The following is a 72,089-nucleotide window of genomic DNA, read 5'->3' as shown; positions in this document are numbered from 1 at the left end:
GTCTTCTGTCATTTGGTGGGGGGTAATATATGACTACTACTATAATTTTCTGTCCTCCAGCTGCTATGGTGCCTGATGTGTAGTCACTGAAACCTTCACAGTTATGAATCACCATCTCTTCGTAACTCCAACCTTCTCTTAGTAGCAAAGCTACACCACCTCCTCCTCTCCTTTCTCTCTCTTTCCTCACTATATAGTAGCCCTGTGGAAACACTGCGTTTGTTATGGTTTTCATTAGCTTTGTTTCTGTGAGTGCTATTATGTCTGGGTTTTCTTCTAGTGCCCATTCTCCGAGTTCACTTGTTTTATTTGTAATCCCATCTATGTCATTGTACATTGCCTTGAAGCTCACTTTCTTCTGTTCATTTTCTTGTCCCTTTCTTGGCGAGCATTATGCTGGTGTGGGAAGCTTTCCCGTGGGTGAGAAGATCTGTGAGGTAGTTTGCAGGGTCTCAGAGGATTTTGGGGTGGGGGTGGGTGTTAAGGGAAGAGGGGACACGTAGGGTGTGGGTTAAGGAGATAGGGGGGACATGGAGGATAAGGGGTGAGTTGGGAGGAGGGATAGGGAGGGTATGGGATGAAGGGGGAGGGGGGGAAAGGTGGGATTGGGGACATGATGGGAATTGGGAAGGAGTGACAGGGTCAGAATTGGGTGGGTGGGGGGATGGAGGGAGGGGTGGGGGGCAGGTAGGGTGAGGGGAAGGGAGGGTTTCTATGCAGAGAGGAGTGGTGGTGTTGCCCTCCCCTCTGGTGTTGCTGGGATGCTGGTTTTGTGTGTGTGTGTGTGTGTGTGTGTGTGTGTGTGTGTGTGTGTGTGTGTGTGTGTGTGTGTGTGTGTGTGTGTGTGTGTGTGTGTGTGTACTCACCTATTTGTACTCACCTAATTGTGCGTGCGGGGGTTGAGCTCTGGCTCTTTGGTTCCGCCTCTCAACCGTCAATCAACAGGTGTACAAGTTCCTTAGCCTATTGGGCTCTATCATATCTACACTTGAAACTGTGTATGGAGTCAGCCTCCACCACATCACTTCCTAATGCATTCCATTTGTCAACCACTCTGACACTAAAAAAGTTCTTTCTAATATCTCTGTGGCTCATTTGGGCACTCAGTCTCACTAGTGTCCCCTAGTGCGTATGCCCCTTGTGTTAAATTGACTGTCTTTATCTACCCAATCAATTCCCTTCAGAATCTTGAATGTGGTGATAATGTCCCCCCCTAACTCTTCTGTCTTCCATCGAAGTGAGGTTTAATTCAAGTAGTCTCTCCTCGTAGCTCATACCTCTCAGCTCGGGTACTAGTCTTGTGGCAAACCTTTGAACCTTTTCCAGTTTGGTCTTATCCTTGACTACATATGGACTCCATGCTGGTGCTGCATACTCCAGGATTGGCCTAACATATGTGGTATACAAAGTTTTGAATGATTCCTTACACAAGTTTCTGAATGCCGTTCTTATGTTAGCCAGCCTGGCATATGCCGCTGATATTATCCTTTTGATATGGGCTGCAGGAGACAGGTCTCGCATGATATCTGATATCACTCCCAAAGTCTTTTTCTTTCTCTAACTCTTGAAGTATTTCATCTCCCAGATGGTACCTTGTATCTGGCCTCCTGCTCCCTACACCTATCTTCATTACATTACGTTTGCTTAGGTTAAACTCTGACAACCATCCATTTGACCATTCCTTCAGCTTGTCTAGGTCTTCTTGAAGCCTCAAGCAGTCCTCCTTTGTCTTAATCCTTCTCATAATTTTGGCATCGTCTGCAAACATTGAGAGAAGTGAATCTATACCCTCCGGGAGATCATTTACAAGCATCAGAAACAAGATAGGACCGAGTACAGAGTCCTGTGGGACTCCACTGGTGACTTCACGCCAATCTGAGGTCTCACCCCTCACCGTAATTCTCTGCTTCCTATTGCTCAGGTACTCCCTTATCCACTGGAGCACCTTACCAGCTACACCTGCCTGTCTCTCCAGCTTATGTACCAGTCTCTTATGCGGTACTGTGTCAAAGGCTTTCCGACAACCCAAGAAAATGCAGTCCGCCCAGCTTTCTCTTTCGTGCTTAATCTTTGTCACCTGGTCGTAGAATTCTATTAAGCCAGTCAGGCCAGATTTACCCTCCCTGAACCCATGTTGGTGATTTGTCACAAAGTCCCTTCTTTCCAGATGTGTTACCAGGTTTTTTCTCACAATCTTCTCCATCACCTTGCATGGTATACAAGTCAAGGACACAGGCCAGTAGTTCAGTGCCTCTTGCCTGTCACCCTTTTTGTATATTGGGACCACATTCGCCGTCTTCCATATTTCTTGTAGGTCTCCTGTCTCCAGTGACTATGGAGAGTGGCAAGCAAAGTGCTTCTGCACACTCTTTCAGAACCCATGGCGAGACCCCGTCTGGACCAACAGCCTTTCTAATATTCAGATCTAGTAGGTGTCCCTTGACCTCCTCTCTCGTAATTTCGAACCCTTACAAGGCCGCCTGGTTTACCTCCCTTTCTCCTAGCACAGTGACCTTTGTTATGATCCCAGGCAGCTGAAAAACGAGTCTCCCCTTTGAGAATTATTCTATCAAGCCTGACCTGACTAGAAGGTCTAGTAAATATAGAGGTGGAGATACAGATGTTAAATAGCTGTTTGGATTTGATAAACAATTTAAGATAATGGGCAGTGAATAAGAAATTAGATAAGTGACTGGTTATGAGATGTGGATAATTTGCTGGAGGTGTGAGGCTCGCTTAGAGAAGAGCTTAGGTCACTTGAGTACCTGACATTGCGAGGGGAAGCTGCGCTGTGTGAGCACCTGTCAGAAAGGAACCCTAGTGATATATCTCCAAGAGAAAGGAAGTGTGCAGACATTCTAGCTGTGGAATCGAGCTGGGAACACTGTGGTCTCAAGTCCTGGACGGCGAGAAGAGTTTATTAAGCAGCCCAGAGACATTTTCGTGGGCTGTGGGAGCGCTCTGATCAGACACCGTCAGAGGGATAGTGCCCTCGACTCGACAATCTGTGGTAAGCACGATTTAAGCCAGTCTATATTGATTACTTGTAGTTCGTCGTGTGCCCAGCGACAGTAGCATATGTTTATTGATAAGTTAGACATGTTTTAGTAAAGCAGGAAGCCTAAATAAGAGGACGGAGATGAGAGAGACAGCTGGAGGGACGAGCAGCACGTCCTCTTCCGTCGACCCCTGAAGCCAACTGTCTGGCGGCGGAGGATCCTCCCAGAGTGCGGAGGACCACCTGTCCAGGCGGAGCATGGACCAGCCCAAACGGGGGAGTCCACTCTCACAGTATGTAGAGAGCAGATAGATGTTGGATGCAAACATATTGTGTGGATTATTTCGTCTATGTGTCTATAAGGAAACGTTTTTATTAGAGTGTCAATGGGTTGCAGGATTGTCTTTGAGGAAGAAGTTGCTGAGAACTTCGAAACCAGCACAGAGGGAGTAATTGATGAGACTCCAAGGTAGTGGAGGAGAGGACCTCGAGCTGTGAGGAGAAGCAGTGAAGAGGAGTGTCACGTGCTTCTGTAGAGGTGGTGAAGCACCATAGTTGCTCGAGGGAACTTCATGGCGTAGCAGGCAGGAGAGCTGTGGAGGACCCTAGCGAAAGTGGTGAAGCACCGTAGTTGCTCAAGGAAGACTTCATGGTGTTGCAGCCAAGAAGTGCTGCAACACCCGAAAGAACCTGAAGAGATCAGGGAAGTGGACTTCCAGATATGGAAGGGAAGTTCTGGTTGATTACATGTAGGGAGTTGGTAGAGTGTTTGGTTGTCATTAGCGTGCACGACACAGTGAAAGGTGAGTGATTGCTTGCCATTTTTGTGCCAAGGAGTACTTATACTGAAGTATAGAGTTACAGTCGAAGGCTGGATTACCTAAAGATGTATGTGTTCTAGGACTGATAGGGTGATCGATTGATCATTGTTGTGTATCAAGGAACATTTATACTGATATATATGTTATTGCATTCATATGCTGATTTTCCTTGTACATGTTGTCGGGGTCCATCATAAGAGGGGCGAGTAACAGTATACCCAAGGTCACTCACCGTAGCCCTGCGGGTCTTCACTCCAATCCTCGCGGCGCCACTGTACGCCAGGAGTGTATCCCAGTCAATCCCAACCGGCCTCTGATCGAGAATGAGTGAGAACACAGCTTGTTCTCTTAACTGCTGTGTGCCCGCCCCGGCAAAAGGCTCTACTACAAACCACAAGGTCGCCAACGGGTGTTTCCCGTGTCCAGTAACACGTCAGTGGTTTTGTTGAATTGTGGTAACAGTGGCAAGAGCACTGATATCAGAGCACTGACTCAATAGGTCTGATATCAGGCAGGTATTTATTTCTATCACTCTATCTCCTTTCACGTATTATATAGCCACAACAAATATGGAGGGGATGATACAAACACCAAGGTATTTTGTGTTTTACTTAAAACTCAAGACATCACATAATTATATCAATAAGCAAACAGCTATTTCATGCGTAAGTCGCTCGTTCCCACATATAATCATGAACTCGCCAATCTGGCAATGCTTCCCCTCACGTCAATGTCAAAATCAGCTGGGCGACGCCCCCCCCCCCACTGCGTGATCTCTTACTGCACTTGTTTGTTGGCGAAATATGCCTGTTTCTTTAAATTCTCAAGGATCACTAAATGTTCAAACAACACAATATCTGCGACAATAGCAATAGAACGTAAATACTTCGCTGCACTGATCTTGAGCTCAATCAAACATTTCTATATTAATGAACACAATAATTCACTATCATGGTATAACACTCTGCACCTCATTTAATGATAATGCACGCAAGTATATATTACTGGAGTTCTCAGTAATTCCTTTCGTGGGCGAATATTCAATTGATCACTGCACACATGAATGGTTATTCAGTACACAATCATAGACATATATATATATATATATATATATATATATATATATATATATATATATATATATATATATATATATATATATATATATATATATATATATATATATATATATATAGATAAATCATAGATATCAATAATAGTAATAATATAGTTACTGGGCACATAGCCTAACACCAAATTCTGGTACATTTATATATATATATATATATTCTCTCACTAAATGATCATATTAAAGTCTCATGAAAGACATTATCAACACAGTAAATTCATCAATTACTCCGGGTGCCTGCACACACCAATAATAATAATAGATACCGTGAGTGCTCTATGTAGCCCCACTCTGCACACTTGTGCCTTACTGTGACATAGGTGAGCCTTGCTCACGACATACAAAATACTCTGGCTAAATAATATAGCTGACTAAAGGGGAATGGGGAGGGAAACTAGAATCACCTACTTCCACCTATCCTCCGGTGAGAGTTGAGTTGTAGCTCCTGGTCCAGGCTGCCGCCTCGTGTAGGGAACGCCCCCACACACACCCTGTCGTGTCCTCCAGGAACCCAATCAACGTCCCAAAATAAACGCGTCATCTCCATGTTCTGTCCTCCGGGTTCGTGCTCCTCCTCCACGTCTTGTAGGGTTGGAGTCGGTCTCCCGGCCGTCAACGTCTCCTCCCAACTACGGCTGCCAACCTACGTCTCAGCTGCAGTCGTATGGATTCCCAATCAGTATCTTCTTTCACTGCTTCCCAGTTGATTGTCCCAGCCGCTACATCGTCACTGTGAAGCTATCAGACGTCCCAGACGATACTGCCTAGACTTCACCTGCACAGCACCCGACCCTGGAGCACTTGATGCTCAATATTCCGTCAATTCCCTCTTCGGTCCACACATGGAATGAAAGAAGACCTCTCGGTGTCCTTGCAGACTACGGGTGACGCGTAAGATCCACGGGAGTGGCGTATTACTGTCAGATTGACAGGATCAACCTTCACACATCCGTCCACCTTGACGTGTCGTGACAGACTGATTCCCTCACGGAGGATTGGCCCAGCCATTACGTCATCACTGTGAAGCTATCAGCCGTTGCATACGTTGCTGCCTAGACTCCACTCTTGCACAACACCTGTCCATGGAGCACTTGATGCTCAATATTCTGTCAATTCCTTCTCTGGTCCATCACATGAACGAAGGAAGACCCCACAGGTGCTGGCAGACCACGGGTGATGCGTAAATCCTCCGGAGACAGGGTAAACTGTCCAACTGACAGGACCCCCCAGCGCACGTCTGACCTCCTTGACGTGCTGTCTTAGACTGGTGGTGCCACCGCGGCACGATGACCGTACCCCCCTTCCTTCGTGACGTCATACTTGCCAAGAGAGGTTTTCATTGGCTCCCTGAGCCACGTCGCTGTCGGTGACCAATCTGGCGCCACTGACGTCACACAGTTTTGGCGGCAAAACGGAGGGGCCAGCGCCATATTGGCTTCCTAAAGGGCCTATACCACAGGCCAAAATACTCTTCTTTTACAAATTTCTCGCCGCCTCGAGAACACTACACTCTCCCACATGTATCACACTGATGCCTGCGACGTAGAGAACGCTCGGGTAAAGTGGACATGACTCTTACAGCAGGCGTGGGAGAAATATAAGGGGGGGATCACCGTCACAATGTTTATAGATATATATATTCTCTTGCTGATAGTGCAACATTGTATTATAAGACTTGACCTACTTGAGGTAGTTGGTAATATTAGGTGGTGAATCAGGAGATAGGATACCACTTGATAAGCAGATGATAGAGTTCTGATGGTGTTGGAGTGCAACCTGATTGAAATAGTATAGAGTGTAGGATTCATTATTATTATTATTATTATATGTGTGTATGTATTGTGTATGTGCTTTGTCCAGTAAATGTATTCAAATTTGCTGGTGTTTGCCCTTGTCCTAGTGAGGCTTCCCAGGATGTAGTAAAGAGGGAGAGAGAGATAGATAGAACCAAGAACCACTGCTGTGGACAGGGTAGAAGGGAAAAATAATAAGTCAGAGGGGACTGAGGAGATCATATCACATAAGGAGAGAGTGGGGAGTCACAGCGGCTCGAGTGGGTGTGTGCACATGACAACGAGGCTAAGTATTGGAGCCGCATACCCTTAACGTGTGACGTTGAGCACCTCTCCAAGAGCCAGAAGCGCCCAGGGTGATCTCCTGGTAAAGTATAAGCACTCTACCGAGTTGTGGGTTGGGTTGTCCATAAAGAAGGATCATCGACGACGACAACACCAACCCACAATACAATACCTCAACTTGTTCTATTGTGAAGACCTCCTGGAACCTCTTGTTGAGTTCTTCACACACCTCTTTGTCATTCTCTGTATACCTGTCCTCGCCTGTTCTAAGTTTCAATACCTGTTCTTCTACTGTTGTTTTCCTTCTGATGTGACTGTGGAATAGCTTTGGTTCGGTCTTGGCTTTGTTTGCTATATCATTTTCAAAATTTTTATCTGCTTCTCTTCTCACCCTGACATACTCATTCCTGGTTCTCTGGTATCTCACTCTGCTTTCTGGTGTTCTGTTATTCCGGAAGTTCCTTCACGCCCTTTTGTTCAGTTCCTTTGCTTCCATACATGTCCTATTATACCATGGATTCTTCTATTGCTTCTCGGATTTTTCCCTTTGGGCCGGGATGAACCTGTTTACTGCCTTCTGACACTTTCGGGTAACATAGTCCATCATATCCTGTACAGACTTATCTCTGAGGTCTGTGTCCCACGGTAATTCCCTTAGGAAACTTCTCATCTCTTCATAATTCCCCTTTCGGTATGCCAGCCTTTTGTTTCCTAGTTCTTTTTTTGGGAGAGATAATCCCTACCTCTACCAAATACTCAAAGTTCAATGCACTGTGATCACTCATTCCCAAGGGTTCTTCCATCTCAACTTCCCTTATATCCCACTCATTTAGGGTAAATATCAAATCAAGCATTGCTGGTTCATCTTCTCTCATTCTTGTTGGTTCCTTGATGTGCTGGCTTAGAAAGTTTCTTGTTGCCACGTCCAGCAGCTTATCTCTCCATGTTTCTGGTCCTTCATGGGGGATCTCTGTTCTCCCAATCTATCTTCCCATGGTTGAAGCCTCTCGTAATTAGTAGTCCAGATCCATTCCTGCTAGCAACAGAAGCTGCTCTCTCTATTATGTTAATGGTGGCCATGTTGTTTCTATCATATTCCTGTCTGGGTCTTCTGTCATTTGGTGGTGGATCATATATGTCTACGACTATAATTTTTTGCCCTCCAGTTGTTATGGTATCTGTTATGTTGTCACTGAAACCTTCACTGCCCTGAATAACCATCTCCTCAAAATCCCAGCCCTTTCTTACCACCAGAGCTACCCCACCACCACCTCTTCCTTCCCTCTCTTTCCTCATAACATAATAGTCCTGTGGGAACACTGCATTTGTTATGGTTTTCGTTAGCTTTGTTTCTGTGAGAGCTATTATGTCTGGGTTTTCCTCTAGTACCCATTCTCCAAGCTCATTTGCTTTATTTGTAATTCCATTTATGTTATGGAGCCCCCCACCTTATGAGAGGTGGTACATAAGACCTGCCCGAAATGCTGCGCGTACTAGTGGCTTTACAAGAATGTAATTACTATGCTATGTATCCTCACAATCCCAACGTACCTTCTTGTATATAAATAAATAATAAATAAATAAATAAGAGTAAGGGACACATACAGGGACAGGTGGTACATAAGAGTAAGGGAGTGTGAGATTTTTTTTCTTTGACGTTATCAAAAGAATTAATTCCTATTGGTGTTATGTTAATCGTAACTACCAAGCAAGAGAGGCAGACCTTAAACAGGAAGAACTGCCAGTGGCAGATGTTTTAACTTTACACCTAAGATCATAGGACAAGCGGAGGCAAACCGCCAGGCGGCACCACACGGGTGAAACATGTCACTTAGGTCGTTGGCTCCTCCTAGTTAACAAACTAATAAAGGGTAGCCGATGAATTCTCACACCAAATTTGTAAATTTGATGTGTGGTGCTGTGCAATGGACTCTAGCTTTAGATACAGACTTAATTAACACATAAGTAGGAAAAGCGTTGCAGAACATGAAATGTTGGACAATAGTCTTGGAAGGTTTGACTTAAACGACCGTCTTCTAGAAACATAACAATTTATTCAACAAAACTAGAACTACTACAACATTGACTTTACGTTACTTTACTGTCAACCCAGTGACACATTCAAGAACAGCTATTCAACAGCCTGGTGGACCGACGAGATCCTTCCCCGTCGTCGCTCACTGAACAATGACACTAACTGAACCGAGTGGTGCTCACTGGTGACGTAAGCTTGCAATCAATATTATCACGGCTTCATGAATGCGCCAGATGAAACACTTTTCATGTACAACTCGTCAAAAAAGTTTCATTGAAATCGAACCAGTTTTCATTTATTGCATATTTTGGGCAAATTGGGAAGTAATGCCCCGCACGGTGAACCAATACTATAATCACAAAAACTTGTGGCACTCGCTGCTCTACCAACGAGGTACCAAGTAACAAGGCGAGTGATCCAAGAATGGATTACTACTTATAAAAATCTTATGTTAACACTTGTCTCTCAGGACAACAACAACAAAAGTTACACTAATTGAATTTAAACAATTATGTTAACACACTCGTGTCTCAACGACACTTAAATGGCAACAATAACTCGTTCCTGGTAAGAATAGTTTGGTGCCAAGATGGCCCCGGGATGTTCATGCGGTACCCCTCAGCCCCTTGGCTAATCACGGTTCAGCATTCCTGAGGCCCAAACGCCTTGGCCAATGGCGCATCTCCTCGACGACGTTACCCCACTCTCACTAGGTGGACACGTGATGGGGGTCTGCTCACAACCGTTAACTCCCTAAACCTTCCTCAACACTTAAACTACTACAAAAATTACACAGAAATCGAGTCCCTGCTGTAACTTTGTCCACAGACCTGATACAGTGATCAGAATGACATCAATGGCTAGATGGCGTTATGGGTAGTCCAACGACACCCAACACGCCTATGTAGAAGTTATAGTTCGAAAAATGAATCACGGTCCACAGGACCTGTGCAACGCTTACACTGTGCATCCGTTTCAGTGTGCAAGGAAGTCGGAAAATTTCTGTCTCCTGACAAGAGGCACTTGCAGGGACAGGTGAAGCACATACTAATGAAGACACATTACACAAAGCGTTTCCCGCAAAACTTATAATAATTAAGAACAAATTATTTAAAGGTGTAAAGTAGTAAACACAATACTTAAAAAGAAGTTATCTGATATAAGTGAGAATGAGAACATTCTCGGTAGTGCTATTTCATTGCGTATAAGTAAGAATGTTAAAGAAAAATAACAACTGATGTACAATATAAAGGTGATACTTAATAATGATACAGACATAGACTATTACACTATGGAGTCTGTAGCACCAGCAACAGTACAGGAGTTTTCAATGTTAATAACTGAACGAAAATACTAAAAGTGAAATTTATTGATATACTGAGACATAACAGAAAAGAGTAAAATAGTCTAAATTAATAATTTAATGAAGCACACACTTAACAATTAACAAGATCCTATAGGCCATGTGAGCTGCTTGCTTACCTACATGTGAGCTGGTTGTTACCTGCATGTGAGCTGGTTGTTACCTACATGTGACCCTGTTGTTACCTACATGTGAGCTGGTTGTTACCTACATGTGACCCTGTCGTTACCTACATGTGAGCTGGTTGTTACCTACATGTGACCCTGTTGTTACCTGCATGTGAGCTGGTTGTTACCTACATGTGAGCTGGTTGTTACCTGCATGTGAGCTGGTTGTTACCTACATGTGACCCTGTTGTTACCTACATGTGAGCTGGTTGTTACCTACATGTGACCCTGTCGTTACCTACATGTGAGCTGGTTGTTACCTACATGTGACCCTGTTGTTACCTGCATGTGAGCTGGTTGTTACCTACATGTGAGCTGGTTGTTACCTGCATGTGAGCTGGTTGTTACCTACATGTGACCCTGTTGTTACCTACATGTGAGCTGGTTGTTACCTACATGTGACCCTGTCGTTACCTACATGTGAGCTGGTTGTTACCTACATGTGACCCTGTTGTTACCTGCATGTGAGCTGGTTGTTACCTACATGTGACCCTGTCGTTACCTACATGTGAGCTGGTTGTTACCTAGATGTGACCCTGTTGTTACCTGCATGTGAGCTGGTTGTTACCTACATGTGACCCTGTTGTTACCTACATGTGAGCTGGTTGTTACCTACATGTGACCCTGTTGTTACCTGCATGTGAGCTGGTTGTTACCTACATGTGACCCTATTGTTACCTACATGTGAGCTGGTTGTTACCTAGATGTGACCTTGTTGTTACCTATATGTGAGCTGGTTGCTACCTACATGTGAGCTGGTTGTTACTTACATGTGACCCTGTTGTTACCTACATGTTAGCTGGTTGTTACCTACATGTGAGCTGGTTGTTACCTACATGTGAGCTGGCTGTTACCTACATGTGAGCTGGCTGTTACCTACATGTGAGCTGGCTGTTACCTACATGTGAGCTGGCTGTTACCTACATGTGAGCTGGTTGTTACCTACATGTGAGCTGGCTGTTACCTACATGTGAGCTGGTTGTTACCTACATGTGAGCTGGTTGTTACCTACATGTAAGCTGGTTGTTACATGTGAGCTGGATGTTACCTTCATGTGAGCTGGTTGTTACATGTGAGCTGGCTGTTACCTACATGTGAGCTGGATGTTACCTACATGTGAGCTGGTTGTTACATGTGAGCTGGATGTTACCTACATGTGAGCTGGTTGTTACATGTGAGCTGGTTGTTACATGTGAGCTGGTTGTTACCTACATGTGAGCTGGATGTTTGTGGGGGTTTTCTATTTTGCTTTCCCGACTGCAGTGCGTACGTCGCCAATGTACATGTGGCAGATGCATCATGAAGCTGTCGGAATCAGCAGAAAAAATATGAGAGCAACCGTACAGGGCCTGGGAGCAAGGTCGAGTTAGAGTCCTTGAGGGTCTCTTCTCAGACTTGCCTCACCTGGTCCTGGTCTACGTTGATCGTTGGAATCTCCTCAACGATTTAACACTTTAAGGGTCTACTAGGTTCCTCATCACATTTATAGTTTAGTGAATATAAGCAACTTGGTGTTGAAGACACCTAGATCTGAAGGCTTGAGTAAATGGTTGGCAGTATTCAGAAGTGGTTCAACGGAAACACCGCATAAAGCTTAACAGTAGTTTATTTACTAACTTAACCACTAATACAAAAGGTGCTTGATTTACTTTAGTGTGGTGTCAGAAAGGCTATGGTTGCATTAGCAAGACTCTTAACGTCTGGCTAATCGACTCGGATCCACTCGTGGAGTATCACCTAACTTAACACAGTTGACAGCCAATCATTAACACGGCAACCTAACTGCCGGTATGCAAAGGGATCACAAGAGTTCCAATCGGATACTCGGGCAATGATGATATGCTATAACTCACAAATACACTGTCAATGGGACAGGCAATAACATGCACAATAATAATGTCACAAAATACTAAATGTGCGATGTATGTGAAGCTCATATTCACAGACGAGTGAAATACCGTGATACCACTCAGAAAAACACGCATACACCGTAGGGTGTCTTCACCTATACCTGTGTCAGGTTTGAGAAGGTGAGAACTGTGGTTGAGGCCTCAGATCAACAGAGACAGACACAATAAAACAATGACAAGATCATGTACTTACAGGTAGGGTACCTCTCCTATTCACTCACTCACTCAGGCACATTTATGCAAGAACTCGTAGGTGGCCTGACAGCTGGTTCTGCTCGTCACGGCGTGAGACCATTGACGACAGGCTTTCCCACGCACCATACTTGACACGGGGGTACTCGCAGGAGGGCGCGCTGTATGTCTAACCGACACACACACACACTTTTGATGGCACTGGCGGTGAGTAAGGGTGGTGATGTCACGTAATACAGTGAGGGCGGCAGCTGGCGGGCTACACTCTCAGGACAGAGTGGCGGCTGGCGGCTGATTTTATTATACCATGCAGGTACACTTTGGTAAAAGTCACACACAGATTACTTAGGTGGCGGCACTGCCTTAATTCACTCTAGGTCACTCACAACGATCTCCACTTGTCACCAGGGGTTACCTGATACCAGTCTGTTTCACTCTGGTGATTTGTCACTTAGGCTTCTAAACAATATAGTCACAGTCGCGATTCCGGGCGAGTGTTGGTATATCGAAAAGACGCTGAGTTTAACTTGACGGTGAGGAATGGACGGTGTTCAATCTATTGGCCAATAGACAGAACAAGACACATCCTCTGTGCAAGGGCTCTCTCACGTGAATGCTCTTGCCTGGGGCATCTCGTGGGACACACGAGGGATTACAATTTGACCAATAGCATTGCAGCAAATGAGCGGGAACCAATCATATTTATCGTTCCCTGATCAGAAGCAGAGGTGACGTCATGAACACGTCACGACCACGTCACAGTTGTTATTCTCCACTGCGCCGGTTGAGGCTGACCCCAAAGGTCAGATCTGTCCTGTCGCCGCCTCGCTGGCGTCTCTTCTGCTCTCTCACGCTTCGCACCTCCTATGTGTACTCTGACCCTGTAGCAAATATGCTTAATTTCCCTGTATCTACTTCCTGCCTGGACATACGGCGGCCTGCGTATTATAAACGTGTTCCTGGTTAAGTGGGCATTCTGTAGACACCCAACATGATAGATTACTATCCAGGGTTAACAGATATAGGGCATGTGCATAAGCTTGTTGTTACCTACATGTGAGCTGGCTGTTACCTACATGTGAGCTGGTTGTTACCTACATGTGAGCTGGTTGTTACCTACGTGTGAGCTGGTTGTTATCTACATGTGAGCTGGCTGTTACCTACATGTGAGCTGGCTGTTACCTACACGTGAACTGGTTGTTACCTACATGTGAGCTTGTTGTTACCTACATGTGAGCTGGTTGTTACCTACGTGTGAGCTGGCTGTTACCTACATGTGAGCTGGTTGTTACCTACATGTGAGCTGGTTGTTACCTACGTGTGAGCTGGCTGTTACCTACATGTGAGCTTGTTGTTACCTACATGTGAGCTGGTTGTTACCTACGTGTGAGCTGGCTGTTACCTACATGTGAGCTGGCTGTTACCTACATGTGAGCTGGCTGTTACATATATGTGAGCTGGCTGTTACCTACATGTGAGCTGGCTGTTACATATATGTGAGCTGACTGTTACCTACATGTGAGCTGACTGTTACCAATGTGTGAGCTGGCTGTTACCTACATGTGAGCTGACTGTTACCTACGTGTGAGCTGGCTGTTACCTACATGTGAGCTGACTGTTACCTACGTGTGAGCTGGCTGATACCTTCGTATGAGCTGGCTGTTACCTATGTGTGAGCTGACTGTTACCTACGTGTGTGCTGGTTGTTACTTACATGTGAGCTGACTGTTACCTACATGTGAGCTGGCTGTTACCTACATGTGAGCTGACAGTTACCTACATGTGAGCTAGTTGCTACCTACATGTGAGCTGACTGTTACCTACATGTGAGCTGGTTGTTACCTACATGTGAGCTGGTTGTTACCTACATGTGAGCTGGTTGTTACCTACGTGTGAGCTGGCTGTTACCTTCGTGTGAGCTGGTTGTTACCTACATGTGAGCTGGCTGTTACCTACATGTGAGCTGGCTGTTACCTCAACCCGTTCTCACACAAGACAGCACATATATGACTTAATGCTTAAAGTCAATATGTTGAATATGAATTAGTAAATATGTGATATATTCCCAGTTACTTTTTTTTCCAAGGCCCAAACTTTTCCTCACGTACCAACTTGCGTCTCACAGTGCCCGTCCGTCAACCTAGATAGCAGAATAGTCGTGATTGGTTCAATTATAAGGAAAATTGTACTTTTCAGGTCCCACATGGGTTGTGAAATTTACCTACTATTGTCCATGCTCTTAGAATATTATAGATCAGCTACTTCCTATTGAAGGTTCGTAGTTTTGTTTTGAGAAATATTAGTTGTTCTTAGTAAATTATAATAAGCACTAAAAATTATTACATAGAATAACAGTCCTTCACCAATCAATATTATATACCATAGTTGGTGCTTTACAAATCTTTAAAGGATGTTTTGTAGGAACGCTAACAAAAAACGATGGTTCATTGGAATGTCTATGGGGTAAACTACTCTAAACAGGATGGTATTGTGTCTACTATACCAACTACAGGATCGGTATATTGTCCACTACCACCTGTTAGGTGAGTAAGGGGTGCAATACCACCCACAGGATGGGTATGAGGGTCACATCCACCCAGAGGATGAGTATGGGGATCACATCCACCCACAGGAAGGGTATGGGGTCCAATACCACCCACAGGATGAGTATGGCGTCCACTACAACCCACAGGATGGGTATGGGGCTCCAACCACCCATAGAATGGGTATGGGGCTCCAACCACCCATAAAATGGGTATGGGGTCCAATAACACCCACTGGATGTGTATATGGCGTCCATTGCCGCGCGTCGAGCTCGAAAACCGCAGCATTCATCTCAGAACCATGCCTATTTCACGCAGATTCCTTAATAAACGTAAAAGTTTTATATGTCACAAGAAAGATAGAAATATAAGCTTCATTCTAAATACCTTACCATGGGCATATTTAAATTTAAACCGAAGATACGTGTACTTTTATAATAGCCGAGCTCCGACCCCGGACAGATCGATCGACCGAGCAACTCTCTCTCAGAACAATGTTTATTTCACGTGAATTCGTTAGTAAACATATATGTTTTATATGTCTCAAGAAAGACAGACATATAAGCTTCACTTTAAACACTTTACTATAGACATATTTAAATTTCTAATGAAGATTATTGTATTTTAAAAATTACGGAGCTCCCACCCCGTACAGACTGAACGACAGAGCAACTCTCTCTCAGATCAATGTTTATTTCACGTAAATTCGTTAATAAACACAAATGTTTTATAAGTCTTAAGCAAGATAGAAATAAGAGCTTCATTTTAAATACATTACAATAGACATATTTATAGCTCAAGTGAAGATACATATGTTTTTATAGTAGCGCTCAGTAGCTTGTCGGGCATGGAGTGCAGACGCCTACGCACTTGCCGATATATTGTATAATTAACAAAGATACGCTAATAAAGCCTAAAATCTTATATGCCTCCAGAAAGACCGATATATGAACATTATTATAATTGCACCAAATGAAATATATCATGTTCGAGAACAAAGATATATCAATTTTAAATTAAGTTTCGACTCTCTCTCGGGTGAGAGAGATGGGGCGACTCTCGCCCCATCTATTGGAGATTCTGTGCACTAAATACCCAAAGCTACTCAAACCCTCCTAGCATTATTTAAGTAATGAAGTAATATGGTATATTTAATCACTATAATGTGGGTGCTGAATGCAGAACATGAGAAAACATATATTTACTCCAAACTAATATAATTTCATTATGAAATAAGTAGCATCAAAGGAAGTCGATGGTCCAAGCAGCAATGTTGTGGAGCGACTTATCCAAGATATATCGTTGTTTGGAAAGTGTTTGTTGGCATATCCAGTTGTCGCACTTCTCTGCTCAAATTATCACAAATTTAAATTATAATGTTAACAAGTAGAATACGTATTTTTAATAAAATCTAACATAACTAGCCAGAAAACATTTAACATTAATTAAAAAATATATGTTTGGAAGTTAAATCGACTTCATAGGACAATGGTTTTGTTATATATACTCGTTATTCGTTGACATGCGTTCGCTACTTAAACTACCATGTACTGTACTTATGTAAAATCTCCCATGTCTCTTCGCTCATCTCACCGAACCCTACAGGCTCTGTGATATATTGTTTAATTAATTGAGATTCACAAATAAAGCTAATAATTGTATATGTTATCAAAAAGGCAGAGCTTAGTTTAGTTCATTTATTATGCACTCCATACCCATTCTATGGACGATAGTGGAGTGTTACAGAGGCACATAATGGGCTCAGGGAATGAGCCCCACAATTCATATAGCCAAGCAAGTTATAATCTTGATAAGCTAGTTACAAAAGTCAATGCACATTGTCACATCAACAATGGGCTCGAGTCCGACCACAAGTACAGTTTATAATTTAAGCAACTGACATATATGGAGGGCTAGTGTCACAATTGATATGTTTATCCTACACATAACCCCCTCTCCCCCATCCAATGGGCAGCGGTGGATAGGTTACAATCAAGTCGTTTTTTGCGTTTTATTCAGAGATTAGATCTTATTGGGTGAGGAAAGATATTCATATTTTAAAGAAGGCTTATTGGCTGATGCTCTCCATTGATGGAAAATATACAACCTTTTGAAAATCAATGTTAGTTTGATCTAGATATTGTAATTAACGAAAGTATTTATGTCATCTGAAAGGTAGAAATATAGGCTACATTTAAAATCCTTTGTCATAAATATAACTGAAGTGAAAACGAAGATATATGCGTTTTGATAGTTACTTGATGGCTTGCTCTGAGAGTGTGAAGCCCTGCACACCAGCCAATAAATTGTATAATTAGTTTCCATATATTTTAATTAATCTTAAAAATCTATATGTCAGAAGAAAGGAAGATGTAGCCGTTAATGTGACAACATTTAAAAATATATATATCTTAAGTTAAATAAATAATACCACCTTATTGCCGGTGTCCGGACACATGAAAATTACCTAGGTATCAGTATCCAGCCAGGCGGGGATCACAGGCTGCACAATACTGATAAATTTATGTAATGCACTACTTGTGGTCGATCTCGAACCCATTTATGATGTGACGACTTATAGTGAATTTTGTAACTAGCTCATTAAGATTGTAACTTGCTTAGCTAAATGAATTGTGGGGTTCGGTCCATTCATTTTCTTTCTTTATTATGCACCACATAATACACATCCCGTGGGCGGTGGTGTAAAGGATTACAGAGGCACATAATCGGTTCAGGAACTGAACCCTCTAGTTCGTTTAGCTAAGCAAATAACAATCTTTTGACGCTAGTTACAAAATTATTAATGTACACATACTTATGCATACATGTACATATTCATACGTATACATATATACATACACATACATATTTAATCACCACCACAAATACACACATCAGTAATCTTTTGTGTCACAAGTGATTCAACAAGAGGCTCACAACAGTCACTATACAAGGCACTTTACTTTTATGGTGAGTCACACAGTTACTAGTCTTGCTGTACACCCACCCAACTGGGCGGCAGCTTTACAGTCATGTGCTCCACACCCACCCAACTGGGCGGCAGCTTTACAGTCATGTGCTCCACACCCACCCAACTGGGCGGCAGCTTTACAGTCATGTACTCCACACCCACCCAACTGGGCGGCAGCTTTACAGTCATGTGCTGCACACCCACCCAACTGGGCGGCAGCTTTACAGTCATGTGCTCCACACCCACCCAACTGGGCGGCAGCTTTACAGTCATGTGCTCCACACTCTCCCAACTGGGCGGCAGCTTTACAGTCATGTGCTCCACACCCACCCAACTGGGCGGCTGCTTTACAGTCATGTGCTCCACATCCACCCAACTGGGCGGCAGCTTTACAGTCATGTGCTCCACACCCAGACAACTGGGCGGCAGCTTTACAGTCATGTGCTCCACACCCACCCAACTGGGCGGCAGCTTTACAGTCATGTGTATGCATTACCTACAGTAAGCAAATTTTGGATACTTCGCTAAGATTTCGAGCAGCACATCATTATGAATGAAGTACTTACACATTTCATGGACACTATTGATGTTGTTATCTTTAAATTCCGCGATTTTTCACATTCCATTATATAATGACGCAAAGTATGCGAATAGTTCTGCTGACAGAGTTTACATTTAGTCAAATCTACATCATCAGATGTTACAAACTTCCAGAGGTACTTGTAGCTGAGCCTAAACCTAGCAGTGGTAACATCTAGAAGTCTGCTAACAATATTGGATGACCCATAGACGAGCGATTCATCAAAGTTTATACAATATTGTGAAATTGACAGTCAGTGTAGTAACATAAATTGGTAAATCATAAATATTGTAAGTTAAGAATCTGATGCATGTGTGTGTGTTGGGAGGGGCGGGGGTTATACCCTTGGTAAGCGAGAGTGGAAAGTAACCTTAGACGTACTGCGGTCAATGTGTTGGGGGGGGGGGGGAGGGGGAGGGAGGGTGGGAGAGTCAAATCCACCCTCCAACATCTGGACATAGTACCACCAGCCTCCACAACACTCCATCAGCCTCCAGCTGATGCTTGTAGATGCTTCATCTAACCTCACCTATGTCACACATTAACCTACAGTTCCTGTGATATTTCAACTCCTCATCACAGTGGCGTTTCACCAATATAAACTGTATTGGATTTTGTCCCGAAATAGCTATATGCTGGCTGGACGTGTATGTATGTATGTATGTATGTATGTATGTATGTATGTATGTATGTATGTATGTATGTATGTATGAATGTATGTATGTATGTATGCATGTATGAATGGATAGATGGATGGATGTATGTATGTACGCATGCATGCATGTATGTATGCATGTATGTATGTATGTATGTATGTATGTATGTATGTATGCATGCATGCATGCATGTATGTATGTATGTATGTATGTATGTATGTATGTATGTATGTATTGTATGTATGTATGTATGCATGTATGAATGGATAGATGGATGGATGTATGTATGTACGCATGCATGTATGTATGTATGTATGTATGTATGTATGTATGTATGTATGTATGTATGTATGCATGTATGTATGTATGTATGTATGTATGTATGTATGTATGTATGTATGTATAGATGGATGGAAGTATGTATGTACGCATGCATGTATGTATGTATGTATGTAATGTATGTATGTATGTATTTATATACGCATGTATATACGCATGTATTTATATACGCATGTATGTATGTATGTATGTATGTATGTATGTATGTATGTATGTATGTATGTATGTATGCATGTATGTATGTATGTATGTATGTATGTATGTATGTATGTATGTATGTATGTATGTATGTATGTATGAATGGATGTACGCATGCATGTATGTATGTATGTATGTATGTATGTATGTATGTATGTATGTATGTATGTATGTATGTATTCCCAATCACGTTAAAGACTACCCCTCTATCATCCAGTTTAAGAGAAAAACAACTATGTACTAAATAATCGACTCCTTGTAACTTTAATTATGCTGACCTTCCTATCTGTATTCAGACTGAGCCTACCATCATTAAAGGTGATTATAACGCTAGACATAGGAATATTGGTAATTCGCAGTTCAGTAATCGTAACGGCAACTAGTGTCACTATTAGGTAGTCACGATGATGCACAGATTGTGGGTGACCTTGAACCGACGCATATCTACGGAGGTATTCCTGATCTATGTCTCGGTTTCAACGTCTCCCACACCGTGTGCGCCTCGTCAATAGTGCCAGTTATGGCGTCTGATCATCTGGCCATATTAGCCACTGTAAGCATTGGCAGTTCTATCCTCCCTGGTGGAGTGTTCAAGCGGAAGAGGCTGGCTGTGCCCATCGATCAACGAGACAATCTTGTTGCTCATGTGTCAGAATGGTGCAGTCATCTGAGCCTTCATCAGTTGAAGATTTTAACAATGAGCTCACAGGTACTATCAACCAGTTTATAGAATCACTTGATCCATCGTCCAGGCCACGTAACCCAAATTACACTGGTCATAGCACTTATGTTTATTATAATGATTCTAAATTGCAGACACTAAAACGCACTGCCAGAATAATTGGACTAGCTTGTAGAAGGACCCGCACTGCTGAAATGCTTCGGCTCTTTCAAGCGGCTCTGGCTAAGGCCAGGGAACGTATGGTGGAGCTGAGGCAGACAGACTGGGAAACTTTTGTCCGTGGTCTCAATTCTCACACGCCACTAAGTCGGGCATGGAAGGATATCAACAAGATCAAAGGGAAAAATGCTGCAGAGATCTCGTACCCTAATCCTCTGCACAGAGCAAATGAGCTTGTTGGTGCTTGGGCCACGACTTCCAGCTTTGACAGTCTTCCTCTACCCTCGCAGAATGAATTAAATGATAGATATACTGATAGGGCAAGGCTCCTTGACTTCATGCTTCATCAAGAGGATGACTGTGACATGCTTTTACTGAATACAAACTAGATTCTGCTCTACATAAAGGCAAAGCTACATCACCCGGGGAGGATGGAGTTACTGACGGCATACTGCATATGCTTCTGCTAGTTCCAGGGAATACCTTTCTTCAATTGTATAATATGAGCTATGTAACTGGGGAGCTTCCTAAGTCATGGACCAACAGTGTTATTATTCCCATTCCTAAACCTCACCAGCCGAGTGCTTTTCGCCCAATCTCCCTCACTAGTTGTCTCTATAAGTGTCTTGAGAGGATGTTCTCAACCGTCTCCTTTACAAAATTATTAATATGTTGTCTCCCCAGATATATGGCTTTATGCATGGAAAGAGTGTACATCACTGTATTACCACATTCCTCACCCTGCATACTGATAGGTCATACACCACTTTCCTAGATCTTAAGTCAGCCTTTGACATTGCTAACCCACACGTCATTCTGAGAGAACTTGCTAAAATAAATGTTGGAGGATGGCTTCTACGGTGGATAAGAGGCTATCTATCCAACAGGAAGTCATCTGTACTGTTCCATGGGCATAGGAGTGTAACGAGATTTTTTGAACTTGGCACTCCACAGGGAGGTGTCCTCAGTCCTACTCTGTTCAATGTGTTAATCAGTGCACTTTTAAACTTTGTAACTAGAAGGTCCAGCGAACACATCATTAGCTATGTGGATGATATACTGATCCACACCAATGGGTATACCAACACCCAAAATGTTCTGAACTCTGTATTGTCCACATGTCAGGAACTATGCTTAGTCATCTCAGTAGAGAAAACAAAGATCCTGAACCGACACCCACCCAGACGGGGTGGGGCCGATCGCAAAATGCAGTTGGATGATGGCTCTCTGCTCGACTAGTTACCAGATACAAATACCTTGCTCTTGAGGTTCTACTGTACCGCAATGTTTAGCCAGACTGGGTCGCCAATGTAGAGAGAGGCTCCGTGCTCTCAAGGTTGTGGCAGGCTGTGGCAGGCAAACACAACTGTACTGTACAGTGTTATATATTTATTTCAATTTGAACAATTTTTAACATTAAAGGATACCTGGTTGATGGGGTTCTGGGAGTTCTTCTACTCCCCAAGCCCGGCCCGAGGCCAGGCTTGACTTGTGAGAGTTTGGTCCACTAGGCTGTTGCTTGGAGCGGCCCGCAGGCCCACATACCCACCACAGCCCGGTTGGTCCGGCACTCCTTGAAGGAATAAATCTAGTTTCCTCTTGAAAATGTCCCCGGTTGTTCCGGCAATATTTCTTATGCTTGCTGGGAGGACGTTGAACAACCGCGGACCTCTGATGTTTATACAGTGTTCTCTGATTGTGCCTATGGCACCTCTGCTCTTCACTGGTTCTATTCTACATTTTCTTCCATATCGTTCACTCCAGTACGTTGTTATTTTACTGTGTAGATTTGGTACTTGGCCCTCCAGTATCTTCCAGGTGTATATTATTTGATATCTCTCTCGTCTTCTTTCTAGTGAGTACATTTGGAGGGCTATGAGACGATCCCAATAATTTAGGTGCTTTATTGCGTCTATGCGTGCCGTATATGTTCTCTGTATTCCCTCTATTTCAGCAATCTCTCCTGCTCTGAAGGGGGAAGTGAGTACTGAGCAGTACTCAAGACGGGACAACACAAGTGACTTGAAGAGTACAACCATTGTGATGGGATCCCTGGATTTGAAAGTTCTCATAAACCATCCTATCATTTTTCTGGCTGTCGCAATATTTGCTTGGTTATGCTCCTTAAACGTTAGGTCGTCAGACATTATTATTCCCAAATCCTTTACATGCTGTTTTCCTACTATGGGTACATTTGATTGTGTTTTGTACTCTGTATTATGTTTAAGGTCCTCATTTTTACCGTACCTGAGTACCTGGAATTTATCACTGTTAAACATCATGTTATTTTCTGATGCCCAGTCGAAAACTTTATTAATATCAGCTTGAAGTTTTTCAATATCCTCAGCCGAGGTAATTTTCATACTGATTTTTGTGTCAAATCCTTTAATTAAATCCTTTAAAAAAGATAAATCCTTTAATTGGTTGAAATTGGTTTTAACATTCGAAATCTAATTTGTTGATGTTAAATAATATAATATGTTGATGTTGATAATATAAGGTTCAAATTTATTAAGATACATACTTTAAAAACTATTTCTATTTGATACCAACAGTATCACGTTAAGAGAAGCGTCTCGCCTTGCTAACCCAAGTATAAAATATATAAAGAAACGGTGCAACTGTACTGGTATCTGCAGTACAAATTTATGTCCCTATTTAAAAAAAAAATAAACTGAACCAATCACTGCCACTCCTCACACCAATGCAACAATAAGGAGAGTGATAACAGTGCTTCACATTCGACAATGTTAAATTATTTAACAAATGACGAGATAATGAACATTGGAACAAATGTACAGCTCTCTGACCTTCATATAAAATCTGCATGTGACCTCATCAAACAAACTGTGCCAAGCCTAGAAGGCCTTCATGACCCAGCGTGGTAGCGGGACCTCTCCTGGCCAGTTACAATTGGTGAATTTATTCAAATTATCCAAGTTGATGGTTGTCACTGGGCCACCGTTTCCAACATTGGAGTAACTGGACAAATTAACATATACGACACCAGGCATAAATTACCATCCAAATCTACTGAAGTTATCTTGTATGCTCTTGCTAATTGCCAGGATGATAAGCTGATATGCAATATAATGAATGTCAGCAGACACAAGGACTCAAGTATGAGTGGGGTATATGCTGTGGCGTTTGCTGCATCACTTGCAAGTGGTGTAGATCCGGTGAACCTCGTATGATATGCAGAATGAGACAACATCTTCAAGAGAACTTTAAAGGAAAGTGTCTCATGTCATTCCCTGCAGCTCAGACACTGAGAAGAAAACGAATCATCCGGTCATGCTCGATGGAAGTGTACTGCATTTGCAGAAAGCTAAATGATTTGAAGCTGATGGTATGCTGTGAACGTTGCAATATTTGGCACCATGGATCATGTGTAGGTGTTACAGAATGTAATGATGATTCGTGGATTTGTTTCTTGTGCGCTAGCAAGTTGTAAATTATAATTTAAAATACCTTATTAATACATTATTATTATTATTATTATTATTATTATTATTATTATTATTATTATTATTATTATAACCTTACCAAATGCTTTGCTGAATCAAATAATGTTATTACTTTCAATGTGTTACAATAGCATAATTAAGTGCTGCAACTATCAGGTCTTTTATATAGTCGGTATTTGTTATATTCTGTACTCTTTTAATGTTATTTAAATTTCAAATAGAAATAGTTTTTAAAGTATGTATCTTAATAAATTTGAACCTTATATTATTTAACATCAACAAATTAGATTTCGAATATTAAAACCAATTTCAACCAATTAAAGGATTTATCCTTTAATGTTAAAAATTGTTCAAACTGAAATAAATATATAACACTGTACGGTACAGTTGTGTTTAATTATGTTTTGCGATTCCTTTGGAAAAGGTATTTGTGCACCAAGTACTACTAGGTCATTATGAGATATGCTGAATGTTGTCAATATACCATCTGAATACGCCTCACTTTGCGTTAATCATTGAACGTCCTAATGATTAAGGTCCCCAAAAGGACTTAATCAAACCTCAGTGGATATTTTTACTCTCCCTCTCTCTCTCTCTCTCAGAGCATCCCTTTATGTGTTGTATGTGGGTGCTGAAGTTCAGTCTCTTGTCTATGTATCCAAGCAAACCCAAGCAAACTACTGTGGAAATGTGCAGGACAAACATATCAATTGTGACACTAGCTCTCCACATATAGCATTTGCTTAATTTAGAAACTGTACTTGTGGTCGATCTCGAACACATGTTGTTGATGTGACGATGTGTTATGAATTTTGTGGCTAGCTCCTCAAGATTGTAACTTGCTTAGATAAATAAATTGTGTGTTCAGTCCCTGAACCCATTATGTGATAAATTAACTAAACTAAAAACTATAGTATGGCGACGAAACCTGAACTGCATAATGTAAATAGGGATTAACCAGAAAAAGATATAGGTGAAGAATAACACCAGGTAACTGTAAAGCTGCCGCCCAGTTGGGTGGGTGTGGAGCACATGACTGTAAAGCTGCCGCCCAGTTGGGTGGGTGTGGAGCTAGACTAGTAACTGTGCGACTCCTCATAGATGTAAAGTGCCTTGTATAGTGACTGTTGTGAGCCTCTTGTTGAATCACTTGTGACACAAAAAATTACTGATGTGTGTATTTGTGTGGGTGATTAAATATGTATGTGTATTTATATATGTATACGTATGTATATGTACATGTATGCATAAGTATGTGTACATTAATAATTTTGTAACTAGCGTCAAAAGATTGTTATTTGCTTAGCTAAACGAACTAGAGGGTTCAGTTCCTGAACCGATTATGTGCCTCTGTAATCCTTTACACCACCGCCCACGTGATGTGTATTATGTGGTGCATAATAAAGAAAGAAAATGAATGGACCGAACCCCACAATTCATTTAGCTAAGCAAGATACAATCTTAATGAGCTAGTTACAAAATTCACTATAAGTCGTCAAATCATAAATGGGTTCGAGATCGACCAAAAGTAGTGCATTATATAATTTATCAGTATTGTGCAGCCTGTGATCCCCGCCTGGCTGGATACTGATACCTAGGTAATTTTCATGTGTCCGGACACCGGCGATAAGGTGGTATTATTTATTTAACTTAAGAGATATATATTTTTAAATGTTGCCACATTAACGACTACATCTTCCTTTCTTCTGACATATAGATTTTTAAGATTAATTAAAATATATGGAAACTAATTATACAATTTATTGGCTGGTGTGCAGGGCTTCACACTCTCAGAGCAAGCCATCAAGTAACTATCAAAACGCTTATATCTTCGTTTTCACTTCAGTTATATTTATGACAAAGGATTTTAAATGTATCCTATATTTCTACCTTTCTGATGACATAAATACTTTCGTTAATTACAATATCTAGATCAAACTAATATTGATTTTCAAAAGGTTGTATATTTTCCATCAATGTGTAAGTTTGTTACAAATGGAGAGCCAAGAAACCTTCTTTAAAATATGGATATCTTTCCTCACCTAATAAGACCTAATCTCTGAATAAAACGCCAAAAAAAAACTTGATTGTAACCTATCCACCCCTGCCCATTGGATGGGGGAGAGGGGGTTATGTGTAGGATAAACATATCAATTGTGACACTAACCCTCCATATATGTCAGTTGCTTAAATTATAAACTGTACTTGTGGTCGGTCTCGAGCCCATTGTTGATGTGACAATGTGTATTGACTTTTGTAACTAGCTGATCAAGATTATAACTTGCTTGGCTATATGAATTGTGGGGCTCATTCCCTGAGCCCATTATGTGCCTCTGTAACACTCCACTATCGTCCATAGGATGGGTATGGAGTGCATAATAAATGAACTAAACTAAGCTCTGCCTTTTTGATAACATATACAATTATTAGCTTTATTTGTGAATCTCAATTAATTAAACAATATATCACAGAGCCTGTAGGGTTCGGTGAGATGAGCGAAGAGACATGGGAGATTTTACATAAGTACAGTACATGGTAGTTTAAGTAGCGAACGCATGTCAACGAATAACGAGTATATATAACAAAACCATTGTCCTATGAAGTCGATTTAACTTCCAAACATATATTTTTTAATTAATGTTAAATGTTTTCTGGCTAGTTATGTTAGATTTTATTAAAAATACGTATTCTACTTGTTAACATTATAATTTAAATTTGTGATAATTTGAGCAGAGAAGTGCGACAACTGGATATGCCAACAAACACTTTCCAAACAACGATATATCTTGGATAAGTCGCTCCACAACATTGCTGCTTGGACCATCGACTTCCTTTGATGCTACTTATTTCATAATGAAATTATATTAGTTTGGAGTAAATATATGTTTTCTCATGTTCTGCATTCAGCACCCACATTATAGTGAGTAAATATACCATATTACTTCATTACTTAAATAATGCTAGGAGGGTTTGAGTAGCTTTGGGTATTTAGTGCACAGAATCTCCAATAGATGGGGCGAGAGTCGCCCCATCTCTCTCACCCGAGAGAGAGTCGAAACTTAATTTAAAATTGATATATCTTTGTTCTCGAACATGATATATTTCATTTGGTGCAATTATAATAATGTTCATATATCGGTCTTTCTGGAGGCATATAAGATTTTAGGCTTTATTAGCGTATCTTTGTTAATTATACAATATATCGGCAAGTGCGTAGGCGTCTGCACTCCATGCCCGACAAGCTACTGAGCGCTACTATAAAAACATATGTATCTTCACTTGAGCTATAAATATGTCTATTGTAATGTATTTAAAATGAAGCTCTTATTTCTATCTTGCTTAAGACTTATAAAACATTTGTGTTTATTAACGAATTTACGTGAAATAAACATTGATCTGAGAGAGAGTTGCTCTGTCGTTCAGTCTGTACGGGGTGGGAGCTCCGTAATTTTTAAAATACAATAATCTTCATTAGAAATTTAAATATGTCTATAGTAAAGTGTTTAAAGTGAAGCTTATATGTCTGTCTTTCTTGAGACATATAAAACATATATGTTTACTAACGAATTCACGTGAAATAAACATTGTTCTGAGAGAGAGTTGCTCGGTCGATCGATCTGTCCGGGGTCGGAGCTCGGCTATTATAAAAGTACACGTATCTTCGGTTTAAATTTAAATATGCCCATGGTAAGGTATTTAGAATGAAGCTTATATTTCTATCTTTCTTGTGACATATAAAACTTTTACGTTTATTAAGGAATCTGCGTGAAATAGGCATGGTTCTGAGATGAATGCTGCGGTTTTCGAGCTCGACGCGCGGCAATGGACGCCATATACACATCCAGTGCGTGTTATTGGACCCCATACCCATTTTATGGGTGGTTGGAGCCCCATACCCATTCTATGGGTGGTTGGAGCCCCATACCCATCCTGTGGGTTGTAGTGGACGCCATACTCATCCTGTGGGTGGTATTGGACCCCATACCCTTCCTGTGGGTGGATGTGATCCCCATACTCATCCTCTGGGTATATGTGACCCTCATACCCATCCTGTGGGTGGTATTGCACCCCTTACTCACCTAACAGGTGGTAGTGGACAATATACCGATCCTGTAGTTGGTATAGTAGACACAATACCATCCTGTTTAGAGTAGTTTACCCCATAGACATTCCAATGAACCATCGTTTTCTGTTAGCGTTCCTACAAAACATCCTTTAAAGATTTGTAAAGCACCAACTATGGTATATAATATTGATTGGTGAAGGACTGTTATTCTATGTAATTATTTTTAGTGCTTATTATAATTTACTAAGAACAACTAATATTTCTCAAAACAAAACTACGAACCTTCAATAGGAAGTAGCTGATCTATAATATTCTAAGAGCATGGACAATAGTAGGTAAATTTCACAACCCATGTGGGACCTGAAAAGTACAATTTTCCTTATAATTGAACCAATCACGACTATTCTGCTATCTAGGTTGACGGACGGGTACTGTGAGACGCAAGTTGGTACGTGAGGAAGAGTTTGGGCCTTGGAAAAAAAAGTAACTGGGAATATATCACATATTTACTAATTCATATTCAACATATTGACTTTAAGCATTAAGTCATATATGTGCTGTCTTGTGTGAGAACGGGTTGGTTACCTACATGTGAGCTGGCTGTTACCTACGTATGAGCAGGCTGTTACATATATGTGAGCTGGCTGTTACCTACATGTGAGCTGACTGTTATATATGTGTGAGCTGGCTGTTACCTACGTATGAGCTGGCTGTTACCTACATGTGAGCTGGCTGTTACCTACGTGTGAGCTGGCTGTTACATATATGTGAGCTGGCTGTTACCTACGTATGAGCTGGCTGTTACCTACATGTGAGCTGGCTGTTACCTACATGTGAGCTGGCTGTTACATATATGTGAGCTGGCTGTTACATATATGTGAGCTGGTTGAATATATACGTTGCTATATGTGAAGTGAACACACAGCAAAAGCCGTTGAAGGAAATCGTGATGAGCATACATACGGCATTCATATCTCTGGATTATCTATATCCTTCCGCTCCAGTACCGGATGTTACTAAGCTATTTTTGCTTCTCTTGTGACCTTTACGCTTGTGAGTTGCACTTTCTCACACTCTGAAAATATAATTACACTTGTAATTCTCACTTGCAGAACATTCAGTGGAAAATACTCACACAAGCTGTGTCCAGTGCAGTCACTAACAGGGTGTTTCTCTTACTTTTAAACAGAACTTTTCCTGTGTAAAAATGTGAAAATAATTTGAAGATCGTAGAGAGTCGAAGGACCATCTTAACACATCCTGTCTCTGGAGCAATGGGCGCCCTTGTTGTGGTAGAGTTGTTCAGCAGTCCCCCCGTGATCCTTCACCAGGCTGGTGCCCTGTGAGTAGTCAGTCCCCCGTGATCCTTCATCAGACTGGTGCCCAGTGAGTAGCCCACTAAATTACCCATCTCGTGCCCTGTGTGTAGCCCCCTACATCACCCATCTCATGCCCTGTGAGTAACCTCCTACATCACCCATCTCGTGCTCTGTGAGTAGCTCCTACATCACCCATCTCTTGCCCAGTGAGTAACCTCCTACATCACCCATCTCGTGCCCTGTGTGTAGCCCCCTACATCACCCATCTCGTGCCCTGTGAGTAACACCCTACATCACCCATCTCGTGCCCTGTGAGTAACCTCCTACATCACCCATCTCGTGCCCTGTGAGTAACACCCTACATCACCCATCTCGTGTCCTGTGAGTAGCCCCCTACATCACCCATCTCGTGTCCTGTGAGTAGCACCCTACATCACCCATCTCGTGTTCTGTGAGTAGCCCCCTACATCACCCATCTCGTGCCCTCTGAGTAGCCTCCTACATCACCCATATAGCCCCCTATGTCACCCAAACCATAATTCGATATTAATTTATCAATTAAAACTGAAAAGAGAGGTTCTCATTGTGATTCTTGTAAATATTTTATAATGAAATGTTATGGTAATAAACATTTCCACAATATGGCTATGGGGTACATCTTTCATTATCATTCACAACGTGGATATGGGGTATACATAGGGTACTTAAACTTTCATTACCATTTACAACATGGGTATGGAGTTCATCTTCCAATACTATTTACAACATGGGTATGGGGTAAACCTCTCATTAACATTCACAAAATGGATATGGAATAAATCTTCCATTATATGATTGCGTGCTCGGCCGCCAGAGGGGGAGGACGTTCCGTCCTGCTCTCGCTAGTTGCTGGTGTACTCAATTAGAAGTCGTTGAAGTGGTGGTTGGCTGGGGCCTTGTGCCTGGTGTTCGCTGAGTGATGGGAGGCCCATTACCCCCCGTGCTTCGGGCTCAGTCTTTTGGCCTGGCAAGGTGGATTACCCTATGGTGGAGCTGACATTGTGTAATCTGCTGGGTGTCACGTGGCTGCCGTTTACAGCCACTCTGGGTCGCAACCGGGTGCTGATGGGGACACTACACGGACAAATACAGGGGTAGCAAACCCCCCTAGCAGGAGCCTCTAGCGACGGGCTAGTAACGCTCCTCAAACAGGCACTCTACTGCCGGTCGTCACTTCCCCTAGCCAGCCCCGGGATGCGCTGAATTCTTTCACTGCCACTCCACTGGCAGAAAGCAGATACCACACAGTTCCTCTTCGGTGGCGGCTCACTTAGTCGTCAAGCAGAATTACGAAGAGAGAGATTAGGCTGCCCAGTGTAGACTGATTTTCTCCATACCACTGCAGCCCTACGTAGAGGGAGAATTAAACATATCATATAATTTCACGTCTGTCTGTACCTGGGATCTAATGTGTTCTGCCATTATCTCAGGCCTTACTACTGCTTCGGCTGATCGTCCACAATCTAGAGATGATAGTAGTTCAAACCTGTTGCCAAATCGTTGGCTAGTACTACCTCTATCCCAGCTATGGGCAGGGTATCAACTAGTGTCAACGCACATGTGCCACTGAAGTAGGGCGAGTCTAAATGTACTTGCACTAAGGGGGCAACGTACCGCATCAAGGGAAACCCAACTAGAACAACCCTTTGTATCCCATCAACACGCACTCCCTGGGGTAAGTAACGAGTTTCTCACGATCAGGGTCTGCTCCACTATCGCTGAACACTACAACCGATCTTCCAGTATGATCACTCGCGACATACCTGCCTGAAGTGTGAGGGGCAAACAATCCTGGTCCTTCTCTATGTGAGATTTTTTTCTTTGACAGGTTATCAAAAGAATTAAGTCCTATTGATGTTACATTAATCGTAACTACCTCGCAAGAGAGGCAGACCTTAAACAGCAAGAGCTGCCAGTGGCAGATATTTAATCTTAAAGCCTAAGATCATAGGACCGCGGGAGCAAACCGCCAGGCGAAACCACTCGGGTAACACCTGTCACTTAGGTCGCTGGCTCCTCCTAGTTAACAAACTAATAAAGGGTAGCCGACGGATTCTCACCTCTTATTTATAGAAGTGTGGTGCTGTGCAATGGACTCGAGCTTTAGATATGGACTTGATATGAACATAAGCAGGCAAAGCGTTGCAGAACATGGAATGTGGGGCAGTAATATTGGAAGGTTTGACGTAAACGACCGTTTTCTATAACAAAACAATTTATTCACAAAACAAAACTAAAACTACTACACAGTGAATTTACGATACTTTACTGTCACTCCAGTGGCACATTAAAGAACAGCTAATCAACAGCCTGATGGACCCACGGTATCCTTATCCCGTCGTCGCTGACTGACTAATGACACTAACTGAACACTGTGGTGCCCACTGGTGACGCAAGCTTGCAATCAATATTGTCACGGCTTCACGGTGATCAATACTATAATCACAAAAACTTGACTGGCGCTCGCTGCCCTCAACGAGGTACCAAGTAACAAGGCGGTTAATCCAAGAATGATAACCCCTTATAATAAATCTTACGTTAACACTTGTCTCTCAGGACAATCAACAACAAAAGTTACTCTAATTGAATTTAAACAATTACGTTAATACACACATGTCACAACGACACTTAAACGGCAGCAATAACTCGTACATCAATTAATTACATCAACTTGAAAGTCAAGCGTTCGGTGAGTAATTCCCAATTAATTACTGAATACAACAGCCTATTAATTCAGACGAGTATTGATAAAGCCTACTGTCTCTCAACTGACAGTTTTCTTCCGGTCTTACGACAAGATTACCTTAACGAGGGTAGACTACTATACCACACAAGTTTACAACCCACCGTGTAAACAACAACATCAACACCTGGTGAATTCACTAAGTGGCAGTTACTAATTCTCTCTAATTAGCTACGAGTGCTTAATCACTCTGTCCGCAGATAGATCTGATCAGTCCAACGAATTACAGCAGCTTAATTACAGCGCAATTGACTCCGATCATAACAGACCGTCAACCCCTTACGTTAATCACTCAATTAACGACAGCTCGTTAAATCGTTAACACTACGTTAGTCTTCACTTGACAATTCCTCCACTGCGTGAACTTCACTGTGACTGTTGCCTTTACACGTCTCTACGTTAATCACAACAATGTTCAACGAACAAGTGACCTCGTTAAGTAAATCGTGAACCCCGGTGACGTTAACTGACTTTAATTCTCACGGAATCCTTCACATACACAACGCCTTCCACCAAGGTCAAACTTGTGTACGGTTTACACACGGTACAACACAGTACAACACAGTACATCCTTGTCACTCACGGCAAAACTTGTAAATGACTTCCCTCAGTAAATTATCCACCAATAATTCACGCTTTACCACAACACAACAGTAAAATATATAACCAAGGGAAATCTCCCTGTTACCACTTTTCACTGATGAAAAAGGGAATCAAACTACAGCGAATACATATGCGGCACATAGAAAAAAATAGAAGCAAATAACTCACTTTACTCTACCTCTGAATGTGTCACTAGGTATCCTCACACACGTCAAAAATCACAGTTGGGCCCAACCTCAACTTGATGACGGCAAACAGGGTAGACTCACACGTCTCCAATTCCCATTCACCTCACCAGGTGGTCACAGGGCCAAAGGACAGACGGAACACTGGGGGCGAACCAAGCTTCAGAGTTTTATGACCCAAACGGAAACAGTGTACTTACATCAATCATGCAGGCCCGCAACCTCCCTTTCACACTCATACCCGTCAATCACACTCCCACTGCTGCTGCTGGATGATGACGTAGGCGTCCTCACTTCCTACACGTGGTCAGGTGGAGCACAGGGTCCTAGACCACGGGGTTAGCTCCACACACAGAGACCAGGGTGGTGCAGACACACCAGCTTAGGCAGGCCAGGGTGCGCGCACAACAGCAGGGATGCGGTACCCCTTGCACTTGAAACGGTACCCCAGGATACGTCGGTGCACGGTGTTACATGGTACACGATACCCGAGACGGAGTCCTTCACTGTTCCTAAGAATTAGAACTTTTAAGGTTTCTCTCATAACACTGAAACCTTCTCTAGCATGTCTCACAGCAGTACCTTCAAGCACAGGTACGATAGATGGCGGATGGCACTTTCGTAGCCCGATAATTAACGCCTCACTCAGTCCAGTTGCTCTAAGATGGTGTCCCACAATTACGCGGCTAGATGACAAGTTCACACGGTTCGGTACAAGCACCTTTCCGATTACCGGATTGTTACGCACGGCACACGGAAAGATAGCAAGATGATAGGCGTGACTTTAGTAACGTTGCAGGGAGTATTTCCCGATGCTTGGCCTAGCACGGGAAATGACGTCCTCTGGCAGCAACGTTCTAGGTAAGAATGTCTTTTCCCGCCAACACTACCCCAGGGTACCATGCGATACCCCTCAGCGTCTTGGCCAATCACGGTTCAGCATTCCTGAGGCCCAGGAACCTTGGCCAATAGCGTACCTGCCCCATGACGCTACCCCCTCTCACACGAGGTGGACACGTGATAGGGGGGGGGGGGGGGTCTACGGCCGTTAACCCCCCATAGCTCCCTCTCTACACTTGACTTGTACAAAATTTCCCTGAAATCAACTCCCTACTGTAATTTCCTTCACAGACCTGATACAGCGATCAGAATGACATCAATGGCTAGCAAATGTCATGGGCTGTCCAACGACACCCAACACGACTGTGGAAAGTTATATTCAGAAAGTTGAATCACGGTGCACATCACTGGTGCACTGTGCAATTTCGTACTTAATTCAATGCACGAGAGAGCAGGAAAAATATGTCCCCTGACATCAACCTCCCACTAAGGGTTTATTTCACTGGAAGCGAAATACACCCCACCATTTTACCAGCTCGATGGTGCACTGTGCACGAGCTGTCACCCACACTTTGACAGCTCACTTCCGGCTGGGTAGTGGTGGGTGGAGACTCCGTTTTCTATGCGTCGTCGCCCTGAGAGACTTGGGGTGACTCCTTCGGCTCGTCCTGGGTAGGTTTTTTTTTTTTTTTTGCAGGGATATTCTTGCACGGGCCCTAAGCCTCTGGCTGGCCCACTAAGTGTTGCTTGTTTCTGTTTTACTTGGGCGGAGTATGAGTATTTATGACTCTTATGGTCGCTTCAGTAAGATTTTGCCATATGTGTTTAACAACTTCTTCTGCTCTGTTGAATCTAAGTTGAAATCTTAATGGGTTTGTAACTGTGCACTGTGTTAGATAATGTTCCAGTGGTCTGTCGGCCATTTCTCCACAGTGTTGACATTTCCTCTCATCTTCTGGAACCTGTAAGCCTGTAAGTGTATCTTCTCACACTACCTGTAAGTGTATCTTCTCCCATGCACATGGGTATCCAAGCCTGATGCGATGTGAATGCACTTCTGTTGCTCTACTGTTCCCTTTCATCAAACTAAGTGGTTCGTAGTTGGTTGAATTCTTGTACCAACACGCAGATCCTGATGTTGCAACTGCTGTGTTGTGGTCACTGTACATCTTTTGCATTGCTCTGTTTCTAATTACTCTCTTAATCTGTGATAGACTCTGTGGTATGTAAATGTCTACATTTCTCCTCTTAGTAGCAAGTTTTGCAGCTTCGTCTGCAATGTCATTTCCTATTATTCCCACGTCCTGGGTAGTGTTACCTGACTTAGGCGCAGAGTGCTCGGCTCCAGGGCCAGGCTCTAGCCGGCTCGACGCCTCGAAGCTAGGCTGAACCCCAAGCTCTGCAGCTCCGGCTTCAGTCTGTGTCATACCGGACACACTAGCAACACCCTGGGATGGACTACCCGGAGAGGCACTATCATCACTATCTTCACTCTCCTCCGACCTTGATGACGCATCACGTTCCTCATAACGTTTTAACATGTTAACATGGTACTTCTTATTGACCCCCCTTACGCATACGACGTACGTCAATGAGTGACTGCACTCAGTGATGGTGAAGGGTTCCTTCCACTGCAGCAGGAGCTTGTTCCTGCTTGTAGGGAGGAGTAGGAGTACTTTATCTCCCACCTTAAACTTCCTCTCCCTGGCCTTCTGGTCGTACCTGTTCTTCTGGTACTCCTTAGCCTTGGCGAGTTCCTCCCTGGCCAACTTACACGTCTCTTCTAGACGGTTCCTCAAATCTATGACGTACTCATACGTCGTCTTGGTTTCTGGGGTACAGTCTTCCTCCTCCCATAGATTCTTCAACACATGCAGCGGTCCCTTTACCGTGCGGCCATACAGGAGCTCGAACGGTGAGAACCGGGTACTTGCCTGGGGTACTTCCCTGTAGGCAAACAGTACCGGGTTAATGTACCTTGGCCACTCCTTAGGTTGCTCTATGCACATCTTCCTGAGCATTCTCTTTAGGGTACCATTAAACCGTTCCACCAACCCATTTCCCATAGCATGATAAGGTGTGGTGAATGATGGCTGTAACATGAGTAGCCTAGCTACTTCCGCCATCATCTCACTGGTGAACTGTGCCCCCCTGTCGCTGTGTATCTTCTCCGGTATACCTAAGCGACTGAAGAATCCAACCAATGCTTCCGCCACTGTGACGGTCTCGATATTCTTCAAAGGTGCCGCCTCTGGATACCGAGTAGCATGATCTACCATGGTCACGATATACCTACTGCCGTCTGATGCCCTCGGCTCAATCGGGCCAATTATATCTACACTGACCATCTTAAATGGTTGATCAATGATGGGGAAAGGCTGCAGCTTCCCTGGCTGCACCTTGCCTCTGTCAGCGGTGCGTTGACAAGCGTCACACGACCGAGTGTACCGCTGTATGTCCCCAGTCATCCCTGGCCAATAGAACGATGACTGAATTCGTTCACTGGTCTTAGCATGTCCCATGTGACCCCCCATTACTCCCTCATGACCGAGAATAAACACAGCTAGGCGGTGCTCTTTGGGGACCAGTAATTGTTCCCAAGTGTCCTGGGGTGTTTCCACCCTGCGCACTAGCTTACCCTTAACCTCCAAGTACTTATACTTGCGCTTATTCATGGTGAAGACCCTACCCTCTGCGGCATGCTCTCTCATCTTCCTGAGTGTGGGGTCTTTCCTTTGAGCTTACTGGAACTCTTTAGCACTTACTCCTTTCAAAGAATGTAGTTTCAGCGGCTTGACCACTTTGGTGGGTTGCGCACTCATTGCGCGTGTGGTCACCGCGGCTACTAAAGCCTTGTTCCCCCTGGGAGCAGCAGTGACACCTACAGTCACCAGGGGTCTTCCCCCTCTCCTCTTATTTACCTCCGAGGCGGTGACCCTTGCCCACCCCCGGGGTTGGCGGGACCTGGCTGGATCAGCTGATCGAGCCCCCACCCACCTCCTTGAGTTTCTTCCTGTTTTCTGTTGGCAGAAAGGAGCAGGCTTTCCCCGTTTTCCTTGCGCCTGCTGCCTCTGTTCGTTAGCCGGGGAGGCGGCTATGGCTTGGCTACCAGCTGACTGGCGCGTGACGTCACCTCCAGCTGGTGTGGGTCCCGTTCTCTGTGAGTCACTTTCACAGGACCGACTCTTACTATTTGACACTCCAGGGGCGTTTCCCAACAACAACCCGTATACAGCGTCCTTGCATTTCACCGCTCGTATTTTACCTTTTACATATGGTGTGTCAATAATCTGGGATACCTCGATCATATCTATCTGTGTACCATCAGGGTATCTTACATGAATGGTTCTGCCTGTCTCGTTCCCAGGCTTGACAAGGCTCTCTCGAACCATATGAGTGGTAGCTCCCCTGTCTCGAAAGACCTTGGTCCATTTACCATTAACTAAACCTCTTGCTGCCTCCAGGGTGTGCTCCAGAGGATCACCTCCCTCGTGGGCACCCAGACCAGCAATCTGTGCGTGTGTTCCCCCTTTTCTGCACGCTTGCTCTTCTTACACTGTGCTGCCTTGTGGCCTGGCTGGCCGCAAGTAAAACAGCGTGGTCCACTGACCTTGGGTGGCTTATGGCTTACTCTAGACTTACTCTCTTTAGGCCTAGCCCCGCTCCCTGAGGCTTGGTCACGACGTCGGTTCTCAGATGAACCTCCCTGTCTAGGTCTGGTTGATACCTGGTTGATGGGGTTCTGGGAGTTCTTCTACTCCCCAAGCCCGGCCCGAGGCCAGGCTTGACTTGTGAGAGCTTGGTCCACTAGGCTGTTGCTTGGAGCGGCCCGCAGGCCCACATACCCACCACAGCCCGGTTGGTCCGGCACTCCTTGGAGGAATAAATCTAGTTTCCTCTTGAAAATGTCCACATATGTTCCGGCAATATTTCTTATGCTTGCTGGGAGGACGTTGAACAACCGTGGACCTCTGATGTTTATACAGTGTTCTCTGTGCCTATGGCACCTCAGCTCTTCACTGGGTCTATTCTACATTTTCTTCCATATCGTTCACTCCAGTACGTTGTTATTTTGCTGTGTAGATTTGGTACTTGGCCCTCCAGTATCTTCCAGGTGTATATTATTTGATATCTCTCTCGTCTTCTTTCTAGTAAGTACATCTGGAGGGCTTTGAGACGATCCCAATAATTTAGGTGCTTTATTGCGTCTATGCGTGCCGTATATGTTCTCTGTATTCCCTCTATTTCAGCAATCTCTCCTGCTCTGAAGGGGGAAGTGAGTACTGAGCAGTACTCAAGACGGGACAACACAAGTGACTTGAAGAGTACAACCATTGTGATGGGATCCCTGGATTTGAAAGTTCTCATAAACCATCCTATCATTTTTCTGGCTGTCGCAATATTTGCTTGGTTATGCTCCTTAAACGTTAGGTCGTCAGACATTATTATTCCCAAATCCTTTACATGCTGTTTTCCTACTATGGGTACATTTGATTGTGTTTTGTACTCTGTATTATGTTTAAGGTCCTCATTTTTACCGTACATGAGTACCTGGAATTTATCACTGTTAAACATCATGTTATTTTCTGATGCCCAGTCGAAAACTTTATTAATATCAGCTTGATGTTTTTCAATGTCCGCAGCCGATGTAATTTTCATACTGTTTTTTGTGTCATCTGCAAAGGATGATACGAAGCTGTGACTTGTATTTTTGTCTATATCTGATATGAGAATAAGGAAAAGCAGCGGTGTAAGGACTGTACCCTGAGGTACAGAGCTTTTAACTGCACTTGGACTAGATTTTATATGGTTGACCGTTACTCGCTGAGTCCTGTTTGACAGAAAACTGAGTATCCAGCGTCCTACTTTACCGGTTATTCCCATTGACTTCATTTTGTGTGCTATCACGCCATGGTCACATTTATCGAAAGCCTTTGCGAAGTCCGTGTATATCACATCAGCATTCTGTTTTTCTTCTAATGCCTCAGTGACTTTGTCGTAGTGCTCAAGTAACTGTGAGAGGCACGATCTTCCCGCTCGAAATCCATGTTGGCCTGGGTTGTGAAGGTCATTGGTCTCCATGAAATTGGTGACCTGACTCCTAATCACTCTCTCATATACTTTTATGATGTGCGATGTTAGTGCAACTGGTCTATAATTTTTTGCCAATGCTTTGCTCCCTCCCTTGTGTAGAGGGGCTATGTCTGCTACTTTAAGTGCATCTGGTATCTCCCCCGTGTCCAAGCTCTTCCTCCACACTATAATGAGTGCCTGTGCTACCGGCACTTTGCATTTCTTTATAAATATTGAATTCCATGAGTCTGGACCTGGGGCCGAGTGCATGGACATGTTTTCAATTTCTTTTTCAAAATTTAGTGCGCTCGTGTTTATATCAGTTATATTTGCAGGGGTTTGAATATCCCGCATAAAGAAATTGTCTGGATCTTCCACCTTCATGTTGTTTACTGGAGTGCTAAACATGTCCTCATACTGCTTTTTTAGGATTTCACTAATTTCTTTGTCATCCTCCGTGTATAAACCTTCACTTGTACGAATAGGTCCAATACTGGCAGTGGTTTTTGCTTTTGATTTCGCATATGAGAAGAAATATTTTGGATTTTTCTTTATTTCCTGAATTGCTTTCTGTTCTAACTGCCTTTCTTCAGTTTCATATGAGTGTTTCAATTTCCGCTCGATTTCTTCAATCTCCCTATTTAAATTATTCCTTCTTTGACGGGAAATTCGTGTCTGCATAAGCAGTTCCGTTATTTTTTTCCTGCGTTTATAGTGTCGTCTGCGTTCTCTTTCTACGTTAGATCTCTTTCTGGCTTTCCTCAAAGGAACATGTTTCAGACAGACTTGATACGCTTCTGAAGTCAGTTTTTCTATTCCTTCTGTAGGACTTGTATTACTTAGAACAGTTCCCCATGGAATGTTTGTAAGTTCCCTGTTTATTATCTCCCAGTCTATCCTTTTATTATTAAAATTGAATTTACTGAATAGCCCCTCTCGCTTTATCAACGTTTTAGGTCTATTCTGAGTATTGATGGTCGTTTGCACTTCAATGAGTTTGTGATCTGAGTATGTGGTATCTGATATCGTAATGTCTCTGATAATGTCTTCATTGTTCGTAAAGACCAGATCTAGAATATTTTCATTTCTCGTTGGCTCCGATATCTGCTGATTGAGTGAAAATTTGTCACAGAATCTAAGTAGTTCTCTAATCTGTGGTTGGCTAGGTCCTGATAGATTTCCTGGTATAATATTATTGTTTGCTATTTTCCACCTGAGACTAGGCAAGTTGAAGTCACCTAGGAAGATAATATCAGGTATCGGGCTCTCCAAATTATCAAGGCTATTCTCTATTTTGTTTATCTGTTCTGTGAATTCCTCAGCCGTTGCATCTGGCGGTTTGTATATTAGAATAATCACTAAATTTATCTTCTCTATTTTTAATCCCAGTACCTCTACCACCTCATTTGTAACGTTTAGGAGCTCCGAGCATACAAGGTCTTCCCTAATATACAGACCCACTCCTCCATGTGACCTAATTTTCCTATCACACCTGTATAGGTTATATCCTGGAATCCAGATCTCACTGTCCAACAATTCCCCTGCATGGGTTTCTGTGAAAGCTCCAAATACTGCATTTGACTCCGTGAGGAGGCCATTTATGAACTGTACTTTGTTGTTTGTTCTTGTTTTCAGTCCTTGTATGTTGGCAAAGATAAATGAGGTTACTCTATTAGTGATAGTTTGAATGGGAGACTTTTTCGGCAAGCCCATTATGCGTGGACATAATGAGTTTGTTCTGACCAGTACTGATTGTTGTAGGGCAGTTGCCTGTCGTAGTTGTAGTTCCCTTTCGGTGTGTAATTGTATCTGTAATTCTGGAATGCAAGTGGATCTGGCATCCAGTTCCATACACTCTCCATGCTGCTCCTTTTGAATTCTCTGCCGGTCTGGTATAAAAAATTTATAGAGTTTCCTCCAAATTCATTATCCTGCTTGCCACTCTTTATGTAGCGTTCCGTGCCTTTCACGTGAAAGTGTGGGCAGCTGAGGTCATAGCATTTTCTGTCCTCCAGTGAGGTTTGGCACATGTCAGGATGGAAAAACCTACATATTGATCCAAATCGACACTCACCTTTCCTAAGCATATTTAAACATTTTTTGGGATGTTGGTAACTGCATTCTAATCCTTTCTTATTACCAGCATATCTATGTCTGCATATGCCCTTTGCATAAAATTTGCATAAGTCTGTCCTTCTGTTCTGAATTGCTCTATCGGGAAACGTCGTAGTGTCTGTACCTATCGAGCTGTCAGTGCTGTCTGGTACACTTTCTAGTTCACTGTCATCTACATCCTGGCCTACTGAGTCAGAGTTTACAACTTCCTGAGTTTCAGCCTCAGTTTCATCCCTGACTATAGCCTCCGCCCCTTGTATATTAGAATTGTTGTTCCTTTCCCACTCCTTCTGGATGGCTGGTAGGCTTCCAATGAATGATGTTTTCCGATCATGCGTCATGTTATCTAGAAGGTTTTTTAGGATATTCCAAGCTGGCAGGTCATTTTTACACACCCAGAGCAAGTGACCAGCTCTCAGTGCCGTAGTGTTACTCACTCCTGTACAAGCCGAATGGAATCTAGTCTTACAGATATAACATTCAATTCCCGTTACCTTCGTCTTTAAGGAGTTGTTACAGTGGCCACAAATTTGGTTATTTACTCCCATTTTGCCTTGTTTTGTTGTATATATCTATATATTTATAATATTATATGTATATTGTATATTTGTAACAATATATATGTATATATATTTATATGTTTAATATTTATATTATATGTATACCGTATATTTGTAATATTATGTATGTTATTTTGTTCAAACTTTATGGCAGGTACTTAGCGTAGGGTAGCGAGGCTGGTCTGTGTGCCTCAGCCCACCAGTCGGCACATTCTGCCATAGCCTCATTAGAAACTATCTCATTTTCCTTGAGTTTAGCATGGAGCGCAGGTTCCACTGCCTCCAGGAACTGTTCTCTAGTCATCAGCTCAAACAACGTATTGTCTTCCGGAACGAAGGCGTTGTTCAACTCAAAATAGCGCTTGAGGCTCGACTCCAGCCTCTGCAACATGGCCCGGTACGTCTCCCCTTGACGCACTCTAATCTGACGGAATGCCCTCATCATTCCATCGGCCGAAATGCCATAGCCTTTCATTAAGGCTCGCTTCAGGGCATCATAATCGTTGCACATGGGAGTTCCCAAACCCTGGTATATACTGAATGCCCTTCCCTTCAACAATGAAGCTAGCGCTTGGGCCCAAGTTGACCTACTCCACTTCCCTTCCGTTGCTCTGCGTTCGAAGCGGTCAATGTATGCATTAATTGAATCCACTTGCTCATCGAAAGCTATAAGATTAGGCATTTTTATCTTAACAACTGGCCCCTCTGGGCCGGGCTCTGTGGGTTGGGGTTGGCTTCCCTTCCCAGCTGTGGATTGCACCTTTGCAATCTCCAACCGGTTCTCTCTCTCCTGATGGGTATTCCACATTTCCATCACAAACTTAGACATCCCAGTTGCTCAGAGACCCATTAACCTAGCTTGTTCTCGCAGCATGTCTAAAGTGAATCCCGCCTGGGGTTGTACAGTCCCCATTCTGGCTGGCGATTCCTGCATCAACCTACCTTCTGATGCAACACTACCTTCCACGAAGGTTTTTATAGGAATACTTTGGTGAGGGCGCGACCTCCCACTAAGATCCTGAGGCGTACTACTTCTACTACCTCCTACCACGTCAATTACCCGAAAGTCGGCTAGGGGATTTTCCTCATCCTCTAAATCACTTCCCGGCGTTTCGTTCGCCGAAGCGTAACTAGCGTTATGCCTTTCAGGTGACGCTTCTCTCTCTGACGTGTCCCTAGTGTCATGGAGTGCTGGCAACTCCTGACTGACCCATGCCTGGCATATTCCCTGCACCCAGGCCCTGTGTCCCATCACGTACTGACGGCATTCCTCCTCCGTCTTACCACCCGCATCATCTGGCATCCTGCCATAGACAGTCACATACAGATACAAGTACTCTTCCCTGTAATTCACAGACATACTGACAGTGTGTGTTGGTGTGTGTACCTACTTGTGACAACTGCGACAACACACCCCCAACAATACTGTTCCACAATGTTCTGCAATTTGAGACTTTTTACTTTAATGATCAAAAATCCGTGCATGGGCTCGAACCCAAGTGACACAGCCCCACGTTGGGCACCACAACTGTGAGAATTTTTTCTTTGACAGGTTATCAAAAGAATTAAGTCCTATTGATGTTACGTTAATCGTAACTACCTCGCAAGAGAGGCAGACCTTAAACAGCAAGAGCTGCCAGTGGCAGATATTTAATCTTAAAGCCTAAGATCACAGGACCGCGGGAGCAAACCGCCAGGCGAAACCACTCGGGTAACACCTGTCACTTAGGTCGCTGGCTCCTCCTAGTTAACAAACTAATAAAGGGTAGCCGACGGATTCTCACCTCTTATTTATAGAAGTGTGGTGCTGTGCAATGGACTCGAGCTTTAGATATAGACTTGATATGAACATAAGCAGGCAAAGCGTTGCAGAACATGGAATGTGGGGCAGTAATATTGGAAGGTTTGACGTAAACGACCGTTTTCTATAACAAAACAATTTATTCACAAAACAAAACTAAAACTACTACACAGTGAATTTACGTTACTTTACTGTCACTCCAGTGGCACATTAAAGAACAGCTAATCAACAGCCTGATGGACCCACGGTATCCTTATCCCGTCGTCGATGACTGACTAATGACACTAACTGAACACTGTGGTGCCCACTGGTGACGCAAGCTTGCAATCAATATTGTCACGGCTTCACGGTGATCAATACTATAATCACAAAAACTTGACTGGCGCTCGCTGCCCTCAACGAGGTACCAAGTAACAAGGCGGTTAATCCAAGAATGATAACCCCTTATAATAAATCTTACGTTAACACTTGTCTCTCAGGACAATCAACAACAAAAGTTACTCTAATTGAATTTAAACAATTACGTTAATACACACATGTCACAACGACACTTAAATGGCAGCAATAACTCGTACATCAATTAATTACATCAACTTGAAAGTCAAGCGTTCGGTGAGTAATTCCCAATTAATTACTGAATACAACAGCCTATTAATTCAGACGAGTATTGATAAAGCCTACTGTCTCTCAACTGACAGTTTTCTTCCGGTCTTACGACAAGATTACCTTAACGAGGGTAGACTACTATACCACACAAGTTTACAACCCACCGTGTAAACAACAACATCAACACCTGGTGAATTCACTAAGTGGCAGTTACTAATTCTCTCTAATTAGCTACGAGTGCTTAATCACTCTGTCCGCAGACAGATCTGATCTGTCCAACGAATTACAGCAGCTTAATTACAGCGCAATTGACTCCGATCATAACAGACCATCAACCTCTTACGTTAATCACTCAATTAACGACAGCTCGTTAAATCGTTAACACTACGTTAGTCTTCACTTGACAATTCCTCCACTGCGTGAACTTCACTGTGACTGTTGCCTTTACACGTCCTTATGTTAATCACAACAATGTTCAACGAACAAGTGACCTCGTTAAGTAAATCGTGACCCCCGGTGACGTTAACTGACTTTAATTCTCACGGAATCCTTCACAGTACACAACGCCTTCCACCAAGGTCAAACATGTCTACGGTTTACACACGGTACAACACAGTACAACACAGTACATCCTTGCCACTCTTGGCAAAACTTGTAAATGACTTCCCCCAGTAAATTATCCACCAATAATTCACGCTTTACCACAACACAACAGTAAAATATATAACCAAGGGAAATCTCCCTGTTACCACACTTTTCACTGCTGAAAAAGGGAATCAAATTACAGCGAATACATATGCATAGAAAAAAATAGAAGCAAATAACTCACTTTACTCTACCTCTGAATGTGTCACTAGGTGTCCTCACACACGTCAAAAATCACAGTTGGGCCCAACCTCAACTTGATGACGGCAAACAGGGTAGACTCACACGTCTCCAATTCCCATTCACCTCACCAGGTGGTCACAGGGACAAAGGACAGACAGAACACTGGGGGCGAACCCAGCTTCAGAGTTTTATTACCCAAACGGAAACAGTGTACTAACATCAATCATGCGGGCCCGCAACCTCCCTTTCACACTCATACCCGTCAATCACACTCCCACTGCTGCTGCTGGATGATGACGTAGGCGTCCTCACTTCCTACACGTGGTCAGGTGGAGCACAGGGTCCTAGACCACGGGGTTAGCTCCACACACAGAGACCAGGGTGGCGCAGACACACCAGCTTAGGCAGGCCAGGGTGCGCGCACAACAGCAGGGATGCGGTACCACGCCCTTCCACTTGAAACGGTACCCCAGGATACGACGGTGCACGGTGTAACACGGTACACGAGACCCGAGACGGAGTCCTACACTGTTCCTAAGAATTAGAACTTTTAAGGTTTCTCTCATAACACTGAAACCTTCTCTAGCATGTCTCACAGCAGTACCTTCAAGCACAGATACGATAGATGGCGGATGGCACTTTCGTAGCCCGATAATTAATGCCTCACTCAATCCAGTTGCTCTAAGATGGTGTCCTACAATTACACGGCTAGATGGCAAGTTCACACGGTTCGGTACAAGCACCTTTCCGATTACCGGATTGTTACGCATGGCACACGGAAAGATAGCAAGATGATAGGCGTGACTTTAGTAACGTTGCAGGCGATATTTCCCGATGCTTGGCCTAGCACGGGAAATGACGTCCTCTGGCAGTAACGTTCTAGGTAAGAATGTCTTTTCCCGCCAACACTACCCTAGGGTACCATGCGGTACCCCTCAGCGTCTTGGCCAATCACAGTTCAGCATTCCTGAGGCCCAGGAGCATTGGCCAATAGCGTACCTGCCCCATGACGCTACCCCCTCTCACACGAGGTGGACACGTGATAGGGGGGGGGGGTGGTCTACGGCGGTTAACCCCCCCATAGCTCCCTCTCTACACTTGACTTGTACAAAATTTCCCTGAAATCAACTCCCTACTGTAATTTCCTTCACAGACCTGATACAGCGATCAGAATGACATCAATGGCTAGCAAATGTCATGGGCTGTCCAACGACACCCAACACGACTGTGGAAAAGTTATATTCAGAAAGTTGAATCACGGTGCACATCACTGGTGTACTGTGCAATTTCGTACTTAATTTAGTGCACGAGAGAGCAGGAAAAATATGTCCCCTGACACTCTACTCATCAGTAGACACTGGGATCCCACTGATGGTGTCGTACAACCCATCAGCATTACTTACCTGTGCGGGTCGTTACCCGTCCTTCCTTGGAATTTGCCAGCAATGTGCCCTCTCTGCCCGCAAGTCCAACACATTCCGTTCCTCCTTGAACTACGGTGTTTTGGACTGCTAGGACTAGTCCTTCAGGGACTACCTGCGGGCGTCTTCAAAGCACTTTGTGGGACGGGTCTCACTACTGGACGAGATTTGCCAAACAGTCGTGGGTAACTCTTTGGGACATACCTGGTAGAGGGCCGATGCGTTAGAATGTACTCCTCAGCCATGATGGCTGCCGCACTCAAGGTCTCTACCTGCTGCTAATCTTGGTATGTCTTGAGATCTCCAGACAGACATTCCTTGAAGTCCTCCAATAGTATGAGCTACTTGAGTTGCTCCTTCGTCTTCACCTTTCGAGACACGCACCATTCCTGGAACAGCCGTTCCTTGAGACTTGCAAACTCCATGAAGGTGTGCTCCGAAATCTTCTTCAAGTCCCGGAACTTTTGTCTATAAGCTTCCGGTACCAACTGGTAGGCCATCAGCACAACCTTCTTCACAGCGTCGTAATCATTGGAGTCATCCACTGGCAACGTGGAGTATGCAATTTGGGCCTTCCCAGTCAAGACAGACTGGATCATGATGGCCCAATTCTCCTTCGGCCAATCCAGTGACACGGCTACCTTCTCAAAGGCATCAAATAACTTGGAGACTTCTTTTTCGTTGAATTTGGGAACCATCTTAATGTTCCTTACTGGATCGAAACCACTTGTTTCCCTCCTACCACCTAACCTTAGCACTTCCAATTCGTGTAGTCTTTCCTTCTCTTTTTCTTGTCTTTCCTTCTCTTTTTCCTCGCCTTTCTCGTTCCTCTCTCCTTCTCTTTCCCTTTCTATTCTTTCTTCTAATTCCAAATGTTTTATTTAAATTTCCTTCTCTTTCAAAGCCATTTCCTTTTCTTTCATTTTTCGTTCTATTTCAAATTTTTTCCACTGTATCTCACAATTGACCTCTAAAGCAAGAATTTTCACAGCAGGTAGACTGATATTCAGTTCACTAGTATCACTCTCACCGTCACTGCCTCTGTCTTCCTTTTCAGTGGACGCCATAACACTTTCCTTGGTACTCTGTACCTCGCTTTCCTGCTTCTCCTCGGCCTTTTAAGTGCTTATGGACTTTTGTCAAAATCTCCACACGGGAATCACGCTTGCTCACTTTGATCCCTAAATAGGCACTTATTTGCACTTAATTCCTGCTTTCCCAGATACTTCAATCTAACAAGACAGTCCTCCTTGTTCAGAAATTCCTGAACATCGTCTAGATTGTCAATGGATTCTTTCTCTGCCATAGTGTTCACTTCAAGCTATGCATGAGCATGCAACACTGCACTTTATTGTGTTGTGCTCACAATAAGTGTTGCACTGCAACACTTATTGTGAGCACTGCACTTAATCACATGGCGCCCCGCACAGGACACTTAACGTCCTAACAAATAATGAACAGGGGGAATTACTCACAGGGGGTTGCACTACTTCACCACCCCTATCAAACGCACTTGATAAGGGGTCGGATCCCTCTGGGGATGCCAATTATGTTACAGACACTATGGGTCACAACCGGGTTCTTGATCTATGACCCAAAGTACTAGTATCCAACCCCAAGTCGGGAGTGGCTTTCAAGGAGTAGGCTAGGTAATGCAAGTAATAAAAAGGGGGGAGCTGAAATGAACACAACACTTCATTCTTTATCAATATATTCACTTAACTTATTACCCCTTTCCCATCACATTAAATAGAAAATAGAAAATGAGATAATATTACTACACGTTGATGTTTACATGTGTCGCTCTCACATAGGACACTAAGCACTCCTCACTGCTAACGCGATGCAGCCTTTGTCAATTTCCATGTTTCCTCAACACACCATACCATCCTCAACCAGTACTGGAAAACACCAATGAGTCTACCCTTGCCGTGGGCCAGCCTACCGACAGCATCACTAGGTGCCTCTTGTGAATGCCCACAATCACTTTCCGGCCAAGTGCTGGCAAAGAACTTCAGCCACACGCTGATGGGCCTCTACACAGACAAATACAAGGGTATCGAACCCCCCTAGCAGGAGCCTCTAGAGACGGGATAGTAACGCTCCTCAAACAGGCACTCTACTGCCGGTCGTCACTTCCACTAGCCAGTCCCGGGATACGCCGAATTCTTTCACTGCCACTCCACTGACAGAAAGCAGATACCACACAGTTCCTCTTCGGCGGTGGCTCACTTAGTCGTCAAGCAGAATTAAGTAGAGAAAAATTAGGCTGCCCAGTGTAGACAGCTTTTCTCCGTAACACTGCAGCCCTACGTCGCCTCTGTGGATACAGACACGTCATCAGTAAACTGGCCAGTACTGGTGAAACTAGGAAATACCACTTACTGACTCTGGCATTGACATTCAGCTCATATCACAACAGATGGCACTGATCTCTAGTCGCCCCCTCACCAGAGGTCATCCTCAGTGACTCCTCTGGCTGAACAAGGCAGGAATCTTGAGCCAGTTGCAGGTATTAGACAGCCACCTCCAGATGGCATTGTCGACATTAAGTCTGATACTGTGGGGGTGAGGGAGCAGACTCACAGATGGCGCTGACATCGCTACTCCATACTCCGACGATGAGGTCGGGTTCATAACAGTGAGGTAGAGCTTTTGACTACCTATCGAGCAATGGTGATGTTGGCTACTGAAGAGGACTACTGGGTGTTTCTGCGCCAGTTCAAGGGGTGGACATTTAAATTGCCAGGAGCTGCTGGGTCAGTTGTTGTCTCCGACTGCAGGGGCACTTCGACATACGTCAGTGTACATGGCGCTCCTATTGAATTCCCTGAGGAGATACTGCGGAGACACTTCGGACAGTTTGGGAAAGTGGTGTGTATGCGGACGAATATCATTTCATTTAGTCATTGGAAATGTGACTTTGGTCAGACATCCCGTCTTCTGTGAAGCTAATGAGGTTTTACATCTGTATGTATTATGCCCGGCAGCCACGGACATGTTTCTGTTGTTGGATGTCGGGCCACATGGCTGCTGGATGCTCTGCAGGCATCATAGAGTAGGTAAATTTATTTCATGAGGAGGAATTCCCTCCAATGGCTGTTAACGAGGCTCCAGAGAGTGTGGATGGGGTGTTGCTTTGGCTGCTATGCCTCTCCGTGTGTCAGACGGTGCGGCTGCTCCTGGTGGGGGTTGGGCGCTGGATGCTGTGCCATCGGCCAAAGTGTGTTCTGCAGCTGCTGTTCGTTCTGCCAGCAACGGTGTGGAACGGCGGGTCGACCTCCCACTTCTGTAGCTGTTATGCGCTGCTCTCCTGTGGCTCCCGTCTCCGCATGCCCGCCGCTTCTGCCTGCCGTGCCGATGGGGTGTGAAGAGTCGCGGCCTTCTGCTGTGCTTGGACTAGCCCCCCACATCGTCACTGCCGCTGCAGTCTTGTGGGATACAAGGGATCGAACTCCCTGCATCTACCGGGTATTGGATTCTGTGACTGTGGTGAGTTCTGATGATAGTCACCTGGATCCTAAGCGCTCGAAGCATTCTTCGCCTAGTTTGGCCTTGGTGGGTTCTGCCTGGCATACGTGAGAGAGTTTGCCAGTTACGTGTCTGGTAACGATGAGGCGGCAGTACCTGGTTATGTTATGGCGGATTCGGCGGTGGTGGTGGAGGAGGTTCGAGCTGCGGGGAATTGACCTGTGATATTTATATTTATTCATTTTATATTAATTTATATAGAATTTATATTTTATGTTAATTTATATTTTTCGATAGTAAACTGTTTGGTTAAAGTGGACTATATTTCTTAAAATGTCTCACAAATCACTTTCCTTACACATTCTGGGGGATTAATTAAATTATTTATGTTCATAACTGGTCCAACAGTTATGAACAAAAATTATCACACCAAATAATCCTTATGGTTGAGGCTGGCATTAACAACATGTACTGACGATCTAGGTAACTAGTGTTAATTCTTGTTCCTCTACTGTTACACCTGTCAAAGGACACACAAATAATAGCAGGAATCCTAATATGACAGCTATATCAAGGAAATATTACCAATTTAAATAAAGAGATGATAATATTGTTCACGCTGGTTTGTATCTCGATTTGTGTCCTAACCAGAATAATCCTATCTACCTAACATTGCTAGCCAGGAATGACTAGATACGATTTCGGAATTGGACACTTCCTATATTTGAAGATGATGACTGTGTGTTTATAATGGAAGCACTCTGCTTCTCATAACACTTCGTACAAGGGAGTTACTGTGGAAATTTAAGTGAGCTCCATGTAAGACGTTGTTGATAAAATTACAATGGCTGACTGAGCCAACCCGCCCACTTGCATACCTTGTTCTCCAGATGTGGGAACCGACCTGTGAGATTTATATTTATTTAATTTATATGAATTTATATAGAATTTATATTTGCGTTAATTTATATACTTCGATAGCAATTTGTGTGATGATAAGTAGACTGTATTTCTGCAATAATCTCACAAATCGATCCTCTACACATTCGGGGGGGGTTTATATTGAATTTATATATATGCAGCCAATCAAACTACAGTATTAACTACACATTGTTAAACATTGAAGAGGTTCCTTATCTTATTTGTACAGCAGGCCTTAGTCCACCAGGTATAACCAGGATGTAGACACCAATTTATCCTCTTTGAGGTAGCTTCCATCACCCAGTAACTGGTACATAAAGCATGCTTCCTCGTCTTGACCTGTCAAAAGGGCGCTAGCTATGAAGCCAGAATCCTAATATATGACAGCTATATCAGAGAAAACACTGTACAAGGAACCATAAAGACCTAGGCTTAATTACCTTGTTTGAGTCGATCATTTGTGATCTAACCGGCAACCCCTATCTAATGACATTAATGGCCATAAATGAAAGATAAACGGGTTTCGGAAAGACACTTCCCTTGAGATTGATGACAGCGTGTTGATGATGGCAGATCACTACTCTGATCTTCCATAACACTTCGTCCAAGAGAATTTATAGGAGCCGTAATTTGCTCCACGACTCTGTGGTCTTAACAACAATAACAATGGCTGACCACTCCCCCCTCACTGACGCTACTGGCCTACATTGTCCAGATGACATTAAGTGATAGAAGGGTCACATTTACTCTATTTTAATTCTGATAATTAAGTTAATTTATATGAGACGTTTTTATGATGGTAAAGTCCTAAGACTAATGTATTTAAGAATAATTTCCACCATAATAGGTGGTGAATTTATAATAGTATGTGGTAATGATATCCCGTTTTCTATAGACGGAAATTCCACTACAAGTTACATTTTCTATGGGTTAACTTGTTTATACAACACAGCAGCAATATTATCTGCCTGTATGATATTATTAAATGGTGTCGGATTCTCCGACACCAGATGTCAAAAGTAGTTAGAGGGCCAACATCTACTCGATTTTGGTACTGATAGTTAAGATGATTCAAGGGAGATGTTTTTATGATATTTACAGTCCAGAGATTGTTGTTTAAAAATAATTCCCAACTGAATTAGCTGGTAAATTTAATAGCGACGTGCCAATGATATCCCCCATTTTCTATTGAGGAAAATTCCAAAGCTGTCTTCTATGAGTAAATTTATTTATTCAACCCAGCAGCAATATTATCTGCCTATTGTATTAAATGTTAGTAAATGGTGTCAGGTTTTCCGACACATGCGGCGGGTGTAGGGGGCTCTGTGTTGGTTCTTGTGTGCCCCCTTGTTGTGGGCTCCGTGGAGTGGATGGTGGTTCTCCCTCCTGTGGTGCTTGGTGAGGCCAAGACCACCACTTAATGGTGGTCCTCAAGAAGAATGTGCCCCGGGGGCGCTCTGTGCCTTTGCCCCGTGCCCTGCGGTCCGATGTGCAGCAGCAACCTGTGTTGCTGTCCCTTGCGGCTTCGGTGCCTGTGTCTCAGCCTCCTGAGAGTTCGTCCCCTTTGGTGTCGCCTCCCCCCCCCCCTTGTGTTGCTGCCCCCTTCTGGGGATGTGGTCGCCTGGTCGGGGGCGCCGTGTCTGTAGCTGGTGTGGGGGCCCGGGTGCAGCCAGTCTCCTGGAGCTTGTCCATTGTGTGGGTGCTGAGCGTGTGGCCTTTCATCGCTGGTGTTCCTGATTTTATGACGCGCCATTTGGCACCACTTGGCGGTCGCATTCACGACAATGTGCTGGTGATTTGGGTGCCATACTGTTTGCGGTTTCTGGAGAAGGATTATCCACATAAGTATGTGTAGGCGTTGCATTTTAGTTTACGTCACTTGACTTAAGTGTATAGGTATATCTCCTTTCATATCCATGTTGTGGGCCCTTCATGCCTTTGTTCTATTGTAAATATGTTTTGATTGTACCATGCATTTGAGTTTGAGTCCGTTTCGGACTGACTTGTGTATTGTCTTTTTGTGTTTATTTGTTGCGATGTATTTATGTTTTTTGTGTTTTCATGTGTTTGTGTTGGGTTTGGTTTTTGGCTTATTGTTATGTTACTTTGTACTTTAGTTGTTGGTTTATTTTTCTTGTATTTGTTTTATTGTATTTATGGAGGATGGTTTTGCACGTAAAAAAATTAAAATGTAAATTCCATTCACAACATGGGTATGAGGTACAACTTCCATTAATATTCACAACATGGGTACGAGATAAATCTCTCATTACTATTCACAACATTGGTATGGGGTACAACTTCCATTAACATTCACAACATGGGTATGAGGTACATCTTCCATTAATATTCACAACATGGGTACAGGGTAAATCTCTCCTTACCATTCACAACATTGGTATGGGGTACATCTTCCATTAACATTCACAACATGGGTTTCATGTGGGATTTTAATTCTCGGCTTTCTTCTCCGAGTCAATTCTTAATGCAGAATATGAATTAAATTTACACTGAGAAAAATCAAAATGAGCTCATATTAATTACAAAACAACTGCAGAATTATTCTTTGATTTAAACAATAAGCTATACTCATTACTCTAGAACTCTAGGGTGAAACAACTAAACAGGCTTGAGCACATAGCTGGCTCTGCTAGAGTAGGCTCCTTCAATCGGTCTGGTGTTAAGACGGAAGTAATCATTGCAAGAACCAAGTCACTGTCCTGGGATATCTGCCAAGAAGTTCCACATTATTACTTATAATAAAACAATATTCCAGCGAAGCACTAGTTCGACGTGTAGTACGCTGTGCAACACACAAGAAATAAATAATTATAGAATCGCCTATTTAATAAAAAATATATGAATATTTATGATATTGAATACAATTTATTGAGAACAAATTCTATATTATAACAATTGAATTTAATATCTCAACAATTAAATTATATCAATGATTTATTTACTCACTTAATTTGGAGTAAAACCCAACGCTGTGATTCGACGCATCAGATTGGGGAAACACAGTGACATAGGCAAATGATATTACGTCAATTCACCTTATACCAAACCGTCACAACTATCCTTGATAAATAGGTTCCGGTGGCTGTGGTCGACGTCTGCTAGCCGACCCTATTCTCGTTAGTTGGGAGCAAGGACAATATTTTGTGGCTGGGTCAGGACCATGTGGCGTCCGGCTCTATTTTAGTGTAATTTGCGGCACAGTTTATTGTCTATGTTACACTGAAGCGCTTCTTGATTTGTTTAGTCTCTGGAACATCACTGGTTATCCTGAAGTGGTGTTAAAGTTAACAGTTGCGACGGATAAGATATAACACTGTGTAACACTCAGATACGGCAAAAATGAGGATCTTAAACGTAATACAGGGTACAAAACACAATCGAATCTGCCCATAGAAGGAAAACAGCATGTCAAAGATTTGGGAATAATGATGTCCGACGACCTAACGTTTAGGGAGCATAACCAAGCAAGTATTGCGTCAGCCAGAAAAATGATAGGATGGATTACGAGAACCTTCAAGTCCAGAGATCCCACCACAATGGTTGTACTCTTCAAATCACTTGTGTTGTCCCGTCTTCAGTACTGCTCAGTACTCACGTCCCCCTTCAGAGCAGGAGAGATTGCTGAAATTGAGGGACTACAGAGAACATATACGGCACGCATAGACAAGATAAAGCACCTAAATTATTGGGATCGTCTCAAAGCTCTCCAAATGTACTCACTAGAAAGGAGACGAGAGAGAGATACCAAATAATATACACATGGAAAATACTGGAGAGACAGGTCCCAAATCTGCACAGTAAAATAACAACGTACTGGAGTGAACGACATGGAAGAAAATGCAGAATAGAACCAGTGAAGAGCAGAGGTGCCAATGGCACAATCTGAGAACACTGTATGAACATCAGAGGTCCACGGTTGTTCAACGTCCAACCAGCGAGCATCAGAAATATTACAGGAACAACCGTGGACACCTTCAAGAGGAAACTAGATTGTTTCCTTCAAGTGCCGGACCAACCGGGCTGTGGTGGGTATGTGGGCCTGCGGGCCGCTCCAAGCAACAGCCTGGTGGACCAGACTCTCACAAGTCAAGTCTGGCCCCGGGCCGGGCTTGGGGAGTAGAAGAACTCCCAGAACCCCATCAACCAGGTATCAACTGGGGCCCGTCACCGTGGGCAGCAACCAGCGTGTCGGGTGATTGATTCTTCAAGTTAATGGCGACTGACTTCCCCATCCACTCATGTGTGTGTTTGGTGGAGCGTTAATTTACTTTAATTACTAATTAATCACTAATATATATTATTAAAAGGAAAAACCTTAGTATTATCTAAAGATACTTTTTTATAAGCTGTAACTATTATTACTAATTTTGGATCAATAAAAACCTCACAAACAAATGTTGATGAATCGACTGCCAAGTGTGCTTAAACTCCTCAGGCAGGGACCATAAGACGCCCAGAAGGCAGCGACCATGAGACGCCCAGAAGGCAGCGACCATAAGACGCCCAGAAGGCAGCGACCATAAGACGCCCAGAAGGCAGCGACCATGAGACGCCCAGAAGGCAGCGACCATAAGACGCCCAGAAGGCAGCGACCATGAGACGCCCAGAAGGCAGCGACCATAAGACGCCCAGAAGGCAGCGACCATAAGACGCCCAGAAGGCAGCGACCATGAGACGCCCAGAAGGCAGCGACCATAAGACGCCCAGAAGGCAGCGACCATGAGACGCCCAGAAGGCAGCGACCATAAGACGCCCAGAAGGCAGCGACCATGAGACGCCTAGAAGGCAGCGACCATGAGACGCCCAAAAGGCAGCGACCATGAGACGCCCAGAAGGCAGCGACCATGAGACGCCTAGAAGGCAGCGACCATGAGACGCCCAAAAGGCAGCGACCATGAGACGCCCAGAAGGCAGCGACCATAAGACGCCCAGAAGGCAGCGACTGTGAGACGCACAAAAGGCAGCGACCATGAGACGCCCAGAAGGCAGCGACCATAAGACGCCCAGAAGGCAGCGACCATGAGACGCCCAGAAGGCAGCGACCATGAGACGCCTAGAAGGCAGCGACCATGAGACGCCCAAAAGGCAGCGACCATGAGACGCCCAGAAGGCAGCGACCATGAGACGCCTAGAAGGCAGCGACCATGAGACGCCCAAAAGGCAGCGACCATGAGACGCCCAAAAGGCAGCGACTGTGAGACGCACAAAAGGCAGCGACCATGAGACGCCCAGAAGGCAGCGACCATGAGACGCCTAGAAGGCAGCGTCCATGAGACGCCCAAAAGGCAGCGTCCATGAGACGCCCAAAAGGCAGCGACCATGAGACGCCCAAAAGGCAGCGACTGTGAGACGCACAAAAGGCAGCGACCATGAGACGCCCAAAAGGCAGCGACCATGAGACGCCCAAAAGGCAGCGACTGTGAGACGCCCAAAAGGTAAGCGACTGTGAGACGCACAAAAGGCAGCGACCATGAGACGCCCAAAAGGCAGCGACCATGAGACGCCCAAAAGGCAGCGACTGTGAGACGCCCAAAAGGTAAGCGACTGTGAGACGCACAAAAGGCAGCGACCATGAGACGCACAAAAGGCAGCGACTGTGAGACGCACAAAAGGCAGCGACCATGAGACGCCCAGAAGGCAGCGACCATAAGACGCCCAGAAGGCAGCGACCATGAGACGCCCAGAAGGCAGCGACCATAAGACGCCCAGAAGGCAGCGACCATAAGACGCCCAGAAGGCAGCGACCATGAGACGCCCAGAAGGCAGCGACCATAAGACGCCCAGAAGGCAGCGACCATGAGACGCCCAGAAGGCAGCGACCATAAGACGCCCAGAAGGCAGCGACCATGAGACGCCTAGAAGGCAGCGACCATGAGACGCCCAAAAGGCAGCGACCATGAGACGCCCAGAAGGCAGCGACCATGAGACGCCTAGAAGGCAGCGACCATGAGACGCCCAAAAGGCAGCGACCATGAGACGCCCAGAAGGCAGCGACCATAAGACGCCCAGAAGGCAGCGACTGTGAGACGCACAAAAGGCAGCGACCATGAGACGCCCAGAAGGCAGCGACCATAAGACGCCCAGAAGGCAGCGACCATGAGACGCCCAGAAGGCAGCGACCATGAGACGCCTAGAAGGCAGCGACCATGAGACGCCCAAAAGGCAGCGACCATGAGACGCCCAGAAGGCAGCGACCATGAGACGCCTAGAAGGCAGCGACCATGAGACGCCCAAAAGGCAGCGACCATGAGACGCCCAAAAGGCAGCGACTGTGAGACGCACAAAAGGCAGCGACCATGAGACGCCCAGAAGGCAGCGACCATGAGACGCCTAGAAGGCAGCGTCCATGAGACGCCCAAAAGGCAGCGTCCATGAGACGCCCAAAAGGCAGCGACCATGAGACGCCCAAAAGGCAGCGACTGTGAGACGCACAAAAGGCAGCGACCATGAGACGCCCAAAAGGCAGCGACCATGAGACGCCCAAAAGGCAGCGACTGTGAGACGCCCAAAAGGTAAGCGACTGTGAGACGCACAAAAGGCAGCGACCATGAGACGCCCAAAAGGCAGCGACCATGAGACGCCCAAAAGGCAGCGACTGTGAGACGCCCAAAAGGTAAGCGACTGTGAGACGCACAAAAGGCAGCGACCATGAGACGCACAAAAGGCAGCGACTGTGAGACGCACAAAAGGCAGCGACCATGAGACGCCCAAAAGGCAGCGACCATGAGACGCCCAAAAGGCAGCGACCATGAGACGCCCAGAAGGCAGCGACCATAAGACGCCCAGAAGGCAGCGACCATAAGACGCCCAGAAGGCAGCGACCATGAGACGCCCAGAAGGCAGCGACCATATGACGCCCAGAAGGCAGCGACCATGAGACGCCCAGAAGGCAGCGACCATAAGACGCCCAGAAGGCAGCGACCATGAGACGCCTAGAAGGCAGCGACCATGAGACGCCCAAAAGGCAGCGACCATGAGACGCCCAGAAGGCAGCGACCATAAGACGCCCAGAAGGCAGCGACTGTGAGACGCACAAAAGGCAGCGACCATGAGACGCCCAGAAGGCAGCGACCATAAGACGCCCAGAAGGCAGCGACCATGAGACGCCCAGAAGGCAGCGACCATGAGACGCCTAGAAGGCAGCGACCATGAGACGCCCAAAAGGCAGCGACCATGAGACGCCCAGAAGGCAGCGACCATGAGACGCCTAGAAGGCAGCGACCATGAGACGCCCAAAAGGCAGCGACCATGAGACGCCCAAAAGGCAGCGACTGTGAGACGCACAAAAGGCAGCGACCATGAGACGCCCAGAAGGCAGCGACCATGAGACGCCTAGAAGGCAGCGTCCAAGAGACGCCCAAAAGGCAGCGTCCATGAGACGCCCAAAAGGCAGCGACCATGAGACGCCCAAAAGGCAGCGACTGTGAGACGCACAAAAGGCAGCGACCATGAGACGCCCAAAAGGCAGCGACCATGAGACGCCCAAAAGGCAGCGACTGTGAGACGCCCAAAAGGTAAGCGACTGTGAGACGCACAAAAGGCAGCGACCATGAGACGCACAAAAGGCAGCGACTGTGAGACGCACAAAAGGCAGCGACCATGAGACGCCCAAAAGGCAGCGACCATGAGACGCCCAAAAGGCAGCGACCATGAGACACCCAAAACGTAAGCGACTGTGAGACGCACAAAAGGCAGGCGCTTACGTTTGCGAAACTCCATTTAGATACTTATTAATATAATACCGTGCATGTTTCCCACAAATGGGGTACATATTCCATCACCGCTCACAGCATGGGTATGGGATACAGCTTCCCTTACCATTCACAACATGGGGTATGAAGGTCTCCCACCACAACTCACAGTATGGGTATGGAGAACATCTCCCACTACCACCACCCACAGTATGAGTACATGGGTGTGATGTAAATTTTCAATCACCGTCCACAACTTGAGGTTGGAGCTATGTATGCTTGAGTATACATAGCTTGAGTATGGAACCTTGAGTACGGTTTCCCCATACTGTGGGGAACCGACTTGTGAGATTTATATATATTTAATTTATATGAATGTGTAGAATTTATATTTTACTTTAATTTATATATTTAGATAGCAAATAGTATGAGGTTTAAGTGGACTATTTCTTCGAATTACCACAAATCGACTCCTTTGCACATTATGGGGAGGTTTATTGTTTATATATGTAGTCAATCATATTATCGATTAGCAGACATTCAATACAGTATTAAACTACATATATTAGTAATTAAAATTGGGAGGCCATATCTTATTACAGGTAGGCCTGGTCCACCAGTTATAAACAAGGATGATCACACCAAATAATCCTCGTGGTTGAGGCTGGCATCAACACCATGTACTGGTGTACCAAGTAACTGTTCTGTTTCCCTCTTCAATTGTTCCAGTCAAAGGGCACTTGCAACAATAGCAGTAATCCTATATATATATGTATATGACAGCTATATCAGGGAAAATATTGGTAATTTAAATAAAGAGATGAGAATAATGCTCACTATGGGTTGGTCGCTGCCCGTGTCCTAACCGGATAATAATCCTATCTACCCATTACTGGCCAAGAATGACTAGATAAGATTTCAGAACTGGGCACTTCCCTTGTTTAGATGATGACTGCGTGTTGATGATGGAAGCACTAATTTACTCTCCATCACACTTCGTCCAAGGGAGTATTATTGGAGCTGTTCTTCTCCTGCGACTCGTTGATTAACCATAGCTGACACCCTCCAGCACTGACGCCCTGGCTCTCTTGTCCAGATGTCAGAAAGTGGAAGAAAGGTCACATTTACCCTATTTTGGTATTAAAAATTAAGTTGATTCAAGTGGGACGTTTTTATTATGTTTAAAGTCCAAAACATAATAAAATTGTTATTAGGAATATTCCCAACAGAATTAGCTGGTGAAATTAATAGCGCCATGTGGAATGATATCTCGTTTTCTATGAGATGAAATTTCCACTGCTTCTTCTGAGTTAATTTATTTATTACAAACCAGCCGCAATATTATCTGCCTATTGTAAATGTATTGTAAATATTAGTAAATGGTGTCGGGTTTTCCGACATATACCTCTCGCAGCATGGGAATAGGGAATACATCCCACATCATGGCTATGGGGTATACCTCCACAACATGGATATGGGATACACCTCACACAGCACGGGTATGGGGTACACCTCCGACAGCATGGGTATGGAGAATACCTCCCACATCATGGGTATGTGGAATATCTCCCACAGCATGGGTATGGGGTTAATAATAAAGTAATATCCTTGTCCTGCAGGTGGCAGTGATCGGGCAAGATGGCCGCCAGGGCTGCCAGACGTCTCCTCATTGTACTGAGTAAGTCTGATCATTATCTTTCTATTATAATGATATAAATTAGACGACTGTGAACTTTATCCTGGACGGTAACTGAAGGAACACACATTTGTCCTGGACGGGAACTGAAGGAACACACATTACGTTATTCTTCCAGTGAATGTTAGGCGTCAGTGTAAGAAGTTCCGTTGTGTGGGCAAATAAAACTAAACAATTATGAATGCGGATAGAATACATCAATGGAACACGGAACACCACATTTTAAAAAATGGAATACAGAAAACCCCCAAGCCTACATCAATGGAACACCACGCCTACATCAATGGAACAAATGGAACACCACGCCTACATCAATGGAACAAATGGAACAACACGCCTACACCAGTGGAACAAATGGAACACCACGCCTACATCAATGGAACAAATGGAACACCACGCCTACATCAATGGAACAAATGGAACACCACGCCTACATCAATGGAACAAATGGAACACCACGCCTACATCAATGGAACAAATGGAACACCACGCCTACATCAATGGAACAAATGGAATACCATGCCTACATCAATGGAACAAATGGAACACCACGCCTACATCAATAGAACAAATGGAACACCACGCCTACATCAATGGAACAAATGGAACACCACGCCTACATCAATGGAACAAATGGAACACCACGCCTACATCAATGGAACAAATGGAACACCACGCCTACATCAATGGAACACCACGCCTACATCAATGGAACAAATGGAACACCACGCCTACATCAATGGAACAAATGGAACACCACGCCTACATCAATGAAACAAATGGAACACCACGCCTACATCAATGAAACAAATGGAACACCACGCCTACATCATTAGAACAAGTGGAACATCACGCCTACATGAACGGAACACAAAGAACACTATGCCTACATTACTGGAACACATGAAATACCGTACATACATCATTAGAACACATGGAGAACCTTACCTACATAACTGGAACACATGTAACACCACGCCTCCATAACTGGAACACAAAGAACACCACGCATACATCACTATAACATATTTAACACCACGCTTACATCACTGGAACACATGGAACAACACGCCTACATCATTGGAACACATTGAGCACCACACCTACATCACTGAAACACATGGAATACCACGCCTGCATCTCTAGAACACATGAACCCCACGCCTACATCAATGGAACACCACGCCAATATCACTAGAACACATGGAACACCACGCCAACGTTACTTGAACACATGGAACACCACGCCAACATTACTGGAACACATGGAACACCACACCAACATCACTAGAACACGTGGAATACCACGCCAACATTACTGGAACACCACGCCTACATCACTGGAACACATGGAATACCACACCTCTATTATTGGAACACATGGAATATCACGCCTCTATCACTGGAACACATGGCACAACGCCTCTATCGCTGGAACACTACAACTCTATCACTGGAACACGGAGAACATGTCGCCTCTATTACTTGCGCACATGAAACACTTCTTCTCTATTATTGAAACACATAGAACTATACACTTTTATCACTGGAACATATGGAACACCACGCCTCTATCACTGGAACACATAGAACACCACGCTTCTATTATTTTAACACATGGCGTACTATGCCTCTATCATTGGAACACATGGTATACCCAGCCACTATCAATGGAACAACTCCTAGATCTTTCTCTCTCGAAACCTAGAGAGAGAAATATCTAGGAGTTGATATCACGTCAGTCTCCTGAAGCCCGTATCAAAAGAATAACATTGGCAGCGTATGCGAGACTGGCAAACATCAGAACTACTTTCAGAAACCTGTGTGAGGAATCTTTCAAAACCTTGTATACCACGTATGTTAGCCCAATCCTGGAGTATGCAGCCCCAGCATGGAGCCCGTACCTTGTCAAGCAGAAGCCGAAGGTGGAAAAAGTTCTGAGTTATGCTACTAAGCTAGTCCCAGAACTAAGAGGCATGATTGTCGAGGAAAGGCTGCGTGAACTGCAGCCTTTTGCAGCCAGGGGAATTGACAGGGAAGACAGAGATGGATTATTTAACACGGGTGGTACACGCACAAGAGGACATAGGTGGAAGCAGAGTACCCAAATGAGCCACGGAGACATTAGAAAGAACTTATTCAGTGTTAGAGTAGTCAGTGAATTGAATGCACTAGGATGTTATGTGGTGGAGGCTGAATCCATACACAGTTTCAAATGTTGATAAGATAGAGCTGGAGAGTGTCTATCACTCTCCAGCTCTATCAGGAATCTGTCCACCAGTAGATTGAAGAGTGAAAGGTGGAACCAAAGAGCCAAAGCTCAACCCCTGCAAGCACAAATATGTGAGTACAACTAGGTGAGTACTAGAACAAGGAGAATACCCTGCCTATTTCATTGGGACACATGGAACAATTTGCCTCTATCGCTGGGACACATGGAACAATTCGCCTCTATCACTACGACACATGGAACAATTTGCCTCTATCACTGGGACACATGGAACACTTCGCCTCTATTAATGGAACTCATGGAATACCACGCGTCTATCACTGGAACACATGGAGCATCACACTTCTATCACTGTGTCATGTGAAACACCACACCTGTATGGCTGGAACACATGGAATACAACGCTTCTATCACTGGGACACATGGATCTCATTGCCTCTATCATTGAATCTCATGTAATACCACGCCTCTGGGGGGGGGGGGGGGTAGAAATAGCCTAAGCTACTCTATCCCTTTGAGATGTATTTTTTCTTGTCTCAATAAACATACTTGAACTTGAACCACGTCTCTATCACTGGAACACCCCGCCTCCATCGCTGGAACACATGAAACACTTTGTGGGAAATTTTACCCTCCTATCAATATTATCATCTAAGAAATGTATAATTTCTGTATCATATCTATATTATATCAAAATCATATCAGAATCATTATAGAATCACTATAGACTCATAATACATCTTGATGCCTACATGACTTTGTGCATGATCTCTCAAGGATCCAGAAGCTTCTAGAAGGATTTCTTAGTTAAAAAACATTTGGAACATGATTCGATTTCCGGTAGGGATTATAAATCGAATCCTTAATAAGAATCAGTAGTACTATCAAGTACTACTTATAATCTTTAAATCCTATATCTAATTATATTATAATTACATCTTATCTCAATCATATGTCTAGACAGTAAAAATAATCAATCAATATTCATTGAAGCTACCCCCTTGAGAGGGAAGGGGGGGCATTTCGGGGAGAGAAGCGCCCACTACACTCCTCGGCACTATGCGTTTGTTTACAACAGAGTGAACAACAGTGATGGATCCTTAGCGAACATTACTTAGCTCAGGACACCTTATCTAATTATCTTTATCACCAGTGAACACACTCTAGAACTGGGGGAGTATCTGGACAATATATCAACAAGGAAAATTCCTAGAACATTTATATCTACATAAGAGTGTATTATGGAGCACACAGTGACACTGCCTCCACCTCTACTATCATCTTTCTGCAACACAGTTAAAGTAAAATCACGTAGCAACGCTACAGGAACAATCTACAGCAAAGCTGTTATATAAAATATCGTGCCTAAACTTGGTCAAGGAAGAGTTATCCAGTCTGGCACACTGTCAGATAGGCACCCGACATTCAGAGAGGTATATTGAAGGTTATTACAGTAGTGTATTAATTGGCCAACTGTATGCTTGTATGACTTTAATATCCTATAAGTCTGTCTGTCAGTTATAAAGCGAGGCACGCCTCATATTTCAGTAAGTTTATTAATATTGTAGTGCAGCAGTTGAATCTTTAAGCACCAAACCTCATGAGCGTCCATTGTGAAAGAAAAGATTCAGTCACAATAAATAAACAAAACTTCATGAGTGTCCATGGTGTGAGAAAAGATTCAGTCAGGCTGACTGTACCTCATCATATAAATTGAATATAAATACATCTGCATATATACTTGAATATATAAATTAAGTTAACAATTGCTTACTTAGCTATTTTTAAGTTATCATATAAGTTCATTTAATTGAATATAATTTCTAGTACTTAGTTAACAGTACTTAGATTACATTTAAGGTCATTTATCATACAGGGTGTACTTATACAATTTAAATTGTTATTTATAGTATAAGAATATATTAGCTGTTAATAGTTATGGTGCTAGGCTAGACTATGTATGTTTAAATCTCCGATTAAAACAGAGCCAGTGTTCAGTCATTGAACTGAATTTATTAAATCTTATCCTTGTGTAAAATATAAGTTGTGTGAGATACCTGTCAGCAGGTGGACTGTGGATCTTCAATCAACCTATCAACTAATTATTCACCCCACCTGCCCCTTACAGCCCACAATCTGTCATTAGGAAAAGAGGAGCTAGGATTTACAACCCTAGCTAGAGATTTTAGTTGAATTAATTTGCAGACAGTAATTTTTAATTTAGTTCAGTACAAGTCCCTGGTAGTTTTTCTCTCATATAAATCCCGGCAGGTTTTTCCCACATTTATGGTCCTTCGAACTGGATATTTATGGTCCTTTGAAACTAGATGGTTATATCAGTACACTTCAGACCGTATTATGGTCCTTTGAAACTAGATGGTTATATCAGTACACTTCAGACCGTATTATGGTCCTTCGTTTACCGTTCCAGCAAATAAATAAGAAACTTCTTGATTTTGCATTGGAATATTTTTTACATATTCTAACCTAGCCTAGCTAGCAGCCAATATTTATCATAGCTATATATCTAAGTAAACAAATTGTTTGCAGTGGCTTAAGCCACCATATCCATTAACAAGTAAGCATACATAGCATACTAGTAATTGTTCTGTGTTAAGAAACCACAGTACTTAATTTTATCAGTGTCACAGACACAACTGCATCTTAATCATATATACTATTATCTACCTCACTTGTGGTAACATATATACATATTTAAGTGTATTATCTAGCATTATCTGTAATCAACTGATTTTCAGAGCTGCTCATTACACAATATTCTTTAAAAAAAAGTGTTTTTATCACTGTAAGAACATTTCATTACAATCTAACCATAGTCAACTGTATCAAACCCTATCACAGGTAAAACCAGTAGGAATACTACTGTATTTTATCAAATAACTATTAGGGTAATAGATCTTGTAATGACTTTGCAAAAATAGTGCTATTTACTATTTTTTTAAAATTTTTACAGGATTTACCGATTTGGTGCATTTGTGCATTTGGATCACAAACCAAATTATTACAGTACTTTTGATAATTGAGCACCTACTACAACCAGATTCCAGGGAGGAAAAGAAGGGCGATCTTTGGAATTATTACCTATGTTGACAGGAAAGCTCATTTATCAAAATACATTAACATTAAACATATTTATCAAAAAAGAGAGAAAATCTCGGAATCTCCGAAACTTGGAAAAGGTCAAAATGGCTGACAGTATTCCACCAGGAGGTGAAACAGGAAATAGGAGAACACTTAATGGTCTACAAAATCACCTAACTCAACTGATTGACAAATGTCAAAAGTTGGCTAGACAATCATCTCCTGATTTATTAATTCTGAATACCAGAGTATAAGCAGCTGTTGAAAAGTATGGACAAATCAAACGCCATGCAGAGATTTATCTAACAGAAATGGCTACTGCAGATTTAACCCGAAAGGAACTTCAGGAAATCGTTGCTGAAATAACAATGTATGAAGATAAAATCCAAGATCAACTTGATCCTTTAATCAAACAAATATCTCAAGCAGGAACCCAATCCAATGTGAGTTCATCCACTCAGCAGGGCAATGCAACTGTCACACATATAGCAGCAGAGCTCTCAAAGGTACATTTACCATATTTTGAGGGCAAGGATGAAGATGATTGGGATACCTTCTGGAGAGCCTTTGATTCCATAATAAACTCCAAGGCTTCTCTCAAAAAGGCTACAATGTTAATCATTCAAAGGAAACTTCCTAATGAGGTCATAGACAGCCTATGCACCCATTATAACACCAACATCTTATCACAGAGCTAAATCTTTGATGGACTTCGAGCTTACGTACAAAGATTACAAAGCCGAGGAAAACTTAGATCACAAGAAAAAATCACCAAGGGTGAATCCATGGACAAAAACAAAATTGTTCAAACTGGCAGTCAAAAATCAAGGCAACAAAACTCCTCTTCTGCAAAGTGGAAACAAAGTAATGTTGGCTCTTATGCTATATTCCCCACAGTTAACAAAACTGTAGGAAATCAAGCTCCCAAGACAGATAAGACAAAAGGAGCTGCAAGTGCCCCAAAATGTTTATTGTCAAGAAGCACATACCATTTATCAATGCACAGTTTATGAAGACCGTGCCAGTCGAATCAATCGACTGAAATCTCTGAACAGGTGCATCCGTTGTCTATGGAAGCATGATACAAGTGAGTGTAACACTCAATTGCAGAACTGCCAATATTGTCATAAAAGTGTATATCACACAGCACTCTGTGCTGATATCAACACTCAATCCAGATCACAGACATCGAATAATAAACCTGCATCTCAGGCAAAGCCAAAAGATGATAATACCACAGCAGCCGTACAATTCTGTACAGTGATGAGTAATGTCAATGCCTTAGATACAGAAATTGTTACAACAACCATATTGCCTACTGCACAGCTAGAACTATGCAATCAAGGAATTTGTATTCAAACTAGAGGCTTTTTTTTATCAAGGGTCGCAGAAAACCTTTATCAGAAAAAAGATGGCAGAAGATTTACAACCTAAATCTTCAAAGCAAGTATCTACATCCATATCAGGGTTTTTTACCAATTCAGGTCGTAGAACCTTTCCGGTAGTACAACTCAATGTCTGTCTAGGTACATCCCAAAGGACAGTCGAAGCCATAGTAGTTGATAAAATTTTTACTGAAATGGAAGTGACTGGTCTGGCAGCCACTATTAAATTCTTAAAAGAAAAAGGAATCCAATTAGCAGATCCTCTGCTCGATTCTGACTACATAGAGGATATTGGAATCCTGATTGGAGCTGACTACTATCATCGATTCATTCTGGGATCAGAGGAATCTATGGGTATGAATATACTCAAATCAGCAGGAGGCATATTGATGACAGGACATATACTAGATCTTGAACCTTCAACTCCTGAAAAATCACATCATATAGAAACTGTAATTTTGGCTTGACTAGGCAAAGAACAGTCACCACCTAATATCCCCCACATGATTGATGACGGATTGGAATCTGTACATCAATTGTGGGAACATGATGCCATAGGAATAATTCCTGAACAACCAAGTCCTGATGATGTCTGTGCATACAATCAGTACTTAGAAACTGTACAGTACCATGATGGACAGTACTGGGTAAGGCTACCGTGGAAAATCAACCATAAAACCTTACCTACCAACTATCACATGACTTATGGTCAATTTAAGTCACAATTAGAAAAACTAAGAAAAAGGCCTGAGCATTTAAAACTCTATCGTGAGATTATTGCTCAACAATTAAAGAATAAATTCATCGAAGTCATGAAACACGACAATAAGCAAACAGGCCATTTTTTACCACACATGGCTGTAATGAGAGAATCAAAAATGACCCCTTTACGGATAGTTTTTAATTGTAGCTCTAAATCTGGACCCCAAGAAACCAGTCTAAATGATTGTTTGCAAACAGGTCCAAGTCTAACTCAAAAATTATGTGACATACTGTTGAAGTTTAGACTTAACAAATATGCGTTTTCAGCAGATATAAGTAAGGCCTTTCTAAGAGTTGTCTTGCAGGAACAAGATAGAGACTTCACTAAGTTTCTATGGGTAGAGAACCCAGAAGATATCAATAGTCCTATAGAGACTTTCAGATTCTCCTCAGTTCTTTTTGGGGTGACAAGTAGTCCATTTCCATTGCAAGCAACTCTAGATGCTCATCTGAAGAAATCATCAAGTCCCTATAAGGCTGAAATCAGTCAGAATCTATATGTAGATAATTTTCAAGGGACAGTTAATAGTACTACTGAACTGTTACAAATATATCAAGAGGACAACAAAGAGCTACAAGGTGCCAACATGCCACTACAATTTTGGGCCTTTAATAATGCAACATTGAATAATCAAATACCAGGAGATTACCCTGAATATCACGTACCAGAATCACAAAAGGTGTTAGGTATGGAATGGGATCTAATCTCGGACACAATATTAATCAAATCTGTACCAATAAATTATTGCATTGCTACTAAAAGGGATTTACCTTCACAAGTTAGCAAGGTATTCGACCCATTTGGTCTACTAAATCCTTCAACTATCAAGTGGCATTTATTGGTGCAAGAAGTTTGGAAGACTAAAGTTGGTTGGGATGATCCACTACCAATCCAGTTACAAAAAGTTTGGATGGAAGTGGCTCAATAACAAACTTTAGTCGAAAAGATAATTTTTCCGAGACACATAGTCGAGGAAAATGATGAAGTATCACTACATGTATTCGCAGACTCGTCAGCCAAAGCTTTTGGAGCTTGTGCTTACTTATTGACTTCTAATCAATCATATCTTATCACCTCTAAGGCCAGAGTTGCTCCATTAAAAATGAGGACTTTGCCTCAGATGGAACTAACAGCACTGCTAACTGGCACATGCTTAGCAGTGCATATCAAACAAGTCTTTCTACCGTGAACTTCAAAGATGTCATTATATGGTCTGACAATGAAGCTGTCTTACAATGGATATGAAACGACAACTGTCCGACTCCATATGTAAAAAATCGCGTCTCAGAAATTAAAGAAATTTCCGCAGGCTTTCAATTGTTGCATGTACCAACAAAAAATAATCCAGCTGATCTCTTATCAAGAGGTGTGACGTTTAAACAGTTTGCAAAGGCAGATATTTGGTTTGATGGGCCTCGATGGTTAGTGAATGGTAGTTGGCTGGAACAAAAGTCACACGTCATCACGACACAAACCATAACTACCACCAGGCAGCAAGCTCAAATATCAGTCTTGGATTGTACTCGTTACTCCTTGCTCATCAAATTAATCAATGTAACACAGAATGTGTTTCATTATCTCAAAAAAAAAGGTATAAAATACACTTTTTCAGATGCACTTATCTATTGGGTAAGACAAGCCCAGAGTGAAACTTATGGGAATAACTATGAAAATCTTCCGCATCAGTTAAAACGCAATCTCGGTCTGTGGATAGACCAAGAAAATCACAACATTCTGCGTTGCGGAGGGAGACTTAAACACACAGATATCAATCTAGATACCATGCATCCATGGCTTTTACCAAAAAATCATTGGATCACAAGGTTGATTGTGTTATATACACATCAACAAATCATCAAATATGGAGGAGTGTTAGACACACTCACACATATCAGACAACAGTATTGGATTCTTCAGGGAAGACAGCCAGTCAAATCAATCTTGAAAAATTGCATGATATGCCGAAGGGACGATGCAAGAACTTGCTTTTATCCAAGGCACCACCCCTACCGAAGGAACGAGTGGTCCATCTACATCCTTTCGAGACGACAGGAGTAGATTATACAGGAGCAGATTAGATTAGATACAGTTAGATTTGCTTATCTAACAGGGACTGCAGATATGCAACCTATCAAGGCATACATCTGTCTGTTCACCTGTGCTACCACCAGAGCAGTACATCTAGAGGTAACACCCGATATAACTGCTCAATCATTTATACAAGCTTTCCGCAGATTCGTAGCACGCCGGTCATGCCCCAAGCTGAGGATTTCAGATAACGGAGCAAACTTGGTAGCTGGAGAAGCATGTCTACAGGAAATCTGTTCCCATCCTGCAGTTACTTCCACACTAGAACAGCGTCATAGCAGATGGAAATTTATCCCTCCGAGAGCCCCATGGCATGGATGATTTTATGAACGGTTAATAGGAACTGTCAAAACATCCTAGAGAAAATCTCTACACCGTCAGAAAATCAATCTTCAAGAACTCCAGACAGTAATCATGGAAATAGAATCAAGGGTGAATAACCGGCCGTTGACTTACTTGTCTGATGATCCTACTCAACATGAGCCATTAAGTCCTGCCCACCTAATGTATGGAAGACTTCTGACTCCGGTACCATCTCTAGTGGATGATGAGATCAGAGATTCCTCATATGTGGGTCAGAGCGAGTTGGTTCAGGGGTATAAGCATCTGTCCAGAATAATAAAAAAATGGAATGGTGTTTGGACAAAAGAATATCTTACATCTCTACGAGAACATCACTATGGGGCCAATGTCCCACATAATATATCTAATCTCCAACCTGGTGATATTGTCTTGGTAGACAGTGATGGCCCTAGGGGTGACTGGCCATTAGGTAAAGTTGTCTCAGTCTATCCAGATAGCCAGAGAATTTTGAGAATAGTCAAAATCCTGTCTAAAGGAACAACTTCCCTGAAGACATTGGACAAACACATCCACATGGAATCAGTGAGCCAGCTGCAGTTAGATCCTGAGAGACCTCCAGACCCTCTAACTCCACATGACCCACAGACTCCTAACAGACACAATCGTCCACAACGGACAGCCAGACAAAAGTGCAAGCAAAATTTGCACTTATATTATCAATCCGATGGAGAGTAAATAAATACATATGGTTACTATAGTCCTTAGTATTGGACTCTATGCCAGTTCTCTCCCTCTGGAAGATGTGGGAAATTTTACCCACCTATCAATATTATCATCAAAGAAATGTATAATTTCTATATCATTTCTATATCATATCTATATTATATCAAAATCATATCAGAATCATTATAGAAACACTATAGATTCATAATACATCTTGATCCTAGATGACAATGCCACTATGTTGCAACCCATCCTCCGAATAGACAGTATGTTTTAATACTAAATGTAATAAGTACATTTTCATACTTACGTATTTAGTACATAATTGCACTTATCGGGCTGTTACAGTTACCGGCCGCCCTCCCTAGAAAATTCTCCCCGAAACGATGAATTCGTTTTCTTTAATGTAACGGGTGTGCTGTTTTCTTTTCTTAATTTTTGCGGATATTCAGTCAATTTTACATATACTCGTATACTCAGCACAAATTTTGCCTTTATAATTTAAGGTATCATGAAAATTGGCCGCTTTTAAGGCAATTAAGCATAGCAGAAGCACAGTCACTGACATTCAAAGGAAAGAAGGGATGAGATAACTATTTAAATTACGATTTAAATCCTTCTAATTTTTGCTCGTTCGTCAATGAGAACTGATGCCAACGCACTGATGATGTTTAATTTGACTTAAAACTAATGTAGATATATGACCGAACCTACCCAACTCTACCTAACCTAACCTATCATATCTTAACCTAACCTATCATTTCTTAACCTAACCTAAAATAACATAACTATGCCAATAATTTATGTTCTTAATGTAATATAATAATAATTATTCAAATATACCAATTGGAAATTTGTTGTTGAAAATAAAGAAAATCACTTGGCCTATTAGGCAAATCGTTCCTTGCATAGCAATGCAGGAGGAACGCAACTGGTAACTACAGGATGCCTTAATCCGCTTGTCCATCACGACCGGACAAAAGGAAGTGATAGCCGAAGCTAATTGAACCACTTCCCCGCCAGCACTCGGATGGACATCTTGGGCATAGCATTTTACCAAATCACCTCATTCTTTGGGGCACACATGAGGAACACAAATGCGAACAAGCCTGAATGGTCCCCAGGACTACATGTGACTGAAAACTCACACCCCAGAAGTGACTCGAACCCATGCTCGCAGGAGCAACGCAACTGGTAACTACAGGACG

General features: G+C 43.3%; 1 protein-coding gene across 3 annotated transcripts; it reads left to right on the top strand.

Moving 5' to 3' along the window:
* The first annotated feature begins 29,472 nt into the window (after positions 1 to 29,472).
* Positions 29,473 to 69,110, top strand: LOC138357962 (uncharacterized). Of its 3 annotated transcripts, none has more exons than XM_069315140.1 (2): positions 29,473 to 29,810; positions 60,211 to 69,110. In XM_069315140.1, the coding sequence occupies exon 2, from the start codon at positions 67,508 to 67,510 to the stop codon at positions 68,693 to 68,695; it is 1,188 nt and encodes a 395-aa protein (XP_069171241.1). In that variant the 5' UTR covers positions 29,473 to 29,810; positions 60,211 to 67,507; the 3' UTR covers positions 68,696 to 69,110. The 3 variants fall into 3 exon arrangements, with proteins under 3 accessions (XP_069171241.1, XP_069171242.1, XP_069171240.1); XM_069315141.1 differs by having other exon boundaries at positions 29,474 to 29,696; XM_069315139.1 differs by having other exon boundaries at positions 29,474 to 29,740.
* The last annotated feature ends 2,979 nt before the right edge of the window (positions 69,111 to 72,089 follow it).

This window comes from Procambarus clarkii, chromosome 81 (genome assembly GCF_040958095.1).
Source record: "Procambarus clarkii isolate CNS0578487 chromosome 81, FALCON_Pclarkii_2.0, whole genome shotgun sequence".
In the NCBI taxonomy this organism is placed as follows: domain Eukaryota; kingdom Metazoa; phylum Arthropoda; class Malacostraca; order Decapoda; family Cambaridae; genus Procambarus; species Procambarus clarkii.
Note: the sequence above shows the minus strand (reverse complement) of the source record. Positions and strands in the feature narration are given on the sequence as shown.

Coding starts and splice junctions, on each gene's coding strand:
- LOC138357962 (XM_069315140.1), top strand. CDS start 67,508: ATGATTGATGACGGATTGGAATCTGTACATCAATTGTGGGAACATGAT.